General features: G+C 60.1%; 1 long non-coding RNA gene across 1 annotated transcript; it reads left to right on the top strand.

Annotated features, from left to right (window-relative positions):
* Positions 1 to 35,626: 35,626 nt before the first annotated feature.
* LOC139826131 (uncharacterized) lies at positions 35,627 to 44,591 on the top strand. Its single transcript, XR_011736166.1, has 3 exons — positions 35,627 to 35,711; positions 36,067 to 36,179; positions 44,413 to 44,591. It is a non-coding gene; the product is annotated as an uncharacterized lncRNA (long non-coding RNA).
* Positions 44,592 to 71,504: the final 26,913 nt, after the last annotated feature.

Here is a 71,504-nt window from a genome sequence, read left to right as displayed (position 1 = left end):
AATTTGTCCTCAGGGCCCATTGTGACATCCTGGGGACCCCCTTGTCCCCAGGGCCCATCGTGGCACCGAGGGGACCCCCCCCCCCCTAGTCCCCAGGGCCCATTGTGGCACCATGGACACCCCCTTTGTCCCCAGGGCCCATTGTGACATCCCAGGACCCCACCTTGTCCCCAGGGTCCCTTCTGACAGGGTTGGGACCCCCCTTTCTCCCCAGGGCTCATTGTGACGTCCCAGGACCCCTCGTTGTCCCCAGTGCCCATTGTGACATCCTGGGGACCCCCCTTGTCCCCAGGGCCCATTGTGAAATCCGGGGAACCCCCTGGTCTCCAGGGCCCATAGTGGTACCGTGGGGACTCGTCCTGTCACTTGGGTCCATTGTGACATCCTGGGGACCCCCCTTTGTCCCCAAGGCCCATTGTGACACCGTGGGGACCCCACTTCTTTCCAGGACCCATTGTGACATCCTGGGGACCTCCCTTTCTCCCCAGGGCCCATTGTGACGTTCCAGGAACCCCCATTGTCCTCAGGGCCCATTGTGACATTCAGGGGACCCCCTTTGTCTTCAGGGCCCATTGTGACACCATGGAGACCCCATTTGTCACTCGGGCCCATTGTGACATCCTAGGACCCCCCATTGTCCCCAAGGCCCATTGCGACATCCTGGGGACCCCCCTTTGTCCTCAGGGCCCATTGTGACATTCAGGGCACCCCTCTTTGTCCCCAGGGCCCATTCTGATACCATGGGGACCACTTTGTCCCCAGGGCCCACTGTGACATCCTGGGGACGCCCTTTGTCCCCAGGGCCCATTTTGACACCATGTGCACCCCCCTTTGTGCCCAGGGCCGATTGTGACATCCTGGGGACCCTCTTTGTCCCCAGGGCCCATTGTGACATCCTGGGGACACGCCATTGTCTCCAGGGCCTATTGTGAACATCCTGGGGACCCCCTTGTCCCCAGGGCCCATCGTGGCACTGTGGGGACCCCCCGTTGTCCCCAGGGCCTATAGTGACACCGTGGGTACCCCCTTTATCCCATGAGCCCATTGTGACATCCTGGGGACCCCCTTGTCCCCAGGGCCCTTTGTGACACCATGGGGATCGCCTTTGTCCCCGTGGCCCATTGTGACATCCCAGGACCCCGCGTTGTCCCCAGTGCCCATTCTGTCATCCTGGGGACCCCCCTTGTCCCCAGGGCTTATTGTGACATCCTGGGGACCCCTTTGTCCCAGGGGCACATTGTGGCACCATGGGGACCCCCTTTATCCCCAGGGCCACTTGTGACATCCTGGGGACCCCCCTTGTCCCCAGTGCCCATTATGACATTCTGGGGACCCCCTTTGTCCCAGGGGCACATTGTGGCACCACGGGGACCCCCTTTGTCACCGGGGCCCATTGTGACATCCCAGGACCCCAAGTTGTCCCCAGGGCCCATTGTGACACCATGGGTACCCCCTTTGTCCCATGGGCCCATTGTGACATCCTGGGGACCCCCTTGTCGCCAGGGCCCATCATGGCACCGTGGGGACCCCCCTTTGTCCCCAGTGCCCATTGTGACATCCTGGGGACCCCCCTTGTCCCCATGGCTTATTGTGACACCCTGGGACCGCCTTTGTCCCCAGGGGCCATTGTGATGTCCCAGGACCCCCCATTGTCCCCAGGGACCATTGTGACATCCTGGGGACCCCCTTTGTCCCAAGACCCCATTGTGACATCCTGGGGACCCCGCCTTGTCCCCAAAGCCCATTGTGACATCCTGGGGACCCTCTTTGTCCCCAGGGCCCATTGTGGCACCATGGGGACACCCTTTGTCACTGGGGCCAGTTGTGACATCCCAGGACCCCACTTTGTCCCCAGGGCTTATTGTGATACCATGGGGACCCCCCTTGTCCCCAGGGCCCATTGTGACATTCAGGGGGACTCCTCTTTGTCCCCAGGGCCTATTGTGTCATCCTGGGGATCTCCCCTTGTCTCTAGGGCCCATTGTGAGACTGTGGAAGACCCCCTTTGTCCCCAAGTCCCATTGTGACGTCCCAGGACGCCTCGTTGTCCCCAGGACCCATTGTGACTCCCTGGGAACCCCCCCTTGTCCCCAGGGCCCATTGTGACATCCTGGGACCCCCCTTTGTCCCCAGTGCTCATTGTGAAATCCTGGGGACCCACTTTGTCCCCAGGGCCCATTGTGGCACCATGGGGAGCGCCTTTGTCACTGGGGACCATTGTGACATTCCAGGATTTTACTTTGTCCCCGGGGCCCATTGTGACATCCTGGGGATCCCCCTTTGTCGCCAGGGCCCACTGTGACACCGTGGGCACCCTCTTTGTCCCATGGGCCCATTGTGACCTTCAAGGGACCCCCCATTGTCCCCAGGGCCCATTGTGACATCCTGGGTACCCCCTTTGTCCCCAAGACCCATTGTGACATCCTAGTACCCCCCGCAGTCCCCAGGGCCCATTGTGACATCCTGGGGATCCCTTTGGCCCCAGGGCCCATTGTGACAGGGCGGGGATCCCCCTTGTCCCCAGGGCCCATTGTGAAACCGTGGGGACCCTCTTGTCCCCAGGGCCCATTGTGGCACCGTGGAGACCCCCCCTTTGTCTCCAGTGCCCATTGTGACATCCTGGGGACCCCCTTTGTCCCCAGTGCTCATTGTGACAGGGTGGGACCCCCCTTGTACCCAGGGCCCGTTGTGACATCCTGGGGACCCCCTTTGTCCCCAGGGCCTATTGTGACATCCTGGGGAGTCCCCTTTATCCCCAGGGCCCATTGTGACATCCTGGGGACCCCCTTTGTCCCTAGGGTTCATTGTGACATCCCAGGACCCCCATTGTCCCCAGGGCCCATTGTGAACAACCTGGGGACCCCCCTTTTTCCCCGGGCCCATTGTGGCGTCCCAGGATGCTTCGTTGTCCCCTGGGCCCATTGTGACATCCCGGGGACCCCTTTTGTCCCCAGGGTCCATTGTGACATCCTGGGGCCTCCCTTTGTCCCCAGGGCCCATTGTGACATCGCAGGAGCCCCCATTGTCCCAAGGGCACATTGTTACATCCTGGGGACCCCCTTGTCCCCAGGGCCCATCGTGGCACCGTGGGGACCCCCCCTTTGTCTCCAGTGCCCATTGTGACATCCTTGGGACCCCCCTTGTCCCCAGGACCCGTTGTGACATCTTGGGGACCCCTATGTCACCAGAGCCCATTGTGATGTCCTGGGGAGCCCCCTTTGTCCCCAGGGCCCATTGTGCACATCCAGTGGACCCCTCTTTGTCCCCAGGGCCCATTGTGATATCCTGGGGAGCCCTCTTTTTCCCCAGGGCCTATTGTGACATCCTGGGGACCCCCTTTGTCCCCCGGGCCCATTGTGACATCCTGAAGACCCCCTTTGTCCCCAGGGCCTATTGTGACATCCCAGGACCCCCCATTGTCCCCAGGGCCCATTGCGACACCGTGGAGACCCTCCTTGTCCTCAGGGCCCATTATGACATTCAGGGGACTCCTCTTTGTCCCCAGGGCCTATTGTGACATCCTGGGGACCCCCCTTTACTCCAGGGCCCATTGTGACGTCCCAGGACCCCCTATTGTTCCCAGGGCCCATTGTGACATTCTGGGGACCCCCCTTTGTCCCCAGGGCCCATTGTGGCACCATGGGGACCCCCTTTGTCCCCAGGGCCCATTGTGACATCCCAGAACCCCAATTTGTCCTCAGGGCCCATTGTGACATCCTGGGGACCCCCTTGTCCCCAGGGCCCATCGTGGCACCGAGGGGACCCCCCCCCCCTAGTCCCCAGGGCCCATTGTTGCACCATGGACACCCCCTTTGTCCCCAGGGCCCATTGTGACATCCCAGGACCCCACCTTGTCCCCAGGGTCCCTTCTGACAGGGTGGGGACCCCCCTTTCTCCCCAGGGCTCATTGTGACGTCCCAGGACCCCTCGTTGTCCCCAGTGCCCATTGTGACATCCTGGGGACCCCCCTTGTCCCCAAGGCCCATTGTGAAATCCGGGGAACCCCCTGGTCTCCAGGGCCCATAGTGGTACCGTGGGGACTCGTCCTGTCACTTGGGTCCATTGTGACACCATGGGGACCCTGCCTTTGTCCCCAGTACCCATTGTGACATCCTGGGGACCCCTTTGTCCCCGGGGCCCATTGTGACATCCTGGGGACCCCCCTTTGTCCCCAAGGCCCATTGTGACACCGTGGGGACCCCACTTCTTTCCAGGACCCATTGTGGCATTCTGGGGACTTCCTTTGTCCCCAGGGCCCATTGTGACATCCTGGAGACCCCCTTTATCCCCAGAGCTCGTTGTCGCACCATGGGGACCCCCTTTGTCACTGGGGCCCATTGTGACATCCCAGGACCCCCCATTGTCCCCAGGGCCCATTGTGACACCGTGGGGACCCCCTTTGTCCTCAGGGCCCGTTGTGAACATCCTGGGGACCCCCTTGTCCACTCGACCCATCGTGGCACCGTGGGGACCCCCCGTTGTCCCCAGGGCCTATCATGACACCGTGGGTACCCCCTTTATCCCATGAGCCCATTGTGACATCCTGGGGACCCCCTTGTCCCCAGGGCCCATTGTGACACCATGGGGATCACCTTTGTCCCCGTGGCCCATTGTGACATCCCAGGACCCCGCGTTGTCCCCAGGGCCCATTCTGACATCCTGGGGACCCCCCTTGTCCCCAGGGCTTATTGTGACATCCTGGGGACCCCTTTGTCCCAGGGGCACATTGTGGCACCATGGGGACCCCCTTTATCCCCAAGGCCACTTGTGACATCCTGGGGACCCCCCTTGTCCCCAGTGCCCATTATGACATTCTGGGGACCCCCTTTGTCCCATGGGCCCATTGTGACATCCTGGGGACCCCCTTGTCGCCAGGGCCCATCATGGCAGCGTGGGGACCCCCCTTTGTCCCCAGTGCCCATTCTGACATCCTGGGGACCCCCCTTGTCCCCATGGCTTATTGTGACACCCTGGGACCGCCTTTGTCCCCAGGGCCCATTGTGATGTCCCAGGACCCCCCATTGTCCCCAGGGACCATTGTGACATCCTGGGGACCCCCTTTGTCCCAAGACCCCATTGTGACATCCTGGGGACCCCGCCTTGTCCCCAAAGCCCATTGTGACATCCTGGGGACCCTCTTTGTCCCCAGGGCCCATTGTGGCACCATGGGGACACCCTTTGTCACTGGGGCCAGTTGTGACATCCCAGGACCCCACTTTGTCCCCAGGGCTTATTGTGATACCATGGGGACCCCCCTTGTCCCCAGGGCCCATTGTGACATTCAGGGGGACTCCTCTTTGTCCCCAGGGCCTATTGTGTCATCCTGGGGATCTCCCCTTGTCTCTAGGGCCCATTGTGAGACTGTGGAAGACCCCCTTTGTCCCCAAGTCCCATTGTGACGTCCCAGGACGCCTCGTTGTCCCCAGGACCCATTGTGACTCCCTGGGAACCCCCCCTTGTCCCCAGGGCCCATTGTGACATCCTGGGACCCCCCTTTGTCCCCAGTGCTCATTGTGAAATCCTGGGGACCCACTTTGTCCCCAGGGCCCATTGTGGCACCATGGGGAGCGCCTTTGTCACTGGGGACCATTGTGACATTCCAGGATTTTACTTTGTCCCCGGGGCCCATTGTGACATCCTGGGGATCCCCCTTTGTCGCCAGGGCCCACTGTGACACCGTGGGCACCCTCTTTGTCCCATGGGCCCATTGTGACCTTCAAGGGACCCCCCATTGTCCCCAGGGCCCATTGTGACATCCTGGGTACCCCCTTTGTCCCCAAGACCCATTGTGACATCCTAGTACCCCCCGCAGTCCCCAGGGCCCATTGTGACATCCTGGGGATCCCTTTGGCCCCAGGGCCCATTGTGACAGGGCGGGGATCCCCCTTGTCCCCAGGGCCCATTGTGAAACCGTGGGGACCCTCTTGTCCCCAGGGCCCATTGTGGCACCGTGGAGACCCCCCCTTTGTCTCCAGTGCCCATTGTGACATCCTGGGGACCCCCTTTGTCCCCAGTGCTCATTGTGACAGGGTGGGACCCCCCTTGTACCCAGGGCCCGTTGTGACATCCTGGGGACCCCCTTTGTCCCCAGGGCCTATTGTGACATCCTGGGGAGTCCCCTTTATCCCCAGGGCCCATTGTGACATCCTGGGGACCCCCTTTGTCCCTAGGGTTCATTGTGACATCCCAGGACCCCCATTGTCCCCAGGGCCCATTGTGAACAACCTGGGGACCCCCCTTTTTCCCCGGGCCCATTGTGGCGTCCCAGGATGCTTCGTTGTCCCCTGGGCCCATTGTGACATCCCGGGGACCCCTTTTGTCCCCAGGGTCCATTGTGACATCCTGGGGCCTCCCTTTGTCCCCAGGGCCCATTGTGACATCGCTGGAGCCCCCATTGTCCCAAGGGCACATTGTTACATCCTGGGGACCCCCTTGTCCCCAGGGCCCATCGTGGCACCGTGGGGACCCCCCTTTGTCTCCAGTGTCCATTGTGACATCCTTGGGACCCCCCTTGTCCCCAGGACCCGTTGTGACATCTTGGGGACCCCTATGTCACCAGAGCCCATTGTGATATCCTGGGGAGCCCCCTTTTTCCCCAGGGCCCATTGTGCACATACAGTGGACCCCTCTTTGTCCCCAGGGCCCATTGTGATATCCTGGGGAGCCCTCTTTTTCCCCAGGGCCTATTGTGACATCCTGGGGACCCCCTTTGTCCCCCGGGCCCATTGTGACATCCTGAAGACCCCCTTTGTCCCCAGGGCCTATTGTGACATCCCAGGACCCCCCATTGTCTCCAGGGCCCATTGTGACACCGTGGAGACCCTCCTTGTCCTCAGGGCCCATTATGACATTCAGGGGACTCCTCTTTGTCCCCAGGGCCTATTGTGACATCCTGGGGACCCCCCTTTACTCCAGGGCCCATTGTGACGTCCCAGGACCCCCTATTGTTGCCAGGGCCCATTGTGACATTCTGGGGACCCCTCTTTGTCCCCAGGGCCCATTGTGGCACCATGGGGACCCCCTTTGTCCCCAGGGCCCATTGTGATATCCCAGAACCCCAATTTGTCCTCAGGGCCCATTGTGACATCCTGGGGACCCCCTTGTCCCCAGGGCCCATCGTGGCACCGAGGGGACCCCCCCCCCTAGTCCCCAGGGCCCATTGTGGCACCATGGACACCCCCTTTGTCCCCAGGGCCCATTGTGACATCCCAGAACCCCAATTTGTCCTCAGGGCCCATTGTGACATCCTGGGGACCCCCTTGTCCCCAGGGCCCATTGTGGCACCATGGGGACCCCCTTTGTCCCCAGGGCCCATTGTGACGTCCCAGAACCCCAATTTGTCCTCAGGGCCCATTGTGACATCCTGGGGACCCCCTTGTCCCCAGGGCCCATCGTGGCACCGAGGGGACCCCCCCCCCCTAGTCCCCAGGGCCCATTGTGGCACCATGGACACCCCCTTTGTCCCCAGGGCCCATTGTGACATCCCAGAACCCCAATTTGTCCTCAGGGCCCATTGTGACACCGTGGAGACCCTCCTTGTCCTCAGGGCCCATTATGACATTCAGGGGACTCCTCTTTGTCCCCAGGGCCTATTGTGACATCCTGGGGATCCCTTTGGCCCCAGGGCCCATTGTGACATCCTGGGTACCCCCTTTGTCCCCAAGACCCATTGTGACATCCTAGTACCCCCCGCAGTCCCCAGGGCCCATTGTGACATCCTGGGGATCCCTTTGGCCCCAGGGCCCATTGTGACAGGGCGGGGATCCCCCTTGTCCCCAGGGCCCATTGTGAAACCGTGGGGACCCTCTTGTCCCCAGGGCCCATTGTGACAGGGCGGGGATCCCCCTTGTCCCCAGGGCCCATTGTGAAACCGTGGGGACCCTCTTGTCCCCAGGGCCCATTGTGGCACCGTGGAGACCCCCCCTTTGTCTCCAGTGCCCATTGTGACATCCTGGGGACCCCCTTTGTCCCCAGTGCTCATTGTGACAGGGTGGGACCCCCCTTGTACCCAGGGCCCGTTGTGACATCCTGGGGACCCCCTTTGTCCCCAGGGCCTATTGTGACATCCTGGGGAGTCCCCTTTATCCCCAGGGCCCATTGTGACATCCTGGGGACCCCCTTTGTCCCTAGGGTTCATTGTGACATCCCAGGACCCCCATTGTCCCCAGGGCCCATTGTGAACAACCTGGGGACCCCCCTTTTTCCCCGGGCCCATTGTGGCGTCCCAGGATGCTTCGTTGTCCCCTGGGCCCATTGTGACATCCCGGGGACCCCTTTTGTCCCCAGGGTCCATTGTGACATCCTGGAGCCTCCCTTTGTCCCCAGGGCCCATTGTGACATCGCAGGAGCCCCCATTGTCCCAAGGGCACATTGTTACATCCTGGGGACCCCCTTGTCCCCAGGGCTCATCGTGGCACCGTGGGGACCCCCCCTTTGTCTCCAGTGCCCATTGTGACATCCTTGGGACCCCCCTTGTCCCCAGGACCCGTTGTGACATCTTGGGGACCCCTATGTCACCAGAGCCCATTGTGATATCCTGGGGAGCCCCCTTTGTCCCCAGGGCCCATTGTGCACATCCAGTGGACCCCTCTTTGTCCCCAGGGCCCATTGTGATATCCTGGGGAGCCCTCTTTTTCCCCAGGGCCTATTGTGACATCCTGGGGACCCCCTTTGTCCCCTGGGCCCATTGTGACATCCTGAAGACCCCCTTTGTCCCCAGGGCCTATTGTGACATCCCAGGACCCCCCATTGTCCCCAGGGCCCATTGTGACACCGTGGAGACCCTCCTTGTCCTCAGGGCCCATTATGACATTCAGGGGACTCCTCTTTGTCCCCAGGGCCTATTGTGACATCCTGGGGACCCCCCTTTACTCCAGGGCCCATTGTGACGTCCCAGGACCCCCTATTGTTCCCAGGGCCCATTGTGACATTCTGGGGACCCCTCTTTGTCCCCAGGGCCCATTGTGACATCCCAGAACCCCAATTTGTCCTCAGGACCCATTGTGACATCCTGGGGACCCCCTTGTCCCCAGGGCCCATCGTGGCACCGAGGGGACCCCCCCCCCTAGTCCCCAGGGCCCATTGTGGCACCATGGACACCCCCTTTGTCCCCAGGGCCCATTGTGACATCCCAGGACCCCACCTTGTCCCCAGGGTCCCTTCTGACAGGGTGGGGACCCCCCTTTCTCCCCAGGGCTCATTGTGACGTCCCAGGACCCCTCGTTGTCCCCAGTGCCCATTGTGACATCCTGGGGACCCCCCTTGTCCCCAGGGCCCATTGTGAAATCCGGGGAACCCCCTGGTCTCCAGGGCCCATAGTGGTACCGTGGGGACTCGTCCTGTCACTTGGGTCCATTGTGACACCATGGGGACCCCGCCTTTGTCCCCAGTACCCATTGTGACATCCTGGGGATCCCTTTGTCCCCGGGGCCCATTGTGACATCCTGGGGACCCCCCTTTGTCCCCAAGGCCCATTGTGACACCGTGGGGACCCCACTTCTTTCCAGGACCCATTGTGGCATTCTGGGGACTTCCTTTGTCCCCAGGGCCCATTGTGACATCCTGGAGACCCCCTTTATCCCCAGAGCTCGTTGTCGCACCATGGGGACACCCTTTGTCACTGGGGCCCATTGTGACATCCCAGGACCCCCCATTGTCCCCAGGGCCCATTGTGACACCGTGGGGACCCCGCCTTTTCCCCAGGGCCCATTGTGACGTCTCAGGACCCCCTTTGTCCCCAGGGCCCACTGTGGCACCATGGGGACCCCCTTTGTCCTCTGGGCCCATTGTGACATCCCAGGACCCCACTTTGTCCCCAGGGCCCATTGTGACAATTAAGGGACCCCCCTTGTCCCCAGGGCCCATTGTGACAATTAAGGGACCCCCTTTGTCCCCAGGGCCCATTTTGACATCCCAGGACCCCACTTTGTCCCCAGTGCTCATTGTGAAATTCTGGGGACCCCCCTTGTCCTCAGGGCTCATTGTGACAGCCGAGGACCTTACTTTGTCCCCAGGGCCCATTGTGACATCCCAGGACCCCCCACTGTCTCCAGCGCCCATTGTGACATCATGGGGACCACCCTTTTTCCCCAGGGCTCATTGTGACGTCCCAGGACCCCTCGTTGTCCCCAGGCCCCATCGTGACATCCTGGGGACCCCCCTTGTCTCCAGGGCCCATTGTGACATCCGTGGGACCCCCTGTCTCCAGGGCCCATAGTGGCACTGTGGGGACTCATCACTTGGGCCCATTGTGACATCCTGGAGACCCCCCTTTATCCGCAGGGCCCATTGTGACACCGTGGAGACCCCATTTGTCACTGGGGACCATTGTGACATCCCAGGACACCCCATTGTCCCCAGGGCCCACTGAGACATCCTGGGGACCCCCTTGTCCCCAGTGTCCATTGTGGCATCCATGTGGACCCCCGTTGTCCCCAGGGCCCATTGTGGCACCATGTGGACCCCCTTTTTCACATGGGCCCATTATAACGTCCCAGGACCCCCCATTGTCCCCTGGGCCCATTGTGACATCCTGGGGTCCCCCTTTTGTCCCCTGGGCCCATTGTGACACTGTGGGGATCTCCTTTGTCCCCAGGGACCATTGTGACACTGTGGGGACCCCGCCTTGTCCCCAGGGCTCATTGTGATGTCCCAGGATCCCCATTGTCCCCAGAGCCCATTGTGATGTCCTGGGAACCCCGTTTGACCCCAGGGTCCATTGTGACACCATGGGGACCCCCTCTTGTCCCCAGGGCCCATCGTGGCACCGTGGGGACCCCCTTGTCACTGGGGACCCATTGTGACACTATGGGGACCCCCCTTTGTGCCCAGGGCCCATTGTAACATCCTGGGGACCCCCTTGCCTCCAGGGCCCCTTGTGACATCAAAGGATCACCCTTTGTCCCCAGGACCCATTGTGACATCCCAGGACCCCACTTACTCCCCAGGGCCCATTGTGGCACCATGAGGACCCCCTTTGTCACTGGTGCCCATTGTGACATCCCAGGACCCCCCATTGTCTGCAGAGCCCATTGTGACACTATAGGGACCCCCCTTGTCACTGAGGACCCATTGTGACACCATGGGCACCTCCCCTTGTCGTCAGAGCCCATCGTGACATCCCAAAACCCCCAATTGTCTCCAGGGCCCATTGTGACATCCTGGGGACCTCCCTTTCTCCCCAGGGCCCATTGTGACGTTCCAGGAACCCCCATTGTCCTCAGGGCCCATTGTGACATTCAGGGGACCCCCTTTGTCTTCAGGGCCCATTGTGACACCATGGAGACCCCATTTGTCACTCGGGCCCATTGTGACATCCTAGGACCCCCCATTGTCCCCAAGGCCCATTGCGACATCCTGGGGACCCCCCTTTGTCCTCAGGGCCCATTGTGACATTCAGGGCACCCCTCTTTGTCCCCAGGGCCCATTCTGATACCATGGGGACCACTTTGTCCCCAGGGCCCACTGTGACATCCTGGGGACGCCCTTTGTCCCCAGGGCCCATTTTGACACCATGTGCACCCCCCTTTGTGCCCAGGGCCGATTGTGACATCCTGGGGACCCTCTTTGTCCCCAGGGCCCATTGTGACATCCTGGGGACACCCCATTGTCTCCAGGGCCCATTGTGAACATCCTGGGGACCCCCTTGTCCCCAGGGCCCATCGTGGCACCGTGGGGACCCCCCGTTGTCCCCAGGGCCTATAGTGACACTGTGGGTACCCCCTTTATCCCATGAGCCCATTGTGACATCCTGGGGACCCCCTTGTCCCCAGGGCCCATTGTGACACCATGGGGATCGCCTTTGTCCCCGTGGCCCATTGTGACATCCCAGGACCCCGCATTGTCCCCAGGGCCCATTCTGACATCCTGGGGACCCCCGTTGTCCCCAGGGCTTATTGTGACATCCTGGGGACCCCTTTGTCCCAGGGGCACATTGTGGCACCATGGGGACCCTCTTTATCCCCAGGGCCACTTGTGACATCCTGGGGACCCCCCTTGTCCCCAGTGCCCATTATGACATTCTGGGGACCCCCTTTGTCCCAGGGGCACATTGTGGCACCACGGGGACCCACTTTGTCACCGGGGCCCGTTGTGACATCCCAGGACCCCAAGTTGTCCCCAGGGCCCATTGTGACACCATGGGTACCCCCTTTGTCCCCAGGGCCCATTGTGACATCCTGGGGACCCCCTTGTCGCCAGGGCCCATCATGGCACCGTGGGGACCCCCCTTTGTCCCCAGGGCCCATTGTGACATCCAGGGGACCCCCCTTGTCCCCATGGCTTATTGTGACACCCTGGGACCGCCTTTGTCCCCAGGGCCCATTGTGATGTCCCAGGACCCCCCATTGTCCCCAGGGACCATTGTGACATCCTGGGGACCCCCTTTGTCCCAAGACCCCATTGTGACATCCTGGGGACCCCGCCTTGTCCCCAAAGCCCATTGTGAAATCCTGGGGACCCTCTTTGTCCCCAGGGCCCATTGTGGCACCATGGGGACACCCTTTGTCACTGGGGCCAGTTGTGACATCCCAGGACCCCACTTTGTCCCCAGGGCTTATTGTGATACCATGGGGACCCCCCTTGTCCCCAGGGCCCATTGTGACATTCAGGGGGACTCCTCTTTGTCCCCAGGGCCTATTGTGTCATCCTGGGGATCTCCCCTTGTCTCTAGGGCCCATTGTGAGACTGTGGAAGACCCCCTTTGTCCCCAAGTCCCATTGTGACGTCCCAGGACGCCTCGTTGTCCCCAGGACCCATTGTGACTCCCTGGGAACCCCCCCTTGTCCCCAGGGCCCATTGTGACATCCTGGGACCCCCCTTTGTCCCCAGTGCTCATTGTGAAATCCTGGGGACCCACTTTGTCCCCAGGGCCCATTGTGGCACCATGGGGAGCGCCTTTGTCACTGGGGACCATTGTGACATTCCAGGATTTTACTTTGTCCCCGGGGCCCATTGTGACATCCTGGGGATCCCCCTTTGTCGCCAGGGCCCACTGTGACACCGTGGGCACCCTCTTTGTCCCATGGGCCCATTGTGACCTTCAAGGGACCCCCCATTGTCCCCAGGGCCCATTGTGACATCCTGGGTACCCCCTTTGTCCCCAAGACCCATTGTGACATCCTAGTACCCCCCGCAGTCCCCAGGGCCCATTGTGACATCCTGGGGATCCCTTTGGCCCCAGGGCCCATTGTGACAGGGCGGGGATCCCCCTTGTCCCCAGGGCCCATTGTGAAACCGTGGGGACCCTCTTGTCCCCAGGGCCCATTGTGATATCCTGGGGAGCCCTCTTTTTCCCCGGGCCTATTGTGACATCCTGGGGACCCCCTTTGTCCCCCGGGCCCACTGTGACATCCTGAAGACCCCCTTTGTCCCCAGGGCCTATTGTGACATGCCAGGACCCCCCCTTTCCTCCAGGGCCCATTGTGACGTCCCAGGACCCCCTATTGTCCCCAGAGCCCATTGTGACATCCCAGGACCCCCCATTGTCCCCAGGCCCCATTATACACATCCTGGGGTCCCCCTTTATCCCCAGGGCCATTGTGACACCATGGGGACCCCCTTTATCCCCAGGGCCCATTGTGACGTCCCAGGATGCCCCATTGTCCCCTGGGCCCATTGTGAAATCATGGGGACCCCCTTTGTCCCCAGGGCCTATTGTGACATCCCAGGACCCCCCATTGTCCCCAGGGCCCATTGTGACATCCTGGGGACCCCCCTTTGTCCCCAGGGCCCATTCTGACACCATGGGGACCCTCTTTGTCCCCAGGGCCCATTGTGATATCCTGGGGACTCCCTTTGTCCCCAGGGCCCATTGTGACACCGTGGAGACCCTCCTTGTCCTCAGGGCCCATTATGACATTCAGGGGACTCCTCTTTGTCCCCAGGGCCTATTGTGACATCCTGGGGACCCCCCTTTTCTCCAGGGCCCATTGTGACGTCCCAGGACCCCCTGTTGTTCCCCCGGCCCATTGTGAAATCCTGGAGACACCCTCTTTTTCCCCAAGGCCCATTGTGACATCCCACGACCCCCCATTGTCCCCAGGCCCCATTATGCACATCCTGCGGTCCCCCTTTATCCCCCGGCCCCATTCTGACACTGTGGGGACCCCCGTTGTCCCCAGGACCCATTGTGACATCCTGGGGACCCCCTTTGTCCCCAGGGCCTATTGTGACATCCCAGAATCCCCCATTGTCCCCAGGGCTCATTGTGACACCGTGGGGACCCCCCCTTTTTCTCCAGTGCCCATTGTGACATCCTGGAGACCCCCCTTTGTCTCCAGGGCCCATTGTGACGTTCAGGGGAACCCCCTTTGTCCCCAGGGCCCATTGTGACATCCTGGGGACTCACTTTGTCCCCAGGGCCCATTGTGACATCCCAGGACCCCCCATTGTACCCAGGGCCCATGGTGACATCCTGGGAACCCCCTTGTCCCCAGGGCCCATCGTGGCACCGTGGGGACCCTCCCCTTTTTCTCCAGTGCCAATTGTGACATCCTTGGGACCCCTCTTGTCCTCAGAGCCCATTGTGACATCCTGGGGAGCCCCCTTTGTCCCCAGGGCCCATTGTGACATCCCAGGACCCCCCATTTTCCCCAGGGCGCATTGTGACATCCTGGGGACCCCCTTTGTCCCCAGGGGCCCTTGTGACATACCAGGACCCACCCTTGTCCCCAGAGTCCATTGTGACATCCTGGGCAGCCCCCTTTGTCCCCAGGCCCATTGTGACATCCTGGGGACCCTGTTGTCTCAAGGGCCCATTGTGACACCGTGGGGACCCCCTTTGTCACTGGGGCCCATTGTGGCATACCAGGACTCCACTTTGTCCCCAGGGCCCATTGTGACACCGTGGGGACCCCTTTGTCCCCAGGACCCATTGTGACATCCCATGACCCCCCTTGTCCCCAGGGCCCATTGTGACATCCTGGGGACCCCTTTGTCCCCAGGCACCATTGTGACAGGGCGGGACACCCCTTGTCTCCAAGGCCCATTGTGACATCATGGGGATCCCGTTTGTGCCCAGGGCCCATTGTTACATCTTGGGGACCCCCTTTGTCCCTAGGGTTCATTGTGACATCCCAGGAACCCCATTGTCCCCAGGGCCCATTGTGAACAACCTGGGGACCCCCCTTTTTCCCCGGGCCCATTGTGGCGTCCCAGGATGCTTCGTTGTCCCCTGGGCCCATTGTGACATCCCGGGGACCCCTTTTGTCCCCAGGGTCCATTGTGACATCCTGGGGCCTCCCTTTGTCCCCAGGGCCCATGTGACATCGCAGGAGCCCCCATTGTCCCAAGGGCACGTTGTTACATCCTGGGGACCCCCTTGTCCCCAGGGCCCATCGTGGCACCGTGGGGACCCCCCCTTTGTCTCCAGTGCCCATTGTGACATCCTTGGGACCCCCCTTGTCCCCAGGACCCGTTGTGACATCTTGGGGACCCCTATGTCACCAGAGCCCATTGTGATATCCTGGGGAGCCCCCTTTGTCCCCAGGGCCCATTGTGCACATCCTGTGGACCCCTCTTTGTCCCCAGGGCCCATTGTGATATCCTGGGGAGCCCTCTTTTTCCCCAGGGCCTATTGTGACATCCTGGGGACCCCCTTTGTCCCCCGGGCCCATTGTGACATCCTGAAGACCCCCTTTGTCCCCAGGGCCTATTGTGACATCCCAGGACCCCCCCTTTTCTCCAGGGCCCATTGTGACGTCCCAGGACCCCCTATTGTCCCCAGAGCCCATTGTGACATCCCAGGACCCCCCATTGTCCCCAGGCCCCATTATACACATCCTGGGGTCCCCCTTTATCCCCAGGGCCATTGTGACACCATGGGGACCCCCTTTGTCCCCAGGGCCCATTGTGACGTCCCAGGATGCCCCATTGTCCCCTGGGCCCATTGTGAAATCATGGGGACCCCCTTTGTCCCAAGGCCTATTGTGACATCCCAGGACCCCCCATTGTCCCCAGGGCCCATTGTGACACCGTGGAGACCCTCCTTGTCCTCAGGGCCCATTATGACATTCAGGGGACTCCTCTTTGTCCCCAGGGCCTATTGTGACATCCTGGGGACTCCCCTTTACTCCAGGGCCCATTGTGACGTCCCAGGACCCCCTATTGTTCCCAGGGCCCATTGTGACATTCTGGGGACCCCAAATGTCCCCAGGGCCCGTTGTGACATCCTGGGGACCCCCTTTGTCCCCAGGGCCTATTGTGACATCCTGGGGAGTACCCTTTATCCCCAGGGCCCATTGTGACATCCTGGGGACCCCCTTTGTCCTTAGGGTTCATTGTGACATCCCAGGACCCCTCGTTGTCCCCAGTGCCCATTGTGACATCCTGGGGACCCCCCTTGTCCCCAGGGCCCATTGTGAAATCCAGGGAACCCCCTGGTCTCCAGGGCCCATAGTGGTACCGTGGGGACTCGTCCTGTCACTTGGGTCCATTGTGACACCATGGGGACCCCGCCTTTGTCCCCAGTACCCATTGTGACATCCTGGGGACCCCACTTCTTTCCAGGACCCATTGTGGCATTCTGGGGACTTCCTTTGTCCCCGGGGCCCATTGTGACATCCTGGGGACCCCCCTTTGTCCCCAAGGCCCATTGTGACACCGTGGGGACCCCACTTCTTTCCAGGACCCATTGTGGCATTCTGGGGACTTCCTTTGTCCCCAGGGCCCATTGTGACATCCTGGAGACCCCCTTTATCCCCAGAGCTCGTTGTCGCACCATGGGGACCCCCTTTGTCACTGGGGCCCATTGTGACATCCCAGGACCCCCCATTGTCCCCAGGGCCCATTGTGACACCGTGGGGACCCCGCCTTTTCCCCAGGGCCCATTGTGACGTCTCAGGACCCCCTTTGTCCCCAGGGCCCACTGTGGCACCATGGGGACCCCCTTTGTCCTCTGGGCCCATTGTGACATTCCAGGACCCCACTTTGTCCCCAGGGCCCATTGTGACAATTAAGGGACCCCCCTTGTCCCCAGGGCCCATTGTGACAATTAAGGGACCCCCTTTGTCCCCAGGGCCCATTTTGACATCCCAGGACCCCACTTTGTCCCCAGTGCTCATTGTGAAATTCTGGGGACCCCCCTTGTCCTCAGGGCTCATTGTGACAGCCGAGGACCTTACTTTGTCCCCAGGGCCCATTGTGACATCCCAGGACCCCCCACTGTCTCCAGTGCCCATTGTGACATCATGGGGACCACCCTTTTTCCCCAGGGCTCATTGTGACGTCCCAGGACCCCTCGTTGTCCCCAGGCCCCATCGTGACATCCTGGGGACCCCCCTTGTCTCCAGGGCCCATAGTGGCACTGTGGGGACTCATCACTTGGGCCCATTGTGACATCCTGGAGACCCCCCTTTATCCCCAGGGCCCATTGTGACACCGTGGAGACCCCATTTGTCACTGGGGCCCATTGTGACATCCCAGGACACCCCATTGTCCCCAGGGCCCACTGAGACATCCCGGCGACCACCCTTTGTCCCCAGGGCCCATTATGCACATTCAGGGGACACCCCTTTGTCCCCAAGGCCCATTGTGACATCCTGGGGAGACCCCATTGTCCCCAAGGCCCATTGTGGCACCATGGGGACCCCCTTTGTCCCCAGTGCCCATTGTGACATCTTAGGACCCCACTTTGTCCCCAGGGCCCATTGTGACATCCTGGGGACCACCTGTGTCCCCAGGGCCCATTGTGACATCCCAGGAGCCACCGTTGTCCCCAGGGCCCATTGTGACATCCTGGGGACCCCCTTGTCCCCAGTGTCCATTGTGGCATCCATGTGGACCCCCGTTGTCCCCAGGGCCCATTGTGGCACCATGTGGACCCCCTTTTTCACGAGGGCCCATTATAACGTCCCAGGACCCCCCATTGTCCCCTGGGCCCATTGTGACATCCTGGGGTCCCCCTTTTGTCCCCTGGGCCCATTGTGACACTGTGGGGATCTCCTTTGTCCCCAGGGACCATTGTGACACTGTGGGGACCCCCCCTTGTCCCCAGGGCTCATTGTGATGTCCCAGGATCCCCATTGTCCCCAGAGCCCATTGTGATGTCCTGGGAACCCCGTTTGACCCCAGGGTCCATTGTGACACCATGGGGACCCCCTCTTGTCCCCAGGGCCCATCGTGGCACCGTGGGGACCCCCTTGTCACTGGGGACCCATTGTGACACTATGGGGACCCCCCTTTGTGCCCAGGGCCCATTGTAACATCCTGGGGACCCCCTTGCCTCCAGGGCCCCTTGTGACATCAAAGGATCACCCTTTGTCCCCAGGACCCATTGTGACATCCCAGGACCCCACTTACTCCCCAGGGCCCATTGTGGCACCATGAGGACCCCCTTTGTCACTGGTGCCCATTGTGACATCCCAGGACCCCCCATTGTCTGCAGAGCCCATTGTGACACTATAGGGACCCCCCTTGTCACTGAGGACCCATTGTGACACCATGGGCACCTCCCCTTGTCGTCAGAGCCCATCGTGACATCCCAAAACCCCCAATTGTCTCCAGGGCCCATTGTGACATCCTGGGGACCTCCCTTTCTCCCCAGGGCCCATTGTGACGTTCCAGGAACCCCCATTGTCCTCAGGGCCCATTGTGACATTCAGGGGACCCCCTTTGTCTTCAGGGCCCATTGTGACACCATGGAGACCCCATTTGTCACTCGGGCCCATTGTGACATCCTAGGACCCCCCATTGTCCCCAAGGCCCATTGCGACATCCTGGGGACCCCCCTTTGTCCTCAGGGCCCATTGTGACATTAAGGGCACCCCTCTTTGTCCCCAGGGCCCATTCTGATACCATGGGGACCACTTTGTCCCCAGGGCCCACTGTGACATCCTGGGGACGCCCTTTGTCCCCAGGGCCCATTTTGACACCATGTGCACCCCCCTTTGTGCCCAGGGCCGATTGTGACATCCTGGGGACCCTCTTTGTCACCAGGGCTTATTGTGACATCCTGGGGACCGCCTTTGTCCCCAGGGCCCATTGTGACATCCTGGGGACCCCCCTTGTCCCCAGGGCTTATTGTGACATCCTGGGGACCGCCTTTGTCCCCAGGGCCCATTGTGACATCCCAGGACCCCAAGTTGTCCCCAGGGACCATTGTGACACCGTGGGGACCCCCTTTGTCCTCAGGGCCCGTTGTGAACATCCTGGGGACCCCCTTGTCCACACGACCCATCGTAGCACCGTGGGGACCCCCCGTTGTCCCCAGGGCCTATAGTGACACCGTGGGTACCCCCTTTATCCCATGAGCCCATTGTGACATCCTGGGGACCCCCTTGTCCCCAGGGCCCATTGTGACACCATGGGGATCGCCTTTGTCCCCGTGGCCCATTGTGACATCCCAGGACCCCGCGTTATCCCCAGGGCCCATTCTGACATCCTGGGGACCCCCCTTGTCCCCAGGGCTTATTGTGACATCCTGGGGACCCCTTTGTCCCAGGGGCACATTGTGGCACCATGGGGACCCCCTTTATCCCCAGGGCCACTTGTGACATCCTGGGGACCCCCCTTGTCCCCAGTGCCCATTATGACATTCTGGGGACCCCCTTTGTCCCAGGGGCACATTGTGGCACCACGGGGACCCCCTTTGTCACCGGGGCCCATTGTGACATCCCAGGACCCCAAGTTGTCCCCAGGGCCCATTGTGAGACCATGGGGACCCCCTTGTCGCCAGGGCCCATCATGGCACCGTGGGGACCCCCCTTTGTCCCCAGTGCCCATTGTGACATCCTGGGGACCCCCCTTGTCCCCATGGCTTATTGTGACACCCTGGGACCGCCTTTGTCCCCAGGGCCCATTGTGACGTCCCAGGACCCCCCATTGTCCCCAGGGACCATTGTGACATCCTGGGGACCCCGCCTTGTCCCCAAAGCCCATTGTGACATCCTGGGGACCCTCTTTGTCCCCAGGGCCCATTGTGGCACCATGGGGACACCCTTTGTCACTGGGGCCAGTTGTGACATCCCAGGACCCCACTTTGTCCCCAGGGCTTATTGTGATACCATGGGGACCCCACTTGTCCCCAGGGCCCATTGTGACATTCAGGGGGACTCCTCTTTGTCCTCAGGGCCTATTGTGTCATCCTGGGGATCTCCCATTGTCTCTAGGGCCCATTGTGAGACTGTGGAAGACCCCCTTTGTCCCCAAGTCCCATTGTGATGTCCCAGGATGCCTCGTTGTCCCCAGGACCCATTGTGACTCCATGGGAACCCCCCCTTGTCCCCAGGGCCCATTGTGACATCCTGGGACCCCCCTTTGTCCCCAGTGCTCATTGTGAAATCCTGGGGACCCACTTTGTCCCCAGGGCCCATTGTGGCACCATGGGGAGCGCCTTTGTCGCTGGGGACCATTGTGACATTCCAGGATTTTACTTTGTCCCCAGGGCCCATTGTGACATCCTGGGGATCCCCCTTTGTCGCCAGGGCCCACTGTGACACCGTGGGCACCCTCTTTGTCCCATGGGCCCATTGTGACCTTCAAGGGACCCCCCCATTGTCCCCAGGGCCCATTGTGACATCCTGGGTACCCCCTTTGTCCCCAAGACCCATTGTGACATCCTAGTACCCCCCGCAGTCCCCAGGGCCCATTGTGACATCCTGGGGATCCCTTTGGCCCCAGGGCCCATTGTGACAGGGCGGGGATCCCCCTTGTCCCCAGGGCCCATTGTGAAACTGTGGGGACCCTCTTGTCCCCAGGGCCCATTGTGGCACCGTGGAGACCCCCCCTTTGTCTCCAGTGCCCATTGTGACATCCTGGGGACCCCCTTTGTCCCCAGTGCTCATTGTGACAGGGTGGGACCCCCCTTGTACCCAGGGCCCGTTGTGACATCCTGGGGAGTACCCTTTATCCCCAGGGCCCATTGTGACATCCTGGGGACCCCCTTTGTCCCTAGGGTTCATTGTGACATCCCAGGACCCCCATTGTCCCCAGGGCCCATTGTGAACAACCTGGGGACCCCCCTTTTTCCCCGGGCCCATTGTGGCGTCCCGGATGCTTCGTTGTCCCCAGGGTCCATTGTGACATCCTGGGGCCTCTCTTTGTCCCCAGGGCCCATTGTGACACCGCAGGAGCCCCCATTGTCCCAAGGGCACATTGTTACATCCTGGGGACCCCCTTGTTCCCAGGGCCCATCGTGGCACCGTGGGGACCCCCCCTGTGTCTCCAGTGCCCATTGTGACATCCTTGGGACCCCCCTTGTCCCCAGGACCCGTTGTGACATCTTGGGGACCCCTATGTCACCAGAGCCCATTGTGATATCCTGGGGAGCCCCCTTTGTCCCCAGGGCCCATTGTGCACATCCTGTGGACCCCTCTTTGTCCCCAGGGCCCATTGTGATATCCTGGGGAGCCCTCTTTTTCCCCAGGGCCTATTGTGACATCCTGGGGACCCCCTTTGTCCCCCGGGCCCATTGTGACATCCTGAAGACCCCCTTTGTCCCCAGGGCCTATTGTGACATCCCAGGACCCCCCCTTTTCTCCAGGGCCCATTGTGACGTCCCAGGACCCCCTATTGTCCCCAGAGCCCATTGTGACATCCCAGGACCCCCCATTGTCCCCAGGCCCCATTATACACATCCTGGGGTCCCCCTTTATCCCCAGGGCCATTGTGACACCATGGGGACCCCCTTTGTCCCCAGGGCCCATTGTGACGTCCCAGGATGCCCCATTGTCCCCTGGGCCCATTGTGAAATCATGGGGACCCCCTTTGTCCCCAGGGCCTTTTGTGACATCCCAGGACCCCCCATTGTCCCCAGGGCCCATTGTGACATCCTGGGGACCCCCCTTTGTCCCCAGGGCCCATTCTGACACCATGGGGACTCCCTTTGTCCCCAGGGCCCATTGTGATATCCTGGGGCCTCCCTTTGTCCCCAGGGCCCATTGTGACACCGTGGAGACCCTCCTTGTCCTCAGGGCCCATTATGACATTCAGGGGACTCCTCTTTGTCCCCAGGGCCTATTGTGACATCCTGGGGACCCCCCTTTTCTCCAGGTCCCATTGTGACATCCCAGGACCCCCTATTGTTCCCCGGGCCCATTGTGAAATCCTGGGGACCCCCTCTTTTTCCCCAAGGCCCATTGTGACATCCCACGACCCCCCATTGTCCCCAGGCCCCATTATGCACATCCTGCGGTCCCCCTTTATCCCCCGGCCCCATTCTAACACTGTGGGGACCCCCGTTGTCCCCAGGACCCATTGTGACATCCTGGGGACCCCCTTTGTGCCCAGGGCCTATTGTGACATCCCAGAATCCCCCATTGTCCCCAGGGCTCATTGTGACATCGTGGGGACCCCCCCTTTTTCTCCAGTGCCCATTGTGACATCCTGGGGACCCCCCTTTGTCTCCAGGGCCTATTGTGACGTTCAGGGGAACCCCCTTTGTCCCCAGGGCCCATTGTGACGTTCAGGGGAACCCCCTTTGTCCCCAGGGCCCATTGTGACATCCTGGGGACTCCCTTTGTCCCCAGGGCCCATTGTGACATCCCAGGACCCCCCATTGTACCCAGGGCCCATTGTGACATCCTGGGAACCCCCTTGTCCCCAGGGCCCATCGTGGCACCGTGGGGACCCTCCCCTTTTTCTCCAGTGCCAATTGTGACATCCTTGGGACCCCTCTTGTCCTCAGAGCCCATTGTGACATCCTGGGGAGCCCCCTTTGTCCCCAGGGCCCATTGTGACATCCCAGGACCCCCCATTTTCCCCAGGGCGCATTGTGACATCCTGGGGACCCCCTTTGTCCCCAGGGGCCATTGTGACATACCAGGACCCACCCTTGTCCCCAGAGTCCATTGTGACATCCTGGGCAGCCCCCTTTGTCCCCAGGCCCATTGTGACATCCTGGGGACCCTGTTGTCTCAAGGGCCCATTGTGACACCGTGGGGACCCCCTTTGTCACTGGGGCCCATTGTGGCATACCAGGACTCCACTTTGTCCCCAGGGCCCATTGTGACACCGTGGGGACCCCTTTGTCCCCAGGACCCATTGTGACATCCCATGACCCCCCTTGTCCCCAGGGCCCATTGTGACATCCTGGGGACCCCTTTGTCCCCAGGCACCATTGTGACAGGGTGGGACACCCCTTGTCTCCAAGGCCCATTGTGACATCATGGGGATCCCGTTTGTGCCCAGGGCCCATTGTTACATCCTGGGGACCCCCTTTGTCCCCAGAGGCCATTGTGACATCCGGGGGACCCCCCTTGTCCCCAGAGCCCATTGTGATATTCAGGAGACCCCCCCTTTGTCTCCAGTGCCCATTGTGACATCCTGGGGACCCCCTTTGTCCCCAGTGCTCATTGTGACAGGGTGGGACCCCCCTTGTACCCAGGGCCCGTTGTGACATCCTGGGGAGTACCCTTTATCCCCAGGGCCCATTGTGACATCCTGGGGACCCCCTTTGTCCCTAGGGTTCATTGTGACATCCCAGGACCCCCATTGTCCCCAGGGCCCATTGTGAACAACCTGGGGACCCCCCTTTTTCCCCGGGCCCATTGTGGCGTCCCGGATGCTTCGTTGTCCCCAGGGTCCATTGTGACATCCTGGGGCCTCTCTTTGTCCCCAGGGCCCATTGTGACACCGCAGGAGCCCCCATTGTCCCAAGGGCACATTGTTACATCCTGGGGACCCCCTTGTTCCCAGGGCCCATCGTGGCACCGTGGGGACCCCCCCTGTGTCTCCAGTGCCCATTGTGACATCCTTGGGACCCCCCTTGTCCCCAGGACCCGTTGTGACATCTTGGGGACCCCTATGTCACCAGAGCCCATTGTGATATCCTGGGGAGCCCCCTTTGTCCCCAGGGCCCATTGTGCACATCCTGTGGACCCCTCTTTGTCCCCAGGGCCCATTGTGATATCCTGGGGAGCCCTCTTTTTCCCCAGGGCCTATTGTGACATCCTGGGGACCCCCTTTGTCCCCCGGGCCCATTGTGACATCCTGAAGACCCCCTTTGTCCCCAGGGCCTATTGTGACATCCCAGGACCCCCCCTTTTCTCCAGGGCCCATTGTGACGTCCCAGGACCCCCTATTGTCCCCAGAGCCCATTGTGACATCCCAGGACCCCCCATTGTCCCCAGGCCCCATTATACACATCCTGGGGTCCCCCTTTATCCCCAGGGCCATTGTGACACCATGGGGACCCCCTTTGTCCCCAGGGCCCATTGTGACGTCCCAGGATGCCCCATTGTCCCCTGGGCCCATTGTGAAATCATGGGGACCCCCTTTGTCCCCAGGGCCTTTTGTGAGATCCCAGGACCCCCCATTGTCCCCAGGGCCCATTGTGACATTCTGGGGACCCCAAATGTCCCCAGGGCCCGTTGTGACATCCTGGGGACCCCCTTTGTCCCCAGGGCCTATTGTGACATCCTGGGGAGTACCCTTTATCCCCAGGGCCCATTGTGACATCCTGGGGACCCCCTTTGTCCTTAGGGTTCATTGTGACATCCCAGGACCCCTCGTTGTCCCCAGTGCCCATTGTGACATCCTGGGGACCCCCCTTGTCCCCAGGGCCCATTGTGAAATCCAGGGAACCCCCTGGTCTCCAGGGCCCATAGTGGTACCGTGGGGACTCGTCCTGTCACTTGGGTCCATTGTGACACCATGGGGACCCCGCCTTTGTCCCCAGTACCCATTGTGACATCCTGGGGACCCCACTTCTTTCCAGGACCCATTGTGGCATTCTGGGGACTTCCTTTGTCCCCGGGGCCCATTGTGACATCCTGGGGACCCCCCTTTGTCCCCAAGGCCCATTGTGACACCGTGGGGACCCCACTTCTTTCCAGGACCCATTGTGGCATTCTGGGGACTTCCTTTGTCCCCAGGGCCCATTGTGACATCCTGGAGACCCCCTTTATCCCCAGAGCTCGTTGTCGCACCATGGGGACCCCCTTTGTCACTGGGGCCCATTGTGACATCCCAGGACCCCCCATTGTCCCCAGGGCCCATTGTGACACCGTGGGGACCCCGCCTTTTCCCCAGGGCCCATTGTGACGTCTCAGGACCCCCTTTGTCCCCAGGGCCCACTGTGGCACCATGGGGACCCCCTTTGTCCTCTGGGCCCATTGTGACATTCCAGGACCCCACTTTGTCCCCAGGGCCCATTGTGACAATTAAGGGACCCCCCTTGTCCCCAGGGCCCATTGTGACAATTAAGGGACCCCCTTTGTCCCCAGGGCCCATTTTGACATCCCAGGACCCCACTTTGTCCCCAGTGCTCATTGTGAAATTCTGGGGACCCCCCTTGTCCTCAGGGCTCATTGTGACAGCCGAGGACCTTACTTTGTCCCCAGGGCCCATTGTGACATCCCAGGACCCCCCACTGTCTCCAGTGCCCATTGTGACATCATGGGGACCACCCTTTTTCCCCAGGGCTCATTGTGACGTCCCAGGACCCCTCGTTGTCCCCAGGCCCCATCGTGACATCCTGGGGACCCCCCTTGTCTCCAGGGCCCATAGTGGCACTGTGGGGACTCATCACTTGGGCCCATTGTGACATCCTGGAGACCCCCCTTTATCCCCAGGGCCCATTGTGACACCGTGGAGACCCCATTTGTCACTGGGGCCCATTGTGACATCCCAGGACACCCCATTGTCCCCAGGGCCCACTGAGACATCCCGGCGACCACCCTTTGTCCCCAGGGCCCATTATGCACATTCAGGGGACACCCCTTTGTCCCCAAGGCCCATTGTGACATCCTGGGGAGACCCCATTGTCCCCAAGGCCCATTGTGGCACCATGGGGACCCCCTTTGTCCCCAGTGCCCATTGTGACATCTTAGGACCCCACTTTGTCCCCAGGGCCCATTGTGACATCCTGGGGACCACCTGTGTCCCCAGGGCCCATTGTGACATCCCAGGAGCCACCGTTGTCCCCAGGGCCCATTGTGACATCCTGGGGACCCCCTTGTCCCCAGTGTCCATTGTGGCATCCATGTGGACCCCCGTTGTCCCCAGGGCCCATTGTGGCACCATGTGGACCCCCTTTTTCACGAGGGCCCATTATAACGTCCCAGGACCCCCCATTGTCCCCTGGGCCCATTGTGACATCCTGGGGTCCCCCTTTTGTCCCCTGGGCCCATTGTGACACTGTGGGGATCTCCTTTGTCCCCAGGGACCATTGTGACACTGTGGGGACCCCCCCTTGTCCCCAGGGCTCATTGTGATGTCCCAGGATCCCCATTGTCCCCAGAGCCCATTGTGATGTCCTGGGAACCCCGTTTGACCCCAGGGTCCATTGTGACACCATGGGGACCCCCTCTTGTCCCCAGGGCCCATCGTGGCACCGTGGGGACCCCCTTGTCACTGGGGACCCATTGTGACACTATGGGGACCCCCCTTTGTGCCCAGGGCCCATTGTAACATCCTGGGGACCCCCTTGCCTCCAGGGCCCCTTGTGACATCAAAGGATCACCCTTTGTCCCCAGGACCCATTGTGACATCCCAGGACCCCACTTACTCCCCAGGGCCCATTGTGGCACCATGAGGACCCCCTTTGTCACTGGTGCCCATTGTGACATCCCAGGACCCCCCATTGTCTGCAGAGCCCATTGTGACACTATAGGGACCCCCCTTGTCACTGAGGACCCATTGTGACACCATGGGCACCTCCCCTTGTCGTCAGAGCCCATCGTGACATCCCAAAACCCCCAATTGTCTCCAGGGCCCATTGTGACATCCTGGGGACCTCCCTTTCTCCCCAGGGCCCATTGTGACGTTCCAGGAACCCCCATTGTCCTCAGGGCCCATTGTGACATTCAGGGGACCCCCTTTGTCTTCAGGGCCCATTGTGACACCATGGAGACCCCATTTGTCACTCGGGCCCATTGTGACATCCTAGGACCCCCCATTGTCCCCAAGGCCCATTGCGACATCCTGGGGACCCCCCTTTGTCCTCAGGGCCCATTGTGACATTAAGGGCACCCCTCTTTGTCCCCAGGGCCCATTCTGATACCATGGGGACCACTTTGTCCCCAGGGCCCACTGTGACATCCTGGGGACGCCCTTTGTCCCCAGGGCCCATTTTGACACCATGTGCACCCCCCTTTGTGCCCAGGGCCGATTGTGACATCCTGGGGACCCTCTTTGTCACCAGGGCTTATTGTGACATCCTGGGGACCGCCTTTGTCCCCAGGGCCCATTGTGACATCCTGGGGACCCCCCTTGTCCCCAGGGCTTATTGTGACATCCTGGGGACCGCCTTTGTCCCCAGGGCCCATTGTGACATCCCAGGACCCCAAGTTGTCCCCAGGGACCATTGTGACACCGTGGGGACCCCCTTTGTCCTCAGGGCCCGTTGTGAACATCCTGGGGACCCCCTTGTCCACACGACCCATCGTAGCACCGTGGGGACCCCCCGTTGTCCCCAGGGCCTATAGTGACACCGTGGGTACCCCCTTTATCCCATGAGCCCATTGTGACATCCTGGGGACCCCCTTGTCCCCAGGGCCCATTGTGACACCATGGGGATCGCCTTTGTCCCCGTGGCCCATTGTGACATCCCAGGACCCCGCGTTATCCCCAGGGCCCATTCTGACATCCTGGGGACCCCCCTTGTCCCCAGGGCTTATTGTGACATCCTGGGGACCCCTTTGTCCCAGGGGCACATTGTGGCACCATGGGGACCCCCTTTATCCCCAGGGCCACTTGTGACATCCTGGGGACCCCCCTTGTCCCCAGTGCCCATTATGACATTCTGGGGACCCCCTTTGTCCCAGGGGCACATTGTGGCACCACGGGGACCCCCTTTGTCACCGGGGCCCATTGTGACATCCCAGGACCCCAAGTTGTCCCCAGGGCCCATTGTGAGACCATGGGGACCCCCTTGTCGCCAGGGCCCATCATGGCACCGTGGGGACCCCCCTTTGTCCCCAGTGCCCATTGTGACATCCTGGGGACCCCCCTTGTCCCCATGGCTTATTGTGACACCCTGGGACCGCCTTTGTCCCCAGGGCCCATTGTGACGTCCCAGGACCCCCCATTGTCCCCAGGGACCATTGTGACATCCTGGGGACCCCGCCTTGTCCCCAAAGCCCATTGTGACATCCTGGGGACCCTCTTTGTCCCCAGGGCCCATTGTGGCACCATGGGGACACCCTTTGTCACTGGGGCCAGTTGTGACATCCCAGGACCCCACTTTGTCCCCAGGGCTTATTGTGATACCATGGGGACCCCACTTGTCCCCAGGGCCCATTGTGACATTCAGGGGGACTCCTCTTTGTCCTCAGGGCCTATTGTGTCATCCTGGGGATCTCCCATTGTCTCTAGGGCCCATTGTGAGACTGTGGAAGACCCCCTTTGTCCCCAAGTCCCATTGTGATGTCCCAGGATGCCTCGTTGTCCCCAGGACCCATTGTGACTCCATGGGAACCCCCCCTTGTCCCCAGGGCCCATTGTGACATCCTGGGACCCCCCTTTGTCCCCAGTGCTCATTGTGAAATCCTGGGGACCCACTTTGTCCCCAGGGCCCATTGTGGCACCATGGGGAGCGCCTTTGTCGCTGGGGACCATTGTGACATTCCAGGATTTTACTTTGTCCCCAGGGCCCATTGTGACATCCTGGGGATCCCCCTTTGTCGCCAGGGCCCACTGTGACACCGTGGGCACCCTCTTTGTCCCATGGGCCCATTGTGACCTTCAAGGGACCCCCCCATTGTCCCCAGGGCCCATTGTGACATCCTGGGTACCCCCTTTGTCCCCAAGACCCATTGTGACATCCTAGTACCCCCCGCAGTCCCCAGGGCCCATTGTGACATCCTGGGGATCCCTTTGGCCCCAGGGCCCATTGTGACAGGGCGGGGATCCCCCTTGTCCCCAGGGCCCATTGTGAAACTGTGGGGACCCTCTTGTCCCCAGGGCCCATTGTGGCACCGTGGAGACCCCCCCTTTGTCTCCAGTGCCCATTGTGACATCCTGGGGACCCCCTTTGTCCCCAGTGCTCATTGTGACAGGGTGGGACCCCCCTTGTACCCAGGGCCCGTTGTGACATCCTGGGGAGTACCCTTTATCCCCAGGGCCCATTGTGACATCCTGGGGACCCCCTTTGTCCCTAGGGTTCATTGTGACATCCCAGGACCCCCATTGTCCCCAGGGCCCATTGTGAACAACCTGGGGACCCCCCTTTTTCCCCGGGCCCATTGTGGCGTCCCGGATGCTTCGTTGTCCCCAGGGTCCATTGTGACATCCTGGGGCCTCTCTTTGTCCCCAGGGCCCATTGTGACACCGCAGGAGCCCCCATTGTCCCAAGGGCACATTGTTACATCCTGGGGACCCCCTTGTTCCCAGGGCCCATCGTGGCACCGTGGGGACCCCCCCTGTGTCTCCAGTGCCCATTGTGACATCCTTGGGACCCCCCTTGTCCCCAGGACCCGTTGTGACATCTTGGGGACCCCTATGTCACCAGAGCCCATTGTGATATCCTGGGGAGCCCCCTTTGTCCCCAGGGCCCATTGTGCACATCCTGTGGACCCCTCTTTGTCCCCAGGGCCCATTGTGATATCCTGGGGAGCCCTCTTTTTCCCCAGGGCCTATTGTGACATCCTGGGGACCCCCTTTGTCCCCCGGGCCCATTGTGACATCCTGAAGACCCCCTTTGTCCCCAGGGCCTATTGTGACATCCCAGGACCCCCCCTTTTCTCCAGGGCCCATTGTGACGTCCCAGGACCCCCTATTGTCCCCAGAGCCCATTGTGACATCCCAGGACCCCCCATTGTCCCCAGGCCCCATTATACACATCCTGGGGTCCCCCTTTATCCCCAGGGCCATTGTGACACCATGGGGACCCCCTTTGTCCCCAGGGCCCATTGTGACGTCCCAGGATGCCCCATTGTCCCCTGGGCCCATTGTGAAATCATGGGGACCCCCTTTGTCCCCAGGGCCTTTTGTGACATCCCAGGACCCCCCATTGTCCCCAGGGCCCATTGTGACATCCTGGGGACCCCCCTTTGTCCCCAGGGCCCATTCTGACACCATGGGGACTCCCTTTGTCCCCAGGGCCCATTGTGATATCCTGGGGCCTCCCTTTGTCCCCAGGGCCCATTGTGACACCGTGGAGACCCTCCTTGTCCTCAGGGCCCATTATGACATTCAGGGGACTCCTCTTTGTCCCCAGGGCCTATTGTGACATCCTGGGGACCCCCCTTTTCTCCAGGTCCCATTGTGACATCCCAGGACCCCCTATTGTTCCCCGGGCCCATTGTGAAATCCTGGGGACCCCCTCTTTTTCCCCAAGGCCCATTGTGACATCCCACGACCCCCCATTGTCCCCAGGCCCCATTATGCACATCCTGCGGTCCCCCTTTATCCCCCGGCCCCATTCTAACACTGTGGGGACCCCCGTTGTCCCCAGGACCCATTGTGACATCCTGGGGACCCCCTTTGTGCCCAGGGCCTATTGTGACATCCCAGAATCCCCCATTGTCCCCAGGGCTCATTGTGACATCGTGGGGACCCCCCCTTTTTCTCCAGTGCCCATTGTGACATCCTGGGGACCCCCCTTTGTCTCCAGGGCCTATTGTGACGTTCAGGGGAACCCCCTTTGTCCCCAGGGCCCATTGTGACGTTCAGGGGAACCCCCTTTGTCCCCAGGGCCCATTGTGACATCCTGGGGACTCCCTTTGTCCCCAGGGCCCATTGTGACATCCCAGGACCCCCCATTGTACCCAGGGCCCATTGTGACATCCTGGGAACCCCCTTGTCCCCAGGGCCCATCGTGGCACCGTGGGGACCCTCCCCTTTTTCTCCAGTGCCAATTGTGACATCCTTGGGACCCCTCTTGTCCTCAGAGCCCATTGTGACATCCTGGGGAGCCCCCTTTGTCCCCAGGGCCCATTGTGACATCCCAGGACCCCCCATTTTCCCCAGGGCGCATTGTGACATCCTGGGGACCCCCTTTGTCCCCAGGGGCCATTGTGACATACCAGGACCCACCCTTGTCCCCAGAGTCCATTGTGACATCCTGGGCAGCCCCCTTTGTCCCCAGGCCCATTGTGACATCCTGGGGACCCTGTTGTCTCAAGGGCCCATTGTGACACCGTGGGGACCCCCTTTGTCACTGGGGCCCATTGTGGCATACCAGGACTCCACTTTGTCCCCAGGGCCCATTGTGACACCGTGGGGACCCCTTTGTCCCCAGGACCCATTGTGACATCCCATGACCCCCCTTGTCCCCAGGGCCCATTGTGACATCCTGGGGACCCCTTTGTCCCCAGGCACCATTGTGACAGGGTGGGACACCCCTTGTCTCCAAGGCCCATTGTGACATCATGGGGATCCCGTTTGTGCCCAGGGCCCATTGTTACATCCTGGGGACCCCCTTTGTCCCCAGAGGCCATTGTGACATCCGGGGGACCCCCCTTGTCCCCAGAGCCCATTGTGATATTCAGGAGACCCCCCCTTTGTCTCCAGTGCCCATTGTGACATCCTGGGGACCCCCTTTGTCCCCAGTGCTCATTGTGACAGGGTGGGACCCCCCTTGTACCCAGGGCCCGTTGTGACATCCTGGGGAGTACCCTTTATCCCCAGGGCCCATTGTGACATCCTGGGGACCCCCTTTGTCCCTAGGGTTCATTGTGACATCCCAGGACCCCCATTGTCCCCAGGGCCCATTGTGAACAACCTGGGGACCCCCCTTTTTCCCCGGGCCCATTGTGGCGTCCCGGATGCTTCGTTGTCCCCAGGGTCCATTGTGACATCCTGGGGCCTCTCTTTGTCCCCAGGGCCCATTGTGACACCGCAGGAGCCCCCATTGTCCCAAGGGCACATTGTTACATCCTGGGGACCCCCTTGTTCCCAGGGCCCATCGTGGCACCGTGGGGACCCCCCCTGTGTCTCCAGTGCCCATTGTGACATCCTTGGGACCCCCCTTGTCCCCAGGACCCGTTGTGACATCTTGGGGACCCCTATGTCACCAGAGCCCATTGTGATATCCTGGGGAGCCCCCTTTGTCCCCAGGGCCCATTGTGCACATCCTGTGGACCCCTCTTTGTCCCCAGGGCCCATTGTGATATCCTGGGGAGCCCTCTTTTTCCCCAGGGCCTATTGTGACATCCTGGGGACCCCCTTTGTCCCCCGGGCCCATTGTGACATCCTGAAGACCCCCTTTGTCCCCAGGGCCTATTGTGACATCCCAGGACCCCCCCTTTTCTCCAGGGCCCATTGTGACGTCCCAGGACCCCCTATTGTCCCCAGAGCCCATTGTGACATCCCAGGACCCCCCATTGTCCCCAGGCCCCATTATACACATCCTGGGGTCCCCCTTTATCCCCAGGGCCATTGTGACACCATGGGGACCCCCTTTGTCCCCAGGGCCCATTGTGACGTCCCAGGATGCCCCATTGTCCCCTGGGCCCATTGTGAAATCATGGGGACCCCCTTTGTCCCCAGGGCCTTTTGTGAGATCCCAGGACCCCCCATTGTCCCCAGGGCCCATTGTGACATCCTGGGGACCCCCCTTTGTCCCCAGGGCCCATTCTGACACCATGGGGACTCCCTTTGTCCCCAGGGCCCATTGTGATATCCTGGGGCCTCCCTTTGTCCCCAGGGCCCATTGTGACACCGTGGAGACCCTCCTTGTCCTCAGGGCCCATTATGACATTCAGGGGACTCCTCTTTGTCCCCAGGGCCTATTGTGACATCCTGGGGACCCCCCTTTTCTCCAGGTCCCATTGTGACATCCCAGGACCCCCTATTGTTCCCCGGGCCCATTGTGAAATCCTGGGGACCCCCTCTTTTTCCCCAAGGCCCATTGTGACATCCCACGACCCCCCATTGTCCCCAGGCCCCATTATGCACATCCTGCGGTCCCCCTTTATCCCCCGGCCCCATTCTAACACTGTGGGGACCCCCGTTGTCCCCAGGACCCATTGTGACATCCTGGGGACCCCCTTTGTGCCCAGGGCCTATTGTGACATCCCAGAATCCCCCATTGTCCCCAGGGCTCATTGTGACATCGTGGGGACCCCCCCTTTTTCTCCAGTGCCCATTGTGACATCCTGGGGACCCCCCTTTGTCTCCAGGGCCTATTGTGACGTTCAGGGGAACCCCCTTTGTCCCCAGGGCCCATTGTGACGTTCAGGGGAACCCCCTTTGTCCCCAGGGCCCATTGTGACATCCTGGGGACTCCCTTTGTCCCCAGGGCCCATTGTGACATCCCAGGACCCCCCATTGTACCCAGGGCCCATTGTGACATCCTGGGAACCCCCTTGTCCCCAGGGCCCATCGTGGCACCGTGGGGACCCTCCCCTTTTTCTCCAGTGCCAATTGTGACATCCTTGGGACCCCTCTTGTCCTCAGAGCCCATTGTGACATCCTGGGGAGCCCCCTTTGTCCCCAGGGCCCATTGTGACATCCCAGGACCCCCCATTTTCCCCAGGGCGCATTGTGACATCCTGGGGACCCCCTTTGTCCCCAGGGGCCATTGTGACATACCAGGACCCACCCTTGTCCCCAGAGTCCATTGTGACATCCTGGGCAGCCCCCTTTGTCCCCAGGCCCATTGTGACATCCTGGGGACCCTGTTGTCTCAAGGGCCCATTGTGACACCGTGGGGACCCCCTTTGTCACTGGGGCCCATTGTGGCATACCAGGACTCCACTTTGTCCCCAGGGCCCATTGTGACACCGTGGGGACCCCTTTGTCCCCAGGACCCATTGTGACATCCCATGACCCCCCTTGTCCCCAGGGCCCATTGTGACATCCTGGGGACCCCTTTGTCCCCAGGCACCATTGTGACAGGGTGGGACACCCCTTGTCTCCAAGGCCCATTGTGACATCATGGGGATCCCGTTTGTGCCCAGGGCCCATTGTTACATCCTGGGGACCCCCTTTGTCCCCAGAGGCCATTGTGACATCCGGGGGACCCCCCTTGTCCCCAGAGCCCATTGTGATATTCAGGAGACCCCCTCTTTTTCCCCAGGGCCTATTGTGACATCCTTGGGACCTCGTTTGTCCCCAGGGCCCATTGTTGTACCATGGGGACCCCCTTTGTCCCCAGGGCCCATTGTGGCACCATGGTGAACCCCTTTGTCACTGGGGCTCATTGTGACATCCCAGGACCCCCCGTTGTCCCAAGGGGCCATTGTGACATCCTAGGACCCCCCGGTGTCCCCAGGGCCCATTGTGACATCCTGGGTCCCCCTTTGTCCCTGTCGAGGGTTAGGATTGCCGGGTGACAATCAAACCCTGGCAGATGTGTTGTCAACCTCCTCTGCCCCCCACTTCCCCCTTTTGCCCCTCCCTCTCCCGCTCTGCACCCACGGCCCTGCTTTTATAGGGGTGCCTGGGCGGGGCCCTTGGTGACATCACCAGTGACGTCACAATGCCCACTGTGGCAGTCGCACATCCCCCGTGATCCGGAGCCTCCAACGGGGCAGTCGATGGCTCCTTAGCACCTTCTGTGCCCCACTGTGCCTGTCCCCACGTGCACACCGAGGGTGGCACCAAGGTGCTCACAGTCCAAACTGATCACTGTGTTTAAGAAGATAATCGAGGGGGAAGGGCAACCAAAGAGCCAGGAATCCATATTTCAAATAAATCAATAAGGTGAGAGGGTTGTTAATTAGATGAATGAGACAGGTAAACTGAGGCCAGCCCTGGGGAGTCTGTAACCCCTGCAGTGCCAAGCGCTGGGGAGCAGGGCAGGGAATGTGCAGCTGGGGTTGGTGGATGTGTAAGCGGGGGCTTTTTGTCCCATTCCCTGTGCTGTCTTTGGGTAGAACACCTGGTCTTGCCAAATCGTTTATAAAATACGCTTTGCTGAGAGATCCTGCCCGGGGCTGTTCTCTTGGCAAGGGGATTGTTTCCCACAGCAGGGTTTGGCAGCAGAAGTTTGGCAGGACAAGAGGGCCCATGAGGTCAGAAAGCACAGCAGAGCTGGAACGTGGGGTCACGGGCACCAAACCCAGCTCGGGTGGAGCCAAGAGGGTCCCCTCGTGTGCAGGGCCCAAAGCGCCATCTGTAGCATCTGCCCGTCCTTCTGAGCGCCCAGAGCCTCCCTCTTGGGGCCAAATCCTCATGTTTAGGGTCCCAACGTGTCTTTCATCACCCACGGCCTTTGGTCAGGGCCCGCAGCTTCATTTTCAGGTGGAGCCGCTGCCTGGCAACAACCGCCCGGAAGTCTGTGGACAGCCAGGGGATGAAATGCAGCCAATCACATTTGAGGAGGCGGGGTAAGTCATGTGATTGAAACGTAAGCAGCCAATCGAGATTTGAGACCTGCATGACAGTTGGCGACAGTTGAACAAACTGGGCAGCCCTCAGGGGCGGGCTGTGCTGGCTGCACCAATCACACCTGGTGGGAGTGCAGCACAGGGATGATTGACAAATAGTCTGACCAATCATTTGGTGGGGGGAGCCAGTGGGGGAAATCCCAGACAGCCAATCAGAGGAAACAGCAGCTCAGGGAAGGCGGACACTGTGGAGGGAGTAACCCCTCAGGCAGCCAATCAGAGAGAGTATCACCTCAGGGCATGGTGAGCCTCAAACCAGGACAGAATCACTGCCCAGGCAGCCAATGAGCTGCAGGATCAGCTCAGGGGAGGAGACTGACAGCCCTCCCGACCAATGGTGGCGCAGCCCAGGCTGAGCAGGCGGTTGCTCTGCAGGCGGCCAGCGTGAGCTTTGCCATGGCGCCCGTGGAGCTGCCTGAGGCCGAGCAGCGCCCGGCCCAGCCCTGGGGCCCTTTTTCCTCCCTCTGGGGCCCTGGAGATGTCTTGCTGCCTCTGGCCCAGGTGTGTGTGGGCTGCTCTGGCCTTGTTCTCCTGGGCGGGGGGGGGGGCAGGGGGCACTTTCTGGAGAGGAGCTGCTGGGGCTGGAGCTGGAGAGAGCAGGAGAAGGGGAAGCAGCTGGAGGGTGAAGTGCAGGGGATCCCCACAGCTGCTGCTGCAGCTGCACCAGAGACAGCTGCCCCTCTGGGTGAGGAAGAGTCCCTGTGAGCAGCCTCAGCAGAGCAGATCACAAACGTGCACCGCAGGGTCTGTGTAAGTGGGGAAAATCACTGTCCGGCCGTATAGTGTGTGTGTGTGTGGGGTGCGTCTGGGGAGCCTCGTGCTGTGAGAGCTGTCAGACACCCATGTGTTCTCTTAGGTGCGGGATGGACAAACGGCTGGAGCTACAGAATAGGAGGGGAGGGAAAGGCAGGCAGACAGAAGGGCCTGAACTCCACAGCTTGCCTGGCAGTGCAGAGAGCAGGAACTGTGGTGAGTGCTGGGCCCTTGGGGTCATTTCATCCTGTTTTGTGCTCCAGTCCCTCCCTGCTCCCTCCTCTTTCCTACTGTGTCCTTCTTCCTCTTCATCTCTTCTGTCTCTGCCCCTCTCTGCTTCTTCCTCACCGTTTCCTCCACCCTTCTCCAACTCTGTGCAGGGTTTCTCGTGGTTTACAGTGTCTGCTTTTGAGAGGAACGTATTCCTGACTGTCTCCATCTCTGTATGGTGAAGCTTTCTGCCTGCACTATGATTTTGCTGGGCTGTGAGGCTGTGTTGGAGCAGCAGAGGTCAGAAGTGGTGGCTTTAAAGGCATTGAAGCTGTGGTCAAACTAGCAGGAAAAGCTGGTTTCTTCCCAGAGAGCTGCCTGACAAAAACAGCTACAAGTAAAGACCCTTGAAGTTGGCTTTTTTTTTTTTTTTTTAAATTTACTATTAATATGTAGCTTTTGGTATTGATTGATTGATTGATTGATTGATTTCTGGGAAGCAAGAAGTGAGAGCCTGTGCACTCCCACAGGCAGAGCTGCCTCCCAAAATAGGTGCCCCCTTCTCCACTTCTGTTCCTTCCATGCTGGTGTAGCACAAGGCCATGCAGCAGTGTGCAGATGTGGTGATTCCAATGTGACTGAGAGGTCAGAGCCCCTCGGTGACGTGCTGTGCTGTGTCTTGGCAGCAGCAGCATCATGGGGCGAGCGTGGGGGCTGTGGTCACAGTATCACAGTATGTTTGGGATTGGAAGGGACCTCGAAAGATCATCCAGTCCAATCCCCCCATGGAGCAGGAACGCCTAGGTGAGGTCGCACAGGAAGGTGTCCAGGCGGGCTTTGAATGTCTCCAGGGAAGGAGACTCCACAACCCCCCTGGGCAGCCTGTTCCAGTGCTCTGTTACCCTCACTGAGAAGAAGTTCTTTCTCAAATTTAAGTGGAACCTCTTGTGTTCCAGCTTGATCCCATTGCCCCTTGTCCTATCATTGTTTGCCACCGAGAAGAGCCCGGCTCCATCCTCGTGCCACTCACCCTTTATATATTTATAAACATTAATAAGGTCACCCCTCAGTCTCCTCTTCTCCAAACTAAAGAGACGCAGCTCCCTCAGCCTTTCTTCATAAGGGAGGTGCTCCACTCCCTTAATCATCTTTGTTGCCCTACGCTGGACCCTCTCCAGCAGTTCCCTGTCCTTCTTGAACTGAGGGGCCCAGAACTGGACACAATATTCCAGATGGGGTCTCACCAGGGCGGAGTAGAGGGGAAGGAGGACCTCTCTCGATCTACTGACCACCCCCCTTGTAATACACCCAAGGATGCCATTGGCCTTCCTGGCCACAAGGGCCCAGTGCTGGCTCATGGTCATCCTGTTGTCCACCAGGACCCCCAGGTCCCTTTCCCCTACACTGCTCTCTAATAGGTCATGCCCCAACCTATACTGGAACTTGGGGTTGTTCCTGCCCAGATGCAGGACTCTACACTTGCCCTTGTTAAATTCCATCAGGTTATCCCCCGCCCAACTCTCCAGCCTGTCCAGGTCTCTGGATGGCAGCACAGCCTTCTGGCGTGTCAGCCACTCCTCCCAGCTTAGTGTCATCAGCAAACTTGCTGATCGTACACTCAATTCCCTCGTCTAAATCGTTAATGAATATATTGAATAATATTGGCCCCAGTACTGACCCCTGAGGCACTCCACTAGATACTGGCCTCCAACTGGACTCCGCACCATTGACCACCACCCTCTGGCTTCTCTCTTTAAGCCAGTTTGCAACCCACCTCACTACTCTATTGTCCAGACCACACCTCCTCAATTTAGCTGTGAGGATGCTGTGAGGGACTGTGTCAAAGGCTTTACTGAAGTCAAGGTAGACCACATCCACCGCTCTGCCATCATCCATCCACCTTGTCACATTCTCATAAAAGGCTATGAGGTTGGTCAAGCATGACTTACCCTTGGTAAAGCCATGCTGACTGCCCCTAATGACCCTCTTATCCCTGATGTGCCTTCAGATGGCACCAAGGATAAGCTGTTCCATTACTTTCCCAGGGACAGAGGTGAGGCTGACCGCTCTATAATTACCCGGGTCCTCCTTCTTGCCCTTTTTGAAGACTGGAGTGACATTTGCTTTCCTCCAATCCTCGGGCACCTCTCCCGTTTCCCGAGACTTGGCAAAAATGATGGAGAGCGGTCCAGCAATGACTTCAGCCAGCTCCCTCAGCACCCGCGGATGCATCCCATCTGGACCCAGGGATTTATGGATGTCCAGACTATTTAATTGTTCCCTAACCCAGTCCTCATCGACTAAAGCAAACTCCTCCATTGACCTGGCTTCATCCGGGGTCTCAGGGGTACAGGGTTCCCCAGGACAGCCTCCAGCGGAGTAGACAGAGACAAAGAAGGCATTCAGCAATTCTGCCTTCTCTGTGTCTTCTGCCACCAGGGCACCCACCTCATTCATCAGTGGGCCTACATTGCCTCTGGTATTAGTTTTATCTGCTGTGTATTTGGAAAAGTTCTTCTTGCTGTCCTTGACCCCTCTCGCCAGCTGTAATTCTAAGGAGGCCTTGGCTACCCTAGCTGCCTTCCTGCATCCTCTATCAGCAGCCTTATATTCCTCCCAAGTGGCCAGCCCCTGCTTCCATGACCTGTAAACTCGCCTCTTCTGCTTGAGCATACCCAACAGATCCCTATTGAACCACGCAGGCCTCCTGGCTCCCTTCCTCGACTTCCTACGTGTGGGGATGCTCTGATCCTGAGCATGGAAGAAGCAATCTCTGAATGCAATCCAGCTCTCTTGGGCCCCTTTTCCTTCAAGCAGTCTTGCCCATGGGATTTCCCCCAGCAATTGCTTGAAAAGGCCGAAATTAGCCCTGCCAAAGTCCAGGGTTGCAATTCTACTTGCTGTTCTGTTCCTGCCACACGAGATGCTGAACTCCACCATCTCGTGGTCACTGCAACCCAGGCAGCCCTCGACCTTTACTGCTTCGACCAGACCCTCTTTGTTAGTGAGGATGCGATCCAGCAGTGCACCTCTCCTGGTGGGCTCCTCCACCATCTGCATGAGGAAGTTATCATCAATGCGCTGGAGGAACCTCCTGGACTGTGGCTGGCTGGCTGAATGGTCCTTCCAGCAAACATCAGGGAAGTTAAAATCACCCACAACAACCAGGGCCTGTGACTGCGAGGCCACTCTCAGCTGCGCATAGAAGGCCTCATCAACTTCCTCAGCCTGATCTGGTGGCCTGTAAGAGACACCTACAACCGTATCACCCCTGCCAGCCTGTCCCTTGATCCTGACCCATACACTCTCAACTCGTTCCTCATCCGCTCCTGGGCAGAATTTAGTACATTGCAGTTGCTCTCTCACATAGAGAGCAGCTCCACCACCACGCCTGGCTGGCCTGTCTTTCCTGAAAAGGGCGTAGCCATCCATGACCACATTCCAGTCATGTGAACTGTCCCACCACGTTTCTGTAATTGCCACCAGATCATAATCTCCCGACCGAACATAGGATTCTAACTCCTCCTGCTTATTCCCCATGCTGCGCGCATTGGTGCACAGGCATTTCAGGGAGCAAGCAGAGCACACCAATTTCTCCCTAGGGGCACAGGAGGCCACCCGGTCCTCATCTGTTTTAGAATGCTGCCCCACTGGGGCAAGCCCAACTACAGCCCCATCCCCCTTCGAGCCTAGTTTAAAGCTCTCCAAATGAGCCCAGCCAATTCCTGCCCCAGCATCCTTTTGCCCCTGCGAGATAAGCCTTTCCCGCATAACACTGTCTGGACTGGAGTCTTATAAAACCAGCCATTATCAAAAAAACCAAAGCCCTGCCTGTAGCACCAGTCTTGGAGGCAACCATTTAGAGATTGAATTTTCCCATTCCACCCCACATCGTCACTTGAAGAGGGAAGGAGTGAAGAGAAGATCACTTGAGCCTCTGAATCTTTCACCATCCTTCCCAAGACCTTGCAATCGTTCTTCATTCCCCTCAGACTACGGGAAGCAGCTTCCTCCCCATCTGTCTGGAAGACCAGCAGCGGGTAGTAGTCTGTCGGGTGCACCAGTCTGGGGAGCTCTCTAGCAATGTCCTTGATCCGGGCTCCAGGTAGACTACAGACTTCCCTAAGATGAGGGTCAACCCTGCATATTGGGCCCTCTGTTCCTTTCAGAACGGAATTTCCTATTACAATCACCCTTCTGTCTTTCTTATCAGAGGTAGTCTTCAGTTGTGTAGTCAACCGCCTCTTCCTATGTGATCTTGTAGGCAGGCTTGGCACCACCTCCTCACCTACCTCTTCTTCAAGATCCAGGGCCTCAAACCTATTACGGAGGGGCACCTGGGGAGGCAAATCAGGCAGGGAGGGGGGCTGCCTGTGATGCCGAACTGGAATAAGCTTCCAACCCTCATCTTCTTTTAGGTCGTTTACCTCTGCCCGACAGCGACAAGGGTGGGGCTGTCTCAGGACCTCCGCCTCTGTCCGGGAGGGCAGGAGGTCCATCTCCTTTTCGGGGGTACCTCCCTGGGGCCTTTCCGACCGGCACGTCAGGGTGTTACTCCACCAGTCGAACTCCCTTTCGCACTCCCTGATGGACCTCAGCGTCTCAACCTCCTCCTTAAGCTTCGGGAGAGCAGACCCAGGAGTTCAGGCGGGGATTCAGTTCAGGAGGGACCCAGGAGTTCGGGAAAGGGGACCCAGGAGTACCCCTAAGGACCCAGTAGTTGGGACGGGACCCAGGAGTTTGGGAGAGCAGACCCAGGAGTTCAGGTTGGGATTCAGTTCAGGAGGGACCCAGGAGTACCCCTAAGGACCCAGTAGTTGGGGGGGGACCCAGGAGTGCCCCAAGGGACCCAGGAGTTCGGGAGAGGGGACCCAGGAGTTCGAGAGAGGGGACCCAGGAGTCCTGCACAGGGGACCCAGGAGGTTGGGCGGGGATTCAGTTCAGGAGGGACCCAGGAGTTCGGGAGAGAGGACCCAGGAGTTCCGGAAAGGGACCCAGGAGTTCGGGAAAGGGACCCACGAGTTCCGAAAAGGGACCCAGGCATTCGGGAAAGCGGACCCACGTGTTGGGGCGGGGATTCAGTTCAGGAGGGACCCAGGAGTTCGGGATAGCGGACCCAGGTTTTCAGGAATGGGGACCCAGGCGTTCGGGAGAGCGGACCCAGGAGTTCAGGCAGGGATTCAGGTCAGGATGGACCCAGGAGTTCGGGAAAGGGGACCCAGGAGTACCCCTAAGGACCCAGTAGTTGGGGGGGGACCCAGGAGTGCCCCAAGGGACCCAGGAGTTCAGGAGAGAGGACCCAGGAGTCCTGGAGAGGGGACCCAGGCGTCTGGGAAAGGGACCCAGGAGTTCAGGAGGGGATTCAGGTCAGGAGGGACCCAGGAGTTCGGGAAAGGGGACCCAGGAGTGCCCCTAAGGACCCAGTAGTTGGGGGGGGACCCAGGAGTTCGGGAAAGGGACCCAGGAGTGCCCCTAAGGACCCAGTAGTTGGGGGGGGGGACCCAGGAGTACCCCATGGGACCCAGGAGTTCAGGAGAGAGGACCCAGGAGTTCAGGTGGGGATTCAGTTCAGGAGGGACCCAGGAGTACCCCTATGGACCCAGTAGTTGGGGGGGGACCCAGGAGTGCCCCAAGGGACCCAGGAGTTGGGGAGAAAGGACCCAGGAGTTCAGGTGGGGATTCAGTTCAGGAGGGACCCAGGAGTTCGGGAAAGGGGACCCAGGAGTACCCCTAAGGACCCAGTAGTTGGGGGGGGACCCAGGAGTGCCGCAAGGGACCCAGGAGTTCGGGAAAGGGGACGCAGGAGTTCAGGAGAGAGGACCCAGGAGTTCCGGGAAAGGGACCCAGGAGTTCCAGAAAGGGACCCAGGAGTTCTGGAAAGGGACCCAGGCATTCAGGAGAGCGGACCCAGGAGTTCAGGCGGGAATTCAGTTCAGGAGGGACCCAGGAGTTCAGGAAAGGGGACCCAGGAGTACCCCTAAGGACCCAGTAGTTGGGGGGGGACCCAGGAGTGCCCCAAGGGACCCAGGAGTTCGGGAGAGAGGACCCAGGAGTCCTGGAGAGGGGACCCAGGCGTCTGGGAAAGGGACCCAGGAGTTCAGGAGGGGATTCAGGTCAGGAGGGACCCAGGAGTTCGGGAAAGGGGACCCAGGAGTGCCCCTAAGGACCCAGTAGTTGGGGGGGGACCCAGGAGTTCGGGAAAGGGACCCAGGAGTTCAGGAGAGAGGACCCAGGAGTTCAGGTGGGGATTCAGTTCAGGAGGGACCCAGGGGTACCCCTATGGACCCAGTAGTTGGGGGGGGACCCAGGAGTGCCCCAAGGGACCCAGGCGTTCGAGAGAGAGGACCCAGGAGTCCTGGAGAGGGGACCCAGGAGTTCAGGTGGGGATTCAGGTCAGGAGGGACCCAGGAGTTCGGGAAAGGGGACCCAGGAGTGCCCCTAAGGACCCAGTAGTTGGGGGGGGACCCAGGAGTGCCCCAAGGGACCCAGGAGCTGGGGAGAGAGGACCCAGGAGTTCAGGTGGGGATTCAGTTCAGGAGGGACCCAAGAGTTTGGGAAAGGGGACCCAGGAGTACCCCTAATGACCCAGTAGTTGGGGGGGGACCCAGGAGTGCCCCAAGGGACCCAGGAGTTCGGGAGAGAGGACCCAGGAGTCCTGGAGAGGGGACCCAGGCGTCTGGGAGAGGGACCCAGGAGTTCAGGAGGGGATTCAGGTCAGGAGGGACCCAGGAGTTCGGGAAAGGGGACCCAGGAGTGCCCCTAAGGACCCAGTAGTTGGGGGGGACCCAGGAGTGCCCCAAGGGACCCAGGCGTTCGGGAAAGGGACCCAGGAGTTCAGGAGAGAGGACCCAGGAGTTCAGGTGGGGATTCAGTTCAGGAGGGACCCAGGAGTACCCCTAAGGACCCAGTAGTTGGGGGGGGGACCCAGGAGTGCCCCAAGGGACCCAGGAGTTCAGGAGAGAGGACCCAGGAGTTCAGGTGGGGATTCAGTTCAGGAGGGACCCAGGAGTACTCCTATGGACCCAGTAGTTGGGGGGGGGACCCAGGAGTGCCCCAAGGGACCCAGGAGTTCAGGAGAGAGGACCCAGGAGTCTGGGAAAGGGACCCAGGAGTTCAGGCGGGGATTCAGGTCAGGAGGGACCCAGGAGTGCCCCTAAGGACCCAGGAGTTCAGGAAAGGGGACCCAGGAGTACCCCTAAGGACCCAGTAGTTGGGGGGGGACCCAGGAGTGCCCCAAGGGACCCAGGAGTTCGGGAGAGAGGACCCAGGAGTTCAGGTGGGGATTCAGTTCAGGAGGGACCCAGGAGTTTGGGAAAGGGGACCCAGGAGTGCCCCTAAGGACCCAGTAGTTGGGGAGGGACCCAGGAGTGCCCCAAGGGACCCAGAAATCCTGGAGAGGGGACCCAGGAGTACCCCTAAGGACCCAGTAGTTGGGGGGGGACCCAGGAGTGCCCCAAGGGACCCAGGATTTCGGGAGAGGGGACCCAGGCGTCTGGGAAAGGGGACCTTCCCTTCCCTCCCCCTCCCCCTCCCCCTCCCCCTCCCCCTCCCCCTCCCCCTCCCCCTCCCCCTCCCCCTCCCCCTCCCCCTTCTCCTTCCCCTCCCCTCCTTCTCTTCTCTCCCCTTCTTCTCTTCTCTCCCCTTCCTTCCCTCCCCTCCCCTTCCCTCAGAACCCCATTCTGGTTTGGGATGAAGGGACCTCTGGAGATCATCCAGTCCAACCCCCCTGCTCCCGCGGGGTCCCAGAGCAGATCACACAGGATCCCAGGGGTCTGAATGTCTCACAGAAGGAGACTCCACACCCGCTCTGGGCAGCCTGGGCCGCGCTCTGGCACCTCCCAGCAAGCAAGTTTCTCCTTACGTTCAGATGGAGCCTCCTGGGTTTCAGTCTGTGCCCGTTGCCCCTCACCCCGGCGCTGGGCACCACTGAACAGAGTCTGCTCCATCCTGACACCCACCTGAGATATTGATCCCATTGATCACATCCCTCTCAGCTTCTCTTCTCCAGCGCAACAGCCCCATCTCTCTCAGTCTCTCCTGATCAGAATGATGCTCCAGACCCCTCAGCATCTCTGTGTCCCTCCACTGGACTCCCTCCAGTAACTCCTTGTCCTTCTTCAACTGGGGAGCCCAGAACTGGACCCAGAACTGCAGATGCAGCTTCCCCAGGGTGGAGCAGAGGGGGAGGATTCACCTCTCTCACCTGCTGCTCACACTCTTCTTAATAAATATCCCCCAGGTACCCTCGGCCTCGTGACCACAAGGACACATTGGTGACTTGTGGCCAACCTGATGTCACCCAGAACTCCCAAGTCCTTCTCGCAGAGCTGCTTTCCAGCGGGTCCACCCCCAAACCGTGCTGGTACTGGACCCCTGCTGCCCCAGGAGGGGCCGGTATCGCCCCGGTATCGCGATGGGTGGCACCGACAGCCCCGGTATTGCGATGGGTGGCACCAACGGCCCCGGTATCGCGATGGGTGGCACCAACGGCCCCGGTATCGCGATGGGTGGCACCGACAGCCCCGGTATCGCGATGGGTGGCACCGACGGCCCCGGTATCGCGATGGGTGGCACCGACAGCCCCAGTATCGCGATGGGTGGCACCGACAGCCCCGGTATCGCGATGGGTGGCACCGACAGCCCCGGTATCGCGATGGGTGGCACCAACAGCACCCTAACATGGTGCTCATCAGTAAGAAGGGAGGGAAGGGGGTTGCAGGGCAGCCATCGCTCGGGGTCTGCGGGATCTCCCTGTGCTTGTGGGAGCCCACGAGTCTTTGCATCACGCCTTGCGTTTTATTCTCTCTTCCTCTTTCAATTACTTATCTCACTTGGTTTTTTTTATCTTAGCCCATGAGTTTTCTTACTTTTGCTCCTCATATTCTTCATTCCCATCCTACTGAGGGGTGCGTGGGGCTGCTCTGCCAGCCCCAGCTGCCCCACCGCAGCTCCCCAGGCCCTCACGTCTCCCATCCCAGCAACAGCAGTGGCCGCGGCACTGATTTCTTTCCTCTCCCTTTTGCAGCCTCCTTGCGCTCGTCCTCTCCACGCCGATCTCTCCTGGCTTCCTCCAGCTGCTGTGTCCTCTGTGGGTAAGTGCAGCTCGACCCCTCCCAAGATGCTCTCGAGTTGGCTGGGGTTTCTAAAACAGAGGGAAAAGGGATGTCTCACTTTTCCTCAGGCAGTTTCCTCCCAGACCCCTTTTACCCCCTGCGCTCTCCACAGACCCCAGTTACCGTTTCTGTTCCGATGGGGAACATCTCACTGTGCTGTGCATGGCCAAGACGATGAGGACTCTGGACAGGAAATCCCTTCCAAGCGCAGCTTTCCTCTCACCGTTGGGCAGCGACAACAGCCCCGGTATCGCGACAGCAGCACCGACGGCCCCGGTATCGCGACAGCAGCACCAACAGCCCCGGTATCACGACGGATGGCACCGACAGCCCCGGTATCGCGACAGCAGCACCGACAGCCCCGGTATCGCGACGGGCAGCAGTGATGGAGCTGGTATTGCGACGGCAGCACCGACGGCCCTGATATTGTGATGGGCAGTGACAGGGGCCCTGGTATCGTGATGGGCAGAACCAACAGCTCCAGTATCGTGATGGGCAGCACTGACGGTCCCGGTATTGCGACGGCAGCACCGACAGCACCGGTATCGCGATGGGTGGCACCAACAGCCCTGGTATCACAATGGGCAGCAACAACGACCCCGGTATCGCGAAGGGCGGCACCGACGGCCCCGGTATCGCAATAGGGAGCACTGATGGTCCTGGTATCGCGACAGGTGGCAACAACAGCGCTGGTATCGTCACAACAGCAGTGACGACGGCCCCAGTATCGTGATGGGCAGCAACGATGGTCCTGGTAGCGCGATGGGTGGCACCGACGGCCCTGGTATCGCGATGGGTGGCACCGACAGCCCCGGTATCGCAATGGGTGGCACTGACGGCCCCGGTATCGTGACAGCAATAAATCTCAAGACCTCCCAAAATAAATCCCCCTTCCATCCCTCCTGGTGTGACAAGACCCTTAATTAACATTTCATTAATCAAACAACTCAACCCCCCCGTTGTCACAAATCGCTGCATTAACGAACTTCAACTCATTCCAGAACCCAGTTTATTAAGCAAAGCAGAAAGCGCGTTAAATAGAAAGAAAAACACCAAAACCCCTGTTTCTCGGCTCAGATCCGGGCGCTTTACGGCACCATTTTGCCACCATTTCCCTTTCCGGTTCTTCCCACCGCGAGCAGCCGCTGCCCGTTGATCTCACAGCGGCGTTTTTTCCCAATCTCACAGGATTTCAGCCCAATTCCGGCCCCGTTCCGTGCGCCCCCTGGTGCCGGAGATGACGATCGGGCGCCAGCTCTTCCCATCAAACCCGATGCCGAGAAACCAAACCCCCCGCGGTCGCTTCTTCAAACACACGCGCAGATTCACCCCTTTTCTCCCCAAAAATCCCCCTCTGGATGCGCCGTCCGGTGGGAAAGCCGACGGTGGTTTCGGCGCGGGGGTTTCCTGAGGGCGCAAACCTACCCCGGGCGCTGCTCCGGCGCCGCGATCCCCATTTCGGCTGGTTCCTCGATTTTAAGGCGCTTCGGGGGCGGCTCGGTCCCGGCTTGCGGCTCCGGCATCGCCATTTCGGATGGTTTGTCCTCAATTCTCCAGCGTTTTGGGGGCTGCTTGGTCCCGGCCTGCGGCTCCAGCACCAGCGCTGCAATCACCATTTCAGCTGGTTTCTCCTCAATTTTAAAGCGCTTCAGGGGCGGCTCGGTCCCGGCCTGCGGCTCCGGGATCACCATTTCGGCTGGTTCCCCTTCAATTCTTAAGCGCTTCAGGGGTGGCTTGGTCCCGGCCTGCGGCTCCAGCATCGCCATTTCGGTTGGTTTCTCCTCTATTTTCATGCATTTTGGTGGTGGCTCGGTCTCAGCCGGCGGTTCCGGCGTCACAATCGCCATTTCGGTTGGTTTCTCAATTTCCAAGTGCTTCAGGGGCGGCTCGGTCCCGGCCCGTGGCTCTGGTGCCGCAATCACCGTTTCGGCTGGTTCCTCCTCAATTTTCAGGTATTTTGGTGGTGGCTCGGTCCCGTCCTGCAGCTCCGGTGCCGCAATCACCGTTTCGGCTGGTTCCTCCTCAATTTTCAGGCGCTTTGGGGGCGGCTCCATCCCAGCTTGCAGCTCCGACTCCGGCATCGCCATTTCACCTGGTTTCTCCTTGATTTCAAAGCATTTGGGGGGCGGCTTGGTCCCCACCTGCAGCTCCAGTGCCACAATCACCATTTCAGCTGCTTTCTCCTCAATTTTAACGCATTTTGGGGGCGGCTCGGTCCCGGCCGGTGGCTCTGGTGCTGGCACCACAATCTCCATTTTAGCTGGTTTCTCCTCAATATTCAGGCACTTTGGTGGTGGCTCAGTCCCGGCCTGCGGCTCTGGCTCCGGCATCTCCATTTCAGCTGCTTTCTCCTCAATCTTCACACACACTCCCGAGGATGGCACTGGAGCTTCCGGGGACGGCACTGGAGCTCCCGGGGACAGCACTGGAGCTCCCGAGGATGGCACTGGAGCTCCCGAGGATGGCACTGGAGCTCCCGAGGATGGCACTGGAGCTCCCAGGAACAGCACTGGAGCTCCCAGGGACGGCACTGGAGCTCCCGGGGACGGCACTGGAACTCCCGGGAACGGCACTGGAACTCCCGAGGATGGCACTGGAGCTCCCGGGGATGGCACTGGAGCTCCCGGGGATGGCGCTCGAGTTTCCAGGGATGGCACTGGAGCTCCCAGGGATGGCACTGGAGCTCCCGGGGATGGCACTGGAGCTCCTGGGGATGGCACTGGAGCTCCTGGGGATGGCACTGGAGCTCCCGAGGATGGCACTGGAGCTCCCGAGGATGGCACTGGAGCTCCCGGGGATGGCACTGGAGCTCCTGGGGATGGCACTGGAGCTCCCAGGGATGGCACTGGAGCTCCCGGGGATGGCGTTGGAGCTCCTGGGGATGGCGCTGGAGTTTCCAGGGATGGCACTGGAGCTCCCGAGGATGGCACTGGAGCTCCCAGGGACGGCACTGGAGCTCCCGAGGATGGCGTTGGAGCTCCTGGGGATGGCGCTGGAGCTCCCGGGGACGGTGCTGGAGCTCCCGGGGATGGTGCTGGAGCTTGCCATGGACAGCAGGGTCAACACTGCAACCGACACGGGGTGGGGGAAACGGGGTGATGGGACATGGGGATGTTGGGGTTCAGGGGGGAAATGGGGTGATATGAGGTGGGGATGTTGGGGTTTGGGGGGGAAAGGGGGATGTGACATGGGGGTGTTGGGGGAAAGGGGGATGTGACATGGGGGTGTTGGGGTTTGGGGAAAGGGGGATGTGACATGGGGGTGTTGGGGTTTGGGGAAAGGGGGATGTGACATGGGGGTGTTGGGGGAAAGGGGGATGTGACATGGGGGTGTTGGGGTTTGGGGAAAGGGGGATGTGACATGGGGGTGTTGGGGTTTGGGGAAAGGGGGATGTGACATGGGGGTGTTGGGGGAAAGGGGGATGTGACATGGGGGTGTTGGGGTTTGGGGAAAGGGGGATGTGACATGGGGGTGTTGGGGTTTGGGGAAAGGGGGATGTGACATGGGGATGTTGGGGTTTGGGGAAAGGGGGATGTGACATGGGGGTGTTGGGGTTTGGGGAAAGGGGGATGTGACATGGGGATGTTGGGGTTTGGGGAAAGGGGGATGTGACATGGGGGTGTTGGGGTTTGGGGGTGGAAATATGGGATCCAACAAGGAAAAGCTGGGGTTTTTCAAGGAAAAGCGTGATACGACAATGGGTACGATTCAAGGAAAAGTTGGAGTTGGTCAAGAAAAGATGCGATATGATAAAGGAAATGTTGGGGTTTGTCAAGAAAAGGTGCAATAGGACAAGGAAAAGTTGGGTTTTGTTGAGAAAAGACGTGATAGGACAATGGAAACGTTGGGTTTTGTCAAGAAAAGACACGATAGGACAAGCAAAAGTTGGGTTTATGTCAAGAAAAGACACGATAGGACAAGGAAAAGTTGGGTTTGTCAAGAAAAGGTGCAATAGGACAAGGAAAAGTTGGGTTTTGTTGAGAAAAGACGTGATAGGACAATGGAAACGTTGGGTTTATGTCAAGAAAAGACAATAGGACAAGGAAAAGTTGGCTTTTATCAAGAAAAGACACGATAGGTCAAGGAAAAGTTGGAGTTGGTCAAGATAAGACGCAATAGGACAAGGAAAAGTTGGGTGTATGTCAAGAAAAGATGCAATAGGACAACAGAAACGTTGGGTTCTGTCAAGAAAAGATGTGAGAAGACAAGGAAAAGTTGGGTTTTGTTGAGAAAAGATGCGATAGGACAATGGAAACGTCAGGTTTCGTCAAGAAAAGGTGCGATACAACAATGGGTACGATACGAGAAGGAAAAGTTGGGTTTATGTCAAGAAAAGACGCGCTACAACAAGGAAAAGTTGGGTTTTGTCAAGAAAAGGTGCGATAGGACAATGGAAACGTTGGGGTTGGTCAAGAAAAGGTGCGACATGATAATGGGTACGATACGAGAAGGAAAAGTTGGGTTTTGGGGACAAAAGGCGCGATACGGGACAGCGGAAAACGAGCCAACCAGGTGGAGCGGAGAGCAAGAAACACACGGAGAAACGTCACTATTTCTACCCAAAAGGCAGCGTTGGGAGCCCCAAGAGCAGCGACGACCCCCCCGGGGCCCAGGTGGGGTGGGCCAGGCACCCAATGCGTGCGATACCTGGGTCGGGCGCCTGCGGGTCGGTGTCCATGTCCCCCCAGGGCTTCCAGACCAGCTCCGCGCGCTCCTCGTCCTGCTGCGCCTGCGCTGGGTCGCGCAGGGCCGGCAGCTCCGCCTGGAAGCCGCTCCCCACGTTGATCTGCCTGGAGAGGGGACGGGAGGCGGTGACGGGGACCGCGGCGGCGCGGCGGGGGGGACGGGGGCGTTCTGAGCGCTCACGGCATCATCGTGCTCCGATCGGCACCGAAACCGCGCGGTTCGGCCGAAAACCACAGGGATTCGCTCCGAGACGCGGCAGAGTGGGAGAGACGCCCTGCGAGGGCTCGGAACAACAAAGCGTTGCCGGGGTTCCGCCGCGACATCAGCGCTGCCGGTGACATCAGCGCCTCGTGTTCCGTTCGGAATGGACGTCAATGGGTCCTGGTGGGCCAAACGAGGGGCAGGAAAAGCGCGACGCACCCGTTTTGTGCCCGTTTTTGGTGGTTTGGGGACTCACGGCCGGACGCTGATTTTGGGGGCGTCCTTCACCAGGCACAATCCCAAGTCGCCGTCCATTCTGCCTGCGGGATATTGAGAAATAGAGGGGAAAAGCAACGCTCAGGATCAAAATCATCGTGCCGAGACCGTTCCTTGGCGTCACAACCACAAATTGTCCCAATTCCCATCGTTTTGGTGAAATCGGTCGCTGATGGATCATCCCAATGGGGTTTTGCAGTCGATCGCAGCACTCGGGTGGTTTTTACACCCGATATCACAGCGAAACCCTGGGGGGGTTGTTTCCATCCCATATTCCACAAAATCACCCATTTTGGGGGTTTTTGGGGAGCACAAGCTCTGCGTTTGCCACCACAAACCAGCGAGGGGACGCCGAACCCAAACCGGGTTCACCGGGCGGTTTTACACCGGGATCGCTCGGCCCGGGTTGAGATAAACCCCCCGTAAACCACAACCATAAAGCGGGGTGTTCCCCCCAAAGCGCTACGTGGGGACATCCGCATCGCACCGAATTAACCCCGCGGGGCGGCCGAAAGCGCTTCAATCCCGGTGTCGGGATCACGAGGGGTTTCGGCCTCCGTCGCCTTTTTGCTGCGAGATCTTCCCATCCAGAGACTCATTTTCGGTGACCTGGGCAACATCGAACGAGAAAAGGGTTAAAGGTGGAAAACGCACAAAATCACACGGGAGTTTATCTGCTTTTCCTCCTTTTTTGGCTCAAAAGCAAGCGGCGAACCCCAAAATGAGGGGTCTGGGGACCCTCCGGTCCTGCTGATGCTTCCTCCCTTCCACCCAACTCGAGGCGATCGCCGGGTTCCGTATTTCGGATCAATAACCCAGCGGGAGCCTGGAGCCTCCCAGAGCCCGTCCCTGGGGTAGCGGCCGCCGAGCGCGTCCCCATAGCGTTATTTGGGTGTAATTTGGGGGGTTCTGGGGCACGTAGCACCCTTGGTTCAGCCAGGGACACACACACGGGTGCTCCGGCGAGCAACTCCGGCACCGCCGGTTGCCGAATCATCGCACAACCATCCAAGTACTCCTCACCCACCTCGTTCCTTGTCACTGGAACCAACACCGGGATCACCAGGGGGGTGTTTTCGGACAGCGTCAGGGGTTCGGAGGCGCCGTTTCCATCTCCCAACGATGGTTTCGCGGTGTTTGCATCGCCCGCGTCGCGCACCTGAGCACAAACGGAACCGGGAGCGTCGGTGGCGCTGGAGGATATCAAAGCGCTTTGCAAACTGCTCTTCCCAATTATTTCTCCATTATATAACGAGGATAATAAAACCCGCTACGCTAAACACGACCCAAACCGGGCGGGAGCGCGCAACGCGAATCTTTACACCGCAGCGATTCCCTATTTCTCGTTTTCTCACCCCGTCATCTCCACTCAATCGGCAGCGACGTTCACAAATCATCCAGTTACGCACAATTTGGTAACGACCCCCGCAAAGGGCTTCGACGGCACCGCCAACCCCCTCGCCGCCTTCGCTCAGATCCCCGCTCAATGAGCAGCACCCATGGGTGCCCGTTACCTGCCCCCTCTCGGCGTCCACCGACCACCCGTGGTTCCGGCACATGGAGACGCCGCCATCCTCAACCGGAGCAGCCGCCAAGTGGCTAAAGTGACAAAAATCAGGATAAATAGGTAAAAAAATCAACATGATAAAGCCGCGGCGCTTTTAGAACAGATGGCGTAGTCGGCACTGAAGCTCCAGGCAGGTGGAGCTTGCCCGGTGGAATCAATCGGCGTTCGGTCTCAAAGGTTTCAACCCAAAAGGGTTAAATAGCAAGGATTAATAAATACTGACCCTCATTAATAATTACTGATTGTCATTAATAAATAGTGACCGTCACTAATAAATACTGATCGTTATTAATAAATACTGACCATCATTAATAAATACTGATCATCATTAATAAATACTCACAATCATTAATCGATACTGATTGTCATTAATAAATACTGACTGTTATTAATAAATACTGATCATCATTAATAAATACTCGCCATCATTAATCAATACTGATCATCATTAATAGTGACGGTCATTAATAAATACTGATCGTCATTAATAAATACTAACCATTATTAATAAATGCCGATCACCGTTAACAAATACTGATCATCATTAATAAATAATAATCATCCTTAATAAATACCATCATTAATCAATACTGATTGTCATTAAGAAATACTGACCACCATTAATAAATACTGGCCGTTATTAATAAATACTGGTGGTTATTAATAAATACTAATTGTCATTAATAAATACTAACCATCATTAATAAATACTGGTTGTTATTAATAAATACTGATCACTATTAATAAATTATGACCATCATTGGTAAATACTGATCATTAGTAACCAGGCTCAGGTTGGGCTCCAGGTTGGGCTCAAGGCTCAGATTGGGCTCCAGGCTCAGGTTGGGCTCTAGGTTGGGTTCCAGGCTCAGGTTGGGCTCCAGGTCAGGCTCAAGGCTCAGGATGGGCTCCAGGTTCAGGTTGGGCTCCAGGTTGGGCTCCAGGCTCAGGTCAGGCTCCAGGCTCAGGTTGGGCTCCAGGTCGGGCTCCAGGCTCAGACTGGGCTCCAGGTCGGGCTCCAGCGCTTCCCCGCAGAGCAGCCCGGGGCTCTGGGCAAAGCCACGCAGCTCGTCGCCCAAGGGAAACAGGTCCATGGTCACCGGGCTCCAAACACCCCGGAGCAAAAACCAGAGCGGCCCCAGGACACCCGGGCTCCCAAAGAGCCTGGAAAAGGGACACAAAGAGTTAAATTGGGGGGAGTGAAGTGGCTGCTGATGCTGAGAAACCCCCGGGGGTTCGGGGCTGGGGGGAAAGGGGGGATCTGTATGAAAACTGCTCTGGGGAAAAGGGGGGAAGGGGTTGGGCTGCATGGGAATGGGAGGAGGGACGGGAAAACGGGAGAGGGAAACGGGGAAGAGGGAAAAGGGGGGAAAGGGGGAAAAAGGGGGGAAAGAGGGAAAAGGGGGAAAAAGGGAAAAGGGGGGAAAAGGGAAAAGGGGGGAAAAGGGGGGAAAGAGGGAAAAGGGGGAAAAAGCAAGGAAAGAGGGAAAAGGGGGGAAAAGGGGGGAAAGAGGGAAAAAGGGGGGAAAGAGGGAAAAAGGGGGGAAAGAGGGAAAAAGAGGGAAAAAGCGAGGAAAGAGGGAAAAGAGGGAAAAAGGGGGGAAAGAGGGAAAAATAGGGAAAAAGCGAGGAAAGAGGGAAAGGGGGGGAAAAGGGAAGAAACAGGGATAAAGGGGGAAAAGAGGGATAAGATGGAAAGAGGGGGGAAGAGGGAAAGGGGGGAAAGAAGGGAAAAGAGGGAAGAGGGAAAAGGGGAGAAAAGGGGGGAAAGAGGAAAAAGGGGGAAAAGGGGGGAAAAGGGAAAAAGGGGGAAGAGGGGGAAGAGGGGGTGAAGAGGAAAAAGAGGGAAAAAGGGGGCAAAGAGGGATAAAGGGGAAAGAGGGAAAAGAGGGAAAAAGGGGGGAAGAGGGAAAAGGGCGGAAAGAGGGAAAAGAGGGATAAAGGGGGAAAGAGGGAAAAGGCGGAAAAGGGGGGGAAGAAGGAAAAAGGGAGAAAAAGGGGGAAAAGAGGGGGAAGAGGGAAAAAGGGGGGAAAGGGAGAAAAAGGGGGGAAACAGGGATAAAGGGGGAAAGAGGGAAAAGAGGGAAAAAGGGGGGGAAAAGGGGGAAGAGGGAAAAGGGGGGAAAGAGGGAAAAGAGGGAAAAACGGCGGAAAGAGGGAAAAGAGGGAAAAAGGGGGGGAAGGGAAAAAGGGGGGAAAGAGGGATAAAGGGGGAAAGAGGGAAAAGAGGGAAAAGGGGGATGAAAGAGAGAAAAAGTCTGTGGGGGGATTGATGGCGGATCCGCCCCAGCCCCGGGGTCTCTCCTGGAGGGGAGGGACGGGCGGTCTCCAGTGGGGGTGCTGAGGAGATGAGGGGACACGAGGGGCCCCGAGGGACACGAGGGGACGATGAGGGGACCCGAGGGACACGAGGGGACACGATGGGACATGAAGGGACACGAGGGACACGAGGGGACGCGATCTCCTCACCCGGTGTTTCCCGCCCCGGCGCTTCCCGCCCGCCGGCGCCGCGGCCACGGCCCCTCGCCGTCGGCCACGCCCCCTCGCCGGCGTCACGTCCGGGAGTGTGTGGCGGGAAAAGGCGGGAGGGAGGAGAGGGAGGCGCCGCCGTTTTGGTGGAGGTTGTGAGGGGAACTGGGGGTCGGCGTGAGGGGCATTGGGGGTCGGTGTGGGGGGAGGAATTGGGGTCGGCGTGAGGGGGGGATTTGGGGGGCAGTGTGGTGGTGGGGATTTGGGGTCGGTGTGAGGGGGGAATTGGGGGGCGGTGTGGGGGAGGAACTGAGGGTCGGTGTGAGCGGGACATTGGGGGTCGGTGTGGGGAGGAATTGAGGATCGGTGGGGGGGGCTTGGGGGGTCGGTGTGAGGGGGAATTGGGGGTCGGTGTGGGGGAAGTTGGGGGTTGGTCTGGGGAGGATTTGAGGGGTCAGTGTGGGGAGGATTTGGGGGTCGATGTGAGGGGCATTAGGGGTTGGTGTGGGGGGCAGGAACTGGGGGTCAGTGTGTGGGGGGGCATTGGGGGTCGGTGCGAGGGGGAATTAGGGTCCAGTGGGGGGGCACTGGGGGTCGGTGTTTGAGGGGGGAATTGGGGCGTCAGTGTGGGGGGTCAGTGCAGGGGGGGCCTTGGGGGTCGGTGTGAGGGGGCATTGGGGGTCAGTCTGGGGAGGAATTGGGGGTCGGTGTGTGTGGGGGCATTGGGGATCAGTGTGGGGGGGAATTGGGGGTCGGTGTGGGGGGGAATTGGGGTCTGGTGTGGGGGGGGGGACATTGGGGGTCGGTGTGAGGGGGAATTGGGGGTCGGTGTGGGGGGGAAGTTGGGGGTTGGTCTGGGGAGGATTTGAGGGGTCAGTCTGGGGAGGATTTGGGGGTCGATGTGAGGGGCATTAGGGGTTGGTGTGGGGGGCGTTGGGGGTCAGTGCGAGGGGGAATTAGGGTCCGGGGGGGGATTGGGGGTCGGTGTTTGAGGGGGGAACTGGGGGGTTGGTGTGCGGGGGCGGCCTTGGGGGTCGGTGTGAGGGGGCATTGGGGGTCAGTCTGGGGAGGAATTGGGGGTCGGGGGGGCATTTGGGGGTCGGTGGGGGGGAGCTGGGGGTCGGGGTTTGGGGGGAGCTGGGGGTCGGGTGGGGGGTGGATTGAGGGTCGGTGTGAAGGGAATGGGGGGGCATGAGGGGAACGGAGGCGCAGAAACAACTTTACAGCCTCCGGAGCCATGAACCTTCACACCCCGCAGGGTTCCAGAGCAGCTGCGTTCGTTTCGCCGTCGGGCGCAAGGGGAACGATGGTTCCACCCCTCGTGCGCCGCTCCGAGCGGCAGGAGCTGCGTTTAAATACAGCGAGGTGCTCGTGTCCCAACGACCCCAGAGCGCCCGCACACATCCATAACCTTTCCCGCTCATCACTGCCGTAGTCTCCGCCTGGACGCCCCCTGTTCGCCTGCGCGGCGCCACCTGGTGCTCTGGAGGAGGGGTCTTTGGATGAAGGCTCCTTCAGCTTCCTCAGGTTTGGCTCCTTGTGTTGAATGGACTGGGACCCAAGCTCCAGGTCGGTTGAACCCAGCCTGGCGCCCCCTTTTTGCTGTAAATCTCGGTTCTCTCGTCCCCTCGCGTTCACAGCTGGTGCCGTAAAACTCCTGATCCTGGCACTGCTGGGTTCTGGTTTCCTTACCATGAGTTCACCTAAAGCTCTGAACTAAGGGCTCGTGTGGCTCAGCCCTAAAGTGTTGGCTCGTTAGTGGGCACCCAATTATGTTTTGTTAACCCTTAAAATGTTCGTGCCCTCTATCAGACCCAGGAGTTCGGGCGGGGATTCAGTTCAGGAGGGACCCGGGAGTAACCCTAAGGACCCAGTAGTTGGGGGGTGTCAAGGGTTAAGATCGTGAAACCGTGGGGACCCCTAATGTCCCCAGGGGCCATTGTGACATCCTGGGGACCCTGCATTGTCCCCAGGGTGTTGTGACACCATGGGGACCCACTTTGTCCCCAGGGCCCATTGTGACGTCTCAGGATCCCCCATTGTCCCCAGGGCCCATTGTGACATTCTGGGGACCCCAAATGTCCCCAGGGCCCATTGTGACATTCTGGGGACCCCCTTTGTCCCCAGGGACCATCGTGGCACCGAGGGGACCCCCCCCCCAGTCCCCAGGGCCCATTGTGGCACCATGGACACCCCCTTTGTCCCCAGGGCCCATTGTGACATCCCAGGACCCCACCTTGTCCCCAGGGTCCCTTCTGACAGGGTGGGGACCCCCCTTTCTCCCCAGGGCTCATTGTGACGTCCCAGGACCCCTCGTTGTCCCCAGTGCCCATTGTGACATCCTGGGGACCCCCCTTGTCCCCAGGGCCCATTGTGAAATCCGGGGAACCCCCTGGTCTCCAGGGCCCATAGTGGTACCGTGGGGACTCGTCCTGTCACTTGGGTCCATTGTGACACCATGGGGACCCCGCCTTTGTCCCCAGTACCCATTGTGACATCCTGGGGACCCCTTTGTCCCCGGGGCCCATTGTGACATCCTGGGGACCCCCCTTTGTCCCCAAGGCCCATTGTGACACGGTGGGGACCCCACTTCTTTCCAGGACCCATTGTGGCATTCTGCGGACTTCCTTTGTCCCCAGGGCCCATTGTGACATCCTGGAGACCCCCTTTATCCCCAGAGCTCGTTGTCGCACCATGGGGACCCCCTTTGTCACTGGGGCCCACTGTGACATCCCAGGACCCCCCATTGTCCCCAGGGCCCATTGTGACACCGTGGGGACCCCGCCTTTTCCCCAGGGCCCATTGTGACGTCTCAGGACCCCCTTTGTCCCCAGGGCCCACTGTGGCACCATGGGGACCCCCTTTGTCCTCTGGGCCCATTGTGACATTCCAGGACCCCACTTTGTCCCCAGGGCCCATTGTGACAATTAAGGGACCCCCCTTGTCCCCAGGGCCCATTGTGACAATTAAGGGACCCCCTTTGTCCCCAGGGCCCATTTTGACATCCCAGGACCCCACTTTGTCCCCAGTGCTCATTGTGAAATTCTGGGGACCCCCCCTTGTCCTCAGGGCTCATTGTGACAGCCGAGGACCTTACTTTGTCCCCAGGGCCCATTGTGACATCCCAGGACCCCCCACTGTCTCCAGTGCCCATTGTGACATCATGGGGACCACCCTTTTTCCCCAGGGCTCATTGTGACGTCCCAGGACCCCTCGTTGTCCCCAGGCCCCATCGTGACATCCTGGGGACCCCCCTTGTCTCCAGGGCCCATAGTGGCACTGTGGGGACTCATCACTTGGGCCCATTGTGACATCCTGGAGACCCCCCTTTATCCCCAGGGCCCATTGTGACACCGTGGAGACCCCATTTGTCACTGGGGCCCATTGTGACATCCCAGGACACCCCATTGTCCCCAGGGCCCACTGAGACATCCCGGCGACCACCCTTTGTCCCCAGGGCCCATTATGCACATTCAGGGGACACCCCTTTGTCCCCAAGGCCCATTGTGACATCCTGGGGAGACCCCATTGTCCCCAAGGCCCATTGTGGCACCATGGGGACCCCCTTTGTCCCCAGTGCCCATTGTGACATCTTAGGACCCCACTTTGTCCCCAGGGCCCATTGTGACATCCTGGGGACCACCTGTGTCCCCAGGGCCCATTGTGACATCCCAGGAGCCACCGTTGTCCCCAGGGCCCATTGTGACATCCTGGGGACCCCCTTGTCCCCAGTGTCCATTGTGGCATCCTGGGACCCCCGTTGTCCCCAGGGCCCATTCTGGCACCATGTGGACCCCCTTTTTCCCGAGGGCCCATTATAACGTCCCAGGACCCCCCATTGTCCCCTGGGCCCATTGTGACATCCTGGGGTCCCCCTTTTGTCCCCTGGGCCCATTGTGACACTGTGGGGATCTCCTTTGTCCCCAGGGACCATTGTGACACTGTGGGGACCCCCTTTGTCCCCAGGGCCCATTGTGACATCCTGGGGAATCCCTTTGTCTCCAGGGCCCATTGTGACGTCCCAGGACCCTGCTTTGTCCCCGGGGCCCATTGTGACATCCTGGGGAACCGCTTTGTCCCCAGGACCCATTGTGACGTCCCAGGACCCCCCCCTTGTCCCCAGGGCTCATTGTGATGTCCCAGGATCCCCATTGTCCCCAGAGCCCATTGTGATGTCCTGGGAACCCCCTTTGACCCCAGGGTCCATTGTGACACCATGGGGACCCCCTCTTGTCCCCAGGGCCCATCGTGGCACCGTGGGGACCCCCTTGTCACTGGGGACCCATTGTGACACTATGGGGACCCCCCTTTGTGCCCAGGGCCCATTGTAACATCCTGGGGACCCCCTTGCCTCCAGGGCCCCTTGTGACATCAAAGGATCACCCTTTGTCCCCAGGACCCATTGTGACATCCCAGGACCCCACTTACTCCCCAGGGCCCATTGTGGCACCATGAGGACCCCCTTTGTCACTGGTGCCCATTGTGACATCCCAGGACCCCCCATTGTCTGCAGAGCCCATTGTGACACTATAGGGACCCCCCTTGTCACTGAGGACCCATTGTGACACCATGGGCACCTCCCCTTGTCGTCAGAGCCCATCGTGACATCCCAAAACCCCCAATTGTCTCCAGGGCCCATTGTGACATCCTGGGGACCTCCCTTTCTCCCCAGGGCCCATTGTGACGTTCCAGGAACCCCCATTGTCCTCAGGGCCCATTGTGACATTCAGGGGACCCCCTTTGTCTTCAGAGCCCATTGTGACACCATGGAGACCCCATTTGTCACTCGGGCCCATTGTGACATCCTAGGACCCCCCAATGTCCCCAAGGCCCATTGCGACATCCTGGGGACCCCCCTTTGTCCTCAGGGCCCATTGTGACATTCAGGGCACTCCTCTTTGTCCCCAGGGCCCATTCTGATACCATGGGGACCACTTTGTCCCCAGGGCCCACTGTGACATCCTGGGGACGCCCTTTGTCCCCAGGGCCCATTTTGACACCATGTGCACCCCCCTTTGTGCCCAGGGCCGATTGTGACATCCTGGGGACCCTCTTTGTCCCCAGGGCCCATTGTGACATCCTGGGGACACCCCATTGTCTCCAGGGCCCATTGTGAACATCCTGGGGACCCCCTTGTCCCCAGGGCCCATCGTGGCACCGTGGGGACCCCCCGTTGTCCCCAGGGCCTATAGTGACACCGTGGGTACCCCCTTTGTCCCCAGTGCCCATTGTGACATCCTGGGGACCCCCCTTGTCCCCAGGGCTTATTGTGACATCCTGGGGACCGCCTTTGTCCCCAGGGCCCATTGTGACATCCCAGGACCCCAAGTTGTCCCCAGGGACCATTGTGACACCGTGGGGACCCCCTTTGTCCTCAGGGCCCGTTGTGAACATCCTGGGGACCCCCTTGTCCACACGACCCATCGTGGCACCGTGGGGACCCCCCGTTGTCCCCAGGGCCTATAGTGACACCGTGGGTACCCCCTTTATCCCATGAGCCCATTGTGACATCCTGGGGACCCCCTTGTCCCCAGGGCCCATTGTGACACCATGGGGATCGCCTTTGTCCCCGTGGCCCATTGTGACATCCCAGGACCCCGCGTTGTCCCCAGGGCCCATTCTGACATCCTGGGGACCCCCCTTGTCCCCAGGGCTTATTGTGACATCCTGGGGACCCCTTTGTCCCAGGGGCACATTGTGGCACCATGGGGACCCCCTTTATCCCCAGGGCCACTTGTGACATCCTGGGGACCCCCCTTGTCCCCAGTGCCCATTATGACATTCTGGGGACCCCCTTTGTCCCAGGGGCACATTGTGGCACCACGGGGACCCCCTTTGTCACCGGGGCCCATTGTGACATCCCAGGACCCCAAGTTGTCCCCAGGGCCCAGTGTGACACCATGGGTACCCCCTTTGTCCCATGGGCCCATTGTGACATCCTGGGGACCCCCTTGTCGCCAGGGCCCATCATGGCACCGTGGGGACCCCCCTTTGTCCCCAGTGCCCATTGTGACATCCTGGGGACCCCCCTTGTCCCCATGGCTTATTGTGACACCCTGGGACCGCCTTTGTCCCCAGGGCCCATTGTGATGTCCCAGGACCCCCCATTGTCCCCAGGGACCATTGTGACATCCTGGGGACCCCCTTTGTCCCAAGACCCCATTGTGACATCCTGGGGACCCCGCCTTGTCCCCAAAGCCCATTGTGACATCCTGGGGACCCTCTTTGTCCCCAGGGCCCATTGTGGCACCATGGGGACACCCTTTGTCACTGGGGCCAGTTGTGACATCCCAGGACCCCACTTTGTCCCCAGGGCTTATTGTGATACCATGGGGACCCCCCTTGTCCCCAGGGCCCATTGTGACATTCAGGGAGACTCCTCTTTGTCCCCAGGGCCTATTGTGTCATCCTGGTGATCTCCCCTTGTCTCTAGGGCCCATTGTGAGACTGTGGAAGACCCCCTTTGTCCCCAAGTCCCATTGTGACGTCCCAGGACGCCTCGTTGTCCCCAGGACCCATTGTGACTCCATGGGAACCCCCCCTTGTCCCCAGGGCCCATTGTGACATCCTGGGGATCCCCCATTGTCGCCAGGGCCCACTGTGACACCGTGGGCACCCTCTTTGTCCCATGGGCCCATTGTGACCTTCAAGGGACCCCCCATTGTCCCCAGGGCCCATTGTGACATCCTGGGTACCCCCTTTGTCCCCAAGACCCATTGTGACATCCTAGTACCCCCCGCAGTCCCCAGGGCCCATTGTGACATCCTGGGGATCCCTTTGGCCCCAGGGCCCATTGTGACAGGGCGGGGATCCCCCTTGTCCCCAGGGCCCATTGTGAAACCGTGGGGACCCCCCATTGTCCCCAGGGCCCATTGTGGCACCGTGGAGACCCCCCCTTTGTCTCCAGTGCCCATTGTGACATCCTGGGGACCCCCTTTGTCCCCAGTGCTCATTGTGACAGGGTGGGACCCCCCTTGTACCCAGGGCCCGTTGTGACATCCTGGGGACCCCCTTTGTCCCCAGGGCCTATTGTGACATCCTGGGGAGTACCCTTTATCCCCAGGGCCCATTGTGACATCCTGGGGACCCCCTTTGTCCCTAGGGTTCATTGTGACATCCCAGGACCCCCATTGTCCCCAGGGCCCATTGTGAACAACCTGGGGACCCCCCTTTTTCCCCGGGCCCATTGTGGCGTCCCAGGATGCTTCGTTGTCCCCTGAGCCCATTGTGACATCCCGGGGACCCCTTTTGTCCCCAGGGTCCATTGTGACATCCTGGGGCCTCCCTTTGTCCCCAGGGCCCATTGTGACATCGCAGGAGCCCCCATTGTCCCAAGGGCACATTGTTACATCCTGGGGACCCCCTTGTCCCCAGGGCCCATCGTGGCACCGTGGGGACCCCCCCTTTGTCTCCAGTGCCCATTGTGACATCCTTGGGACCCCCCTTGTCCCCAGGACCCGTTGTGACATCTTGGGGACCCCTATGTCACCAGAGCCCATTGTGATATCCTGGGGAGCCCCCTTTGTCCCCAGGGCCCATTGTGCACATCCTGTGGACCCCTCTTTGTCCCCAGGGCCCATTGTGATATCCTGGGGAGCCCTCTTTTTCCCCAGGGCCTATTGTGACATCCTGGGGACCCCCTTTGTCCCCCGGGCCCATTGTGACATCCTGAAGACCCCCTTTGTCCCCAGGGCCTATTGTGACATGCCAGGACCCCCCCTTTTCTCCAGGGCCCATTGTGACGTCCCAGGACCCCCTATTGTCCCCAGAGCCCATTGTGACATCCCAGGACCCCCCATTGTCCCCAGGCCCCATTATACACATCCTGGGGTCCCCCTTTATCCCCAGGGCCATTGTGACACCATGGGGACCCACTTTGTCCCCAGGACCCATTGTGACGTCCCAGGATGCCCCATTGTCCCCTGGGCCCATTGTGAAATCATGGGGACCCCCTTTGTCCCCAGGGCCTATTGTGACATCCCAGGACCCCCCATTGTCCCCAGGGCCCATTGTAACACCGTGGAGACCCTCCTTGTCCTCAGGGCCCATTATGACATTCAGGGGACTCCTCTTTGTCCCCAGGGCCTATTGTGACATCCTGGGGACCCCCCTTTACTCCAGGGCCCATTGTGACGTCCCAGGACCCCCTATTGTTCCCAGGGCCCATTGTGACATCCTGGGGACCCCCTTTGTCCCTAGGGTTCATTGTGACATCCCAGGACCCCCATTGTCCCCAGGGCCCATTGTGAACAACCTGGGGACCCCCCTTTTTCCCCGGGCCCATTGTGGCGTCCCAGGATGCTTCGTTGTCCCCTGGGCCCATTGTGACATCCCGGGGACCCCTTTTGTCCCCAGGGTCCATTGTGACATCCTGGGGCCTCCCTTTGTCCCCAGGGCCCATTGTGACATCGCAGGAGCCCCCATTGTCCCAAGGGCACATTGTTACATCCTGGGGACCCCCTTGTCCCCAGGGCCCATCGTGGCACCGTGGGGACCCCCCCTTTGTCTCCAGTGCCCATTGTGACATCCTTGGGACCCCCCTTGTCCCCAGGACCCGTTGTGACATCTTGGGGACCCCTATGTCACCAGAGCCCATTGTGATATCCTGGGGAGCCCCCTTTGTCCCCAGGGCCCATTGTGCACATCCTGTGGACCCCTCTTTGTCCCCAGGGCCCATTGTGATATCCTGGGGAGCCCTCTTTTTCCCCAGGGCCTATTGTGACATCCTGGGGACCCCCTTTGTCCCCCGGGCCCATTGTGACATCCTGAAGACCCCCTTTGTCCCCAGGGCCTATTGTGACATGCCAGGACCCCCCCTTTTCTCCAGGGCCCATTGTGACGTCCCAGGACCCCCTATTGTCCCCAGAGCCCATTGTGACATCCCAGGACCCCCCATTGTCCCCAGGCCCCATTATACACATCCTGGGGTCCCCCTTTATCCCCAGGGCCATTGTGACACCATGGGGACCCACTTTGTCCCCAGGACCCATTGTGATGTCCCAGGATGCCCCATTGTCCCCTGGGCCCATTGTGAAATCATGGGGACCCCCTTTGTCCCCAGGGCCTATTGTGACATCCCAGGACCCCCCATTGTCCCCAGGGCCCATTGTGACACCGTGGAGACCCTCCTTGTCCTCAGGGCCCATTATGACATTCAGGGGACTCCTCTTTGTCCCCAGGGCCTATTGTGACATCCTGGGGACCCCCCTTTACTCCAGGGCCCATTGTGACGTCCCAGGACCCCCTATTGTTCCCAGGGCCCATTGTGACATTCTGGGGACCCCAAATGTCCCCAGGGCCCATTGTGACATTCTGGGGACCCCTCTTTGTCCCCAGGGCCCATTGTGGCACCATGGGGACCCCCTTTGTCCCCAGGGCCCATTGTGACATCCCAGAACCCCAATTTGTCCTCAGGGCCCATTGTGACATCCTGGGGACCCCCTTGTCCCTAGGGCCCATCGTGGCAACGAGGGGACCCCCCCCCCCTAGTTCCCAGGGCCCATTGTGGCACCATGGACACCCCCTTTGTCCACAGGGCCCATTGTGACATCCCAGGACCCCACCTTCTCCCCAGGGTCTCTTCTGACAGGGTGGGGACCCCCCTTTCTCCCCAGGGCTCATTGTGACGTCCCAGGACCCCTCGTTGTCCCCAGTGCCCATTGTGACATCCTGGGGACCCCACTTCTTTCCAGGACCCATTGTGGCATTCTGGGGACTTCCTTTGTCCCCAGGGCCCATTGTGACATCCTGGAGACCCCCTTCATCCCCAGAGCTCGTTGTCGCACCATGGGGACCCCCTTTGTCACTGGGGCCCATTGTGACATCCCAGGACCCCCCATTGTCCCCAGGGTCCATTGTGACACCGTGGGGACCCCGCCTTTTCCCCAGGGCCCATTGTGACGTCTCAGGACCCCCTTTGTCCCCAGGGCCCACTGTGGCACCATGGGGACCCCCTTTGTCCTCTGGGCCCATTGTGACATTCCAGGACCCCACTTTGTCCCCAGGGCCCATTGTGACACCGTGGGGACCCCCCTTGTCCCCAGGGCCCATTGTGACAATTAAGGGACCCCCTTTGTCCCCAGGGCCCATTTTGACATCCCAGGACCCCACTTTGTCCCCAGTGCTCATTGTGAAATTCTGGGGACCACCCTTGTCCTCAGGGCTCATTGTGACAGCCGAGGACCTTACTTTGTCCCCAGGGCCCATTGTGACATCCCAGGACCCCCCACTGTCTCCAGTGCCCATTGTGACATCATGGGGACCACCCTTTTTCCCCAGGGCTCATTGTGACGTCCCAGGACCCCTCGTTGTCCCCAGGCCCCATCGTGACATCCTGGGGACCCCCCTTGTCTCCAGGGCCCATAGTGGCACTGTGGGGACTCATCACTTGGGCCCATTGTGACATCCTGGAGACCCTCTTTATCCCCAGAGCTCGTTGTCGCACCATGGGGACCCCCTTTGTCACTGGGGCCCATTGTGACATCCCAGGACCCCCCATTGTCCCCAGGGCCCATTATGCACATTCAGGGGACACCCCTTTGTCCCCAAGGCCCATTGTGACATCCTGGGGAGACCCCATTGTCCCCAAGGCCCATTGTGGCACCATGGGGACCCCCTTTGTCCCCAGTGCCCATTGTGACATCTTAGGACCCCACTTTGTCCCCAGGGCCCATTGTGACATCCCAGGAGCCACTGTTGTCCCCAGGGCCCATTGTGACATCCTGGGGACCCCCTTGTCCCCAGTGTCCATTGTGGCATCCTGGGACCCCCGTTGTCCCCAGGGCCCATTGTGGCACCATGTGGACCCCCTTTTTCCCGAGGGCCCATTATAACGTCCCAGGACCCCCCATTGTCCCCTGGGCCCATTGTGACATCCTGGGGTCCCCCTTTTGTCCCCTGGGCCCATTGTGACACTGTGGGGATCTCCTTTGTCCCCAGGGACCATTGTGACACTGTGGGGACCCCCTTTGTCCCCAGGGCCCATTGTGACATCCTGGGGAATCCCTTTGTCTCCAGGGCCCATTGTGACGTCCCAGGACCCTGCTTTGTCCCCAGGGCCCATTGTGACATCCTGGGGAACCGCTTTGTCCCCAGGACCCATTGTGACGTCCCAGGACCCCCCCTTGTCCCCAGGGCTCATTGTGATGTCCCAGGATCCCCATTGTCCCCAGAGCCCATTGTGATGTCCTGGGAACCCCCTTTGACCCCAGGGTCCATTGTGACACCATTGGGACTCCTTCTTGTCCCCAGGGCCCATCGTGGCACCGTGGGGACCCCCTTGTCACTGGTGCCCATTGTGACATCCCAGGACCCCCCATTGTCTGCAGAGCCCATTGTGACACTATAGGGACCCCCCTTGTCACTGAGGACCCATTGTGACACCATGGGCACCTCCCCTTGTCGTCAGAGCCCATCGTGACATCCCAAAACCCCCAATTGTCTCCAGGGCCCATTGTGACATCCTGGGGACCTCCCTTTCTCCCCAGGGCCCATTGTGACGTTCCAGGAACCCCCATTGTCCTCAGGGCCCATTGTGACATTCAGGGGACCCCCTTTGTCTTCAGGGCCCATTGTGACACCATGGAGACCCCATTTGTCACTCGGGCCCATTGTGACATCCTAGGACCCCCCATTGTCCCCAAGGCCCATTGCGACATCCTGGGGACCCCCCTTTGTCCTCAGGGCCCATTGTGACATTCAGGGCACCCCTCCTTGTCCCCAGGGCCCATTCTGATACCATGGGGACCACTTTGTCCCCAGGGCCCACTGTGACATCCTGGGGACGCCCTTTGTCCCCAGGGCCCATTTTGACACCATGTGCACCCCCCTTTGTGCCCAGGGCCGATTGTGACATCCTGGGGACCCTCTTTGTCCCCAGGGCCCATTGTGACATCCTGGGGACACCCCATTGTCTCCAGGGCCCATTGTGAACATCCTGGGGACCCCCTTGTCCCCAGGGCCCATCGTGGCACCGTGGGGACCCCCCGTTGTCCCCAGGGCCTATAGTGACACCGTGGGTACCCCCTTTGTCCCCAGTGCCCATTGTGACATCCTGGGGACCCCCCTTGTCCCCAGGGCTTATTGTGACATCGTGGGGACCGCCTTTGTCCCCAGGGCCCATTGTGACATCCCAGGACCCCAAGTTGTCCCCAGGGACCATTGTGACACCGTGGGGACCCCCTTTGTCCTCAGGGCCCGTTGTGAACATCCTGGGGACCCCCTTGTCCACACGACCCATCGTGGCACCGTCGGGACCCCCCGTTGTCCCCAGGGCCTATAGTGGCACCGTGAGTACCCCCTTTATCCCATGAGCCCATTGTGACATCCTGGGGACCCCCTTGTCCCCAGGGCCCATTGTGACACCATGGGGATCGCCTTTGTCCCCGTGGCCCATTGTGACATCCCAGGACCCCGCGTTGTCCCCAGGGCCCACTGTGACATCCTGGGGACGCCCTTTGTCCCCAGGGCCCATTTTGACACCATGTGCACCCCCCTTTGTGCCCAGGGCCGATTGTGACATCCTGGGGACCCTCTTTGTCCCCAGCGCCCATTGTGACATTCAGGGGGACTCCTCTTTGTCTCCAGGGCCTATTGTGTCATCCTGGGGATCTCCCCTTGTCTCTAGGGCCCATTGTGAGACTGTGGAAGACTCCCTTTGTCCCCAAGTCCCATTGTGACGTCCCAGGACGCCTCGTTGTCCCCAGGACCCATTGTGACTCCATGGGAACCCCCCCTTGTCCCCAGGGCCCATTGTGACATACTGGGACCCCCCTTTGTCCCCAGTGCCCATTGTGAAATCCTGGGGACCCACTTTGTCCCCAGGGCCCATTGTGGCACCATGGGGAGCGCCTTTGTCACTGGGGACCATTGTGACATTCCAGGATTTTACTTTGTCCCCGGGGCCCATTGTGACATCCTGGGGATCCCCCTTTGTCGCCAGGGCCCACTGTGACACCGTGGGCACCCTCTTTGTCCCATGGGCCCATTGTGACCTTCAAGGGACCCCCCATTGTCCCCAGGGCCCATTGTGACATCCTGGGTACCCCCTTTGTCCCCAAGACCCATTGTGACATCCTAGTACCCCCCGCAGTCCCCAGGGCCCATTGTGACACCATGGGGATCGCCTTTGTCCCCGTGGCCCATTGTGACATCCCAGGACCCCGCGTTGTCCCCAGGGCCCATTCTGACATCCTGGGGACCCCCCTTCTCCCCAGGGCTTATTGTGACATCCTGGGGACCCCTTTGTCCCAGGGGCACATTGTGGCACCATGGGGACCCCCTTTATCCCCAGGGCCACTTGTGACATCCTGGGGACCCCCCTTGTCCCCAGTGCCCATTGTGACACCACGGGTACCCCCTTTGTCCCATGGGCCCATTGTGACATCTTGGGGACCCCCTTGTCGCCAGGGCCCATCATGGCACCGTGGGGACCCCCCTTTGTCCCCAGTGCCCATTGTGACATCCTGGGGACCCCCCTTGTCCCCATGGCTTATTGTGACACCCTGGGACCGCCTTTGTCCCCAGGGCCCATTGTGACGTCCCAGGACCCTCCATTGTCCCCAGGGACCATTGTGACATCCTGGGGACCCCCTTTGTCCCAAGACCCCATTGTGACATCCTGGGGACTCCGCCTTGTCCCCAAAGCCCATTGTGACATCCTGGGGACCCTCTTTGTCCCCAGGGCCCATTGTGGCACCATGGGGACACCCTTTGTCACTGGGGCCAGTTGTGACATCCCAGGACCCCACTTTGTCCCCAGGGCTTATTGTGATACCATGGGGACCCCCCTTGTCCCCAGGGCCCATTGTGACATTCAGGGGGACTCCTCTTTGTCCCCAGGGCCAATTGTGTCATCCTGGGGATCTCCCCTTGTCTCTAGGGCCCATTGTGACACTGTGGAAGACCCCCTTTGTCCCCAAGTCCCATTGTGACGTCCCAGGACGCCTCGTTGTCCCCAGGACCCATTGTGACTCCATGGGAACCCCCCCTTGTCCCCAGGGCCCATTGTGACATCCTGGGACCCCCCTTTGTCCCCAGTGCTCATTGTGAAATCCTGGGGACCCACTTTGTCCCCAGGGCCCATTGTGGCACCATGGGGAGCGCCTTTGTCACTGGGGACCATTGTGACATTCCAGGATTTTACTTTGTCTCCGGGGCCCATTGTGACATCCTGAGGATCCCCCTTTGTCGCCAGGGCCCACTGTGACACCGTGGGCACCCTCTTTGTCCCATGGGCCCATTGTGACCTTCAAGGGACCCCCCATTGTCCCCAGGGCCCATTGTGACATCCTGGGTACCCCCTTTGTCCCGAGGGCCCATTGTGACATCCTAGTACCCCCCGCAGTCCCCAGGGCCCATTGTGACATCCTGGGGATCCCTTTGGCCCCAGGGCCCATTGTGACAGGGCGGGGATCTCCCTTGTCCCCAGGGCCCATTGTGAAACCGTGGGGACCCTCTTGTCCCCAGGGCCCATTGTGGCGCCGTGGAGACCCCCCCTTTGTCTCCAGTGCCCATTGTGACATCCTGGGGACCCCCTTTGTCCCCAGTGCTCATTGTGACAGGGTGGGACCCCCCTTGTACCCAGGGCCCGTTGTGACATCCTGGGGACCCCCTTTGTCCCCAGGGCCTATTGTGACATCCTGGGGAGTCCCCTTTATCCCCAGGGCCCATTGTGACATCCTGGGGACCCCCTTTGTCCCTAGGGTTCATTGTGACATCCCAGGACCCCCATTGTCCCCAGGGCCCATTGTGAACAACCTGGGGACCCCCCTTTTTCCCCGGGCCCATTGTGGCGTCCCAGGATGCTTCGTTGTCCCCTGGGCCCATTGTGACATCCCGGGGACCCCTTTTGTCCCCAGGGTCCATTGTGACATCCTGGGGCCTCCCTTTGTCCCCAGGGCCCATTGTGACATCGCAGGAGCCCCCATTGTCCCAAGGGCACATTGTTACATCCTGGGGACCCCCTTGTCCCCAGGGCCCATCGTGGCACCGTGGGGACTCCCCCTTTGTCTCCAGTTCCCATTGTGACACTCTTGGGACCCCCCTTGTCCCCAGGACCCGTTGTGACATCTTGGGGACCCCTATGTCACCAGAGCCCATTGTGATATCCTGGGGAGCCCCCTTTGTCCCCAGGGCCCATTGTGCACATCCTGTGGACCCCTCTTTGTCCCCAGGGCCCATTGTGATATCCTGGGGAGCCCTCTTTTTCCCCAGGGCCTATTGTGACATCCTGGGGACCCCCTTAGTCCCCCGGGCCCATTGTGACATCCTGAAGACCCCCTTTGTCCCCAGGGCCTATTGTGACATGCCAGGACCCCCCCTTTTCTCCAGGGCCCATTGTGACGTCCCAGGACCCCCTATTGTCCCCAGAGCCCATTGTGACATCCCAGGACCCCCCATTGTCCCCAGGCCCCATTATACACATCCTGGGGTCCCCCTTTATCCCCAGGGCCGTTGTGACACCATGGGGACCCCCTTTGTCCCCAGGGCCCATTGTGACGTCCCAGGATGCCCCATTGTCCCCTGGGCCCATTGTGAAATCATGGGGACCCCCTTTGTCCCCAGGGCCTATTGTGACATCCCAGGACCCCCCATTGTCCCCAGGGCCCATTGTGACACCGTGGAGACCCTCCTTGTCCTCAGGGCCCATTATGACATTCAGGGGACTCCTCTTTGTCCCCAGGGACTATTGTGACATCCTGGGGACGCCCCTTTACTCCAGGGCCCATTGTGACACCGTGGAGACCCCATTTGTCACTGGGGCCCATTGTGACATCCCAGGACACCCCATTGTCCCCAGGGCCCACTGAGACATCCCGGCGACCACCCTTTGTCTTCAGGGCCCATTATGCACATTCAGGGGACACCCCTTTGTCCCCAAGGCCCATTGTGACATCCTGGGGAGACCCCATTGTCCCCAAGGCCCATTGTGGCACCATGGGGACCCCCTTTGTCCCCAGTGCCCATTGTGACATCTTAGGACCCCACTTTGTCCCCAGGGCCCATTGTGACATCCTGGGGACCACCTGTGTCCCCAGGGCCCATTGTGACATCCCAGGAGCCACCGTTGTCCCCAGGGCCCATTGTGACATCCTGGGGACCCCCTTGTCCCCAGTGTCCATTGTGGCATCCTGGGACCCCCGTTGTCCCCAGGGCCCATTGTGGCACCATGTGGACCCCCTTTTTCCCGAGGGCCCATTATAACGTCCCAGGACCCCCCATTGTCCCCTGGGCCCATTGTGACATCCTGGGGTCCCCCTTTTGTCCCCTGGGCCCATTGTGACACTGTGGGGATCTCCTTTGTCCCCAGGGACCATTGTGACACTGTGGGGACCCCCTTTGTCCCCAGGGCCCATTGTGACATCCTGGGGAATCCCTTTGTCTCCAGGGCCCATTGTGACGTCCCAGGACCCTGCTTTGTCCCCGGGGCCCATTGTGACATCCTGGGGAACCGCTTTGTCCCCAGGACCCATTGTGACGTCCCAGGACCCCCCCTTGTCCCCAGGGCTCATTGTGATGTCCCAGGATCCCCATTGTCCCCAGAGCCCATTGTGATGTCCTGGGAACCCCCTTTGACCCCAGGGTCCATTGTGACACCATGGGGACCCCCTCTTGTCCCCAGGGCCCATCGTGGCACCGTGGGGACCCCCTTGTCACTGGGGACCCATTGTGACACTATGGGGACCCCCCTTTGTGCCCAGGGCCCATTGTAACATCCTGGGGACCCCCTTGCCTCCAGGGCCCCTTGTGACATCAAAGGATCACCCTTTGTCCCCAGGACCCATTGTGACATCCCAGGACCCCACTTACTCCCCAGGGCCCATTGTGGCACCATGAGGACCCCCTTTGTCACTGGTGCCCATTGTGACATCCCAGGACCCCCCATTGTCTGCAGAGCCCATTGTGACACTATAGGGACCCCCCTTGTCACTGAGGACCCATTGTGACACCATGGGCACCTCCCCTTGTCGTCAGAGCCCATCGTGACATCCCAAAACCCCCAATTGTCTCCAGGGCCCA

This window comes from Patagioenas fasciata, chromosome 35 (genome assembly GCF_037038585.1).
Source record: "Patagioenas fasciata isolate bPatFas1 chromosome 35, bPatFas1.hap1, whole genome shotgun sequence".
Lineage (NCBI taxonomy): Eukaryota > Metazoa > Chordata > Aves > Columbiformes > Columbidae > Patagioenas > Patagioenas fasciata.
Note: the sequence above shows the minus strand (reverse complement) of the source record. Positions and strands in the feature narration are given on the sequence as shown.